The 60,948-nt window shown below is 42.8% G+C and overlaps 2 long non-coding RNA genes across 2 annotated transcripts; both read left to right on the top strand.

Annotated features, from left to right (window-relative positions):
* The first annotated feature begins 6,464 nt into the window (after positions 1-6,464).
* Positions 6,465-31,600, top strand: LOC310709151. Its single transcript, XR_014527361.1, has 3 exons — positions 6,465-6,554; positions 29,478-29,535; positions 31,333-31,600. It is a non-coding gene; the product is annotated as an uncharacterized lncRNA (long non-coding RNA).
* LOC310709171 lies at positions 12,915-15,117 on the top strand. The gene is made up of 2 exons (XR_014527384.1): positions 12,915-12,973; positions 14,861-15,117. It is a non-coding gene; the product is annotated as an uncharacterized lncRNA (long non-coding RNA).
* Positions 31,601-60,948: the final 29,348 nt, after the last annotated feature.

Raw genomic sequence — 60,948 nt, 5'->3', positions numbered from 1 at the left:
AGAAACAAGAGCTCCTTACAATGCAAAGACAGTTAGAAGTACACTTAGTTTTGATTATTGAGGGTTGTACTGGTAGCCTGAATTCAATAATAGCCTCACAAAACAAGGCTAATGGTTGAATCAACGCAGCCATTTAGGCACAATTTCTCCCTCTGTCTGTAATGACCACCACAGAAAGAAAACTGAGGCAATGAGGTCACATGGGAATATCTGTCAATATCAGTTACTTATTTTTCCAGTCATAAGCTCAGTTCTTCACATTTCCACATCAGTTTGCCATTTTTGATAAAAAAATCCTGCTGAAAATTCATAAGCAATTTAGTGCAGATTTCTTCTGATATACATGTCTTTGTAAGCACTTTTCCCTTAATATACAAATTTGGGGGACGCAGAGATGGATCTTTCACTACAGGCTCCTATTCCTTCCTAGCATTCCATCTGGAAATATGTGAGCTATAACAGCACTAGTGATGTTAAGTCCAGCATAATTTGGTTCTAGGGCCTATGACACTAGTGGCTTCGATTTGCATGGCGCACGGTAGCACAGCGAGGAAAAGAAGCGTATTCAGACTCAATTGTATGGCTCCCTAGTATATAACCCCACAATCTAATGACCTGTTATTGTGTCTTCCTAGAAGGCCATTTGTGCCACTGGAGCATTTAAGTAGTGCTAATTGCTTGTTGTTTATAAGGCAATTAAATGATTATCAGTGTGCATTCATTTATCCTCTTGGGCTGCGAAAGGAAATGGTAACAATTTAGTGAGCTTAGTTTAGAAAAATGAGTAGTATTTCAGCAATTTCTGGGACAACCATGAGCTTAAGTTGACTGAATCACGGTGCTTAGGACCTTACAGAATCAAGAGGGTGTCTGCCGCTTTGCTGCTTGTCTTGGGGGACAGAGAGAGATACAACATTTTAACAGAGGACACAGAAGATTCTTCATCCATGGTTTGATCCCAGCTTTGCAACATGCCTTACACAAACACATTTCAGCAAGTTACATTTTGATTTGGATGTCAGACTTCCTCCCTCCCAAGTCTGCATAAATCTTAAAAAAAACTTAAAGTGACCTACATGTTTATATGTATCTACTTTGTCCTTCACTTTATTTATTTTTAATTTCAAATATTTAGAAATAGTTGCCAATAGTTGGGTGAGAGGTATGTTGTAGATGGCATAGACACAAATCAATAGGTTCCTTCCACAGCTCATTTTTTTCTGGCTCATAAATAACTGTTAAAAACTTGTTAAACCAAGTGTCAGATCTTACCCTGGGAAGAGAAAAAGGTACATTTTTTTTGAATGCAAACCTTGCTCTTAAAATACTACACCTGTCTTCACTTATACTTTTATGCTATTTTCATGACAGTTTGCTCAAGAATAAGCTGTTATGGGCATACCTTGAACTTTATAAATCTATAAATATAGCAACATCATCAACAAGTTGTTGGACTCTAACTTCCATCAGCCCTAGCTTGCATGGTCAATGGTCAGGGATGATGGGACTTGTGGTCCAACAACATCTGGGCAGCTTCACCTCTGGGTTCTTCACCACTGCTGAAGAGCCAAGATGCTCTTGAGATTAATCTAAAAAATCTGAAAACAGTTGTGCCACTCCAGTCTGACCAGTTTCCACAAAATTGATACATGCTTGCAGGCTTCCCATAGGCATCCAGTGGGCCACTGTGAAAACAGGAAGCTGGACTTGATGGGTGTCTGGCCTAATCCAGGAGGGCTTTTCTTAAATTATTATGAGACTCAGGGTACAACACCTGTGGCCCTGTTGCTCTAGGGCACTCCCAACACACCTGGTTAGGACTCCAAGAATGAGACAGTGCCTAAGTTCCCTGAACAAACCTTTTCCCTCCCCTAAATCCTAGATGTTGAATGACTTACAAAGCCCAGAAAATATACGCAGCTGACATAGTATACTTGGTGTATAATGTTTCCAACTATTTTGGCGCAGAAATCACACATCACTGCCTATGGCCATAAAACAAGTCACAAACTGCTTTTAATAGATTTCAAAGATATAGTGAGATGTGATCCTGACCTGTCTTGGTGCAGTCCCATGATTGACTCTGACAACAGGATGGCTTGTAATATTATTTCCTTTTCTGCATGGTCATTATTTTTCTGTGGTTTATCCATGAAGGCAAGAGCCTCTCCATGATGAGGAATGGGGCTGCCTCCGACGGAGACAAATGGAAAAGCTCTCTCCCTAGCGACGAAGAGCAGATGAAAGCCATCAGATCATTTCCTTCTACATATTCAATTCCGTTTTTTCATACTACTGTTGTCAACAGGAGAGTTGGATTCCAATTATCTGATTCAAGTGTTTCCAGTGAACTGTCATACACAGAAGCTAACAGCAGAATAACCTAGTTTTGTTCATGAACCAGTGAACAATAAAAAGATGAATGTTTTGCTTAGCTCGCCCTTTCCTGCAAGGTGGCAAGTACAGGGCAGCCATTCCAGGATTTTCTTCAGAGGAGAGAGCAATGTGCTTTAGTTTATCTGAGAATCTGTTTCTTATTGCACATTGATGTGTTCTGAAAGAATTACAGGGAAGCAGCAATCAGCCTGTGTACAACACACTATTCTCTAAGCAGAATCATTGTCAGTTCCCAGAATCCAATGAGCTAAGAGCACACTTCGGTGCTTATAACATACCACCATTTTAAGCTCAGACCACAGTTCTCCCCATTGCAGACCCACATTTGCTTGATCCCCTAGGAACCTTGTTAATCTCATGTTTAGATGAGCCGACTATTTGATGGTAGTCCAATGTGGTCTAGTGCCTGGGGCTGGATCAAGGTTGTCTGACATTCTTTTGCTGCCCTCAACATCTTTTTGTATGCAGGGATCAGGAAGATGGCAGAGACAGCTGTGTTCCTTCCTCAGCATTTCTCCCCATTGTGGTCCCCACCTGCTGAACAAAGACAAGGAGACACATTTTCCCCTCCTTCGTATCTTATTGCCTCAGAGCAGCTGACCAAGCCAGGTATCCTCCAGCTATTTTCTGCACCCCAACTTTCATCAGCCTGCATCATTAGTGGTGTGGGATGATGAGAGTTGCGGTCCAAAACATCTGGAGGATACTAGGTTGGGGGAGGCTGCCTCCAGGCGCTGGATTGGCCATTTAGGTTCCCTCCTGTAGAAATTTCCCAACGTAGTCAAGAACTATTTAAATTATAGATATTTTATTTTGTTCTTTGGGGGCTCCGTGTCTCACAAAGGAGCGAGCCCCATTCAAGATAGCAGGTGGAATTCAACATCACACTATGACAAACGTTCTGTCTGCAAACATTGCAGCTCACCAGATGGAACAATTCTTCTCCTCACCCCTTGTGCTGTTCTGGGGTTTTCCTGACTACCCCACTTCCAATGGGGGGGGGGGTGTTGTACAGGGAGAGGAGAGGCCCTGTTGTGAAGGTGGAAGTCTCTGTGTAGGACTTCTGCTGATGAGGCTCCTTAGGTGAACTCCTTAGATATGCATAGGATTGCCTGCCAAGATACATCTTTTTTTCATTTTGAACCAAAGCATGGCCAACTTCTTTTTTAGTAGGGCTCTCGTGCATTTAAGAGGTGAATGATATGCAGAAACAAAAACCACCAGGGCAATTTTCCTGGTATGGAAATGCGTTGATGAGATGATGTGCCTGCTGGGTTTGTTGCTGTTGTTTTTTTTAAAAAAATCTGCCACTCAGTATTAAAAAAGGCAGAGAATTGGTGCCCCAGTTGAAATGTGTGTTGGAATGGTGCAGCATCACTGAATGCATGAAGGTATCTCAGAGCAGTGGCAACAGGATGAATTTGTGGGGCCAAACAGAGACGGAAAGGGTGTGTATCCTTACAGGAGGTCTGCTTGTAAATTGCACACAAAACAGAGTTTCCTGTACTATAGCCAACAATGACTTTTATCTAACCACTAGAGGTCACAGCATACCCTAAATAAAGAGATCTTAATAAATACACTAATTAATGATGTACACTCAAACATCAATAGTATGTACTTTGTCTCGGGTAGGGTGAATCACTGTCCTTTATTTCACTAATTTGTCCTCTATAATGGCCTTTCCCCTTTATTTAAATCTTTTATATCAGTGATGAATAAATAAGGTAAAGGTAAATTAAACCTTTGCCAAACAGCTGCTAACAGCAAAATCTTATGCATGTTTCTGCAGAAGGAAGTCCTACTATCCTCAGTGGGTCTTTCTCCCCAGTACAGCCTAAGTAAGGTTGATACAACTTTGTTTCCAGGGTAGTATTGGGTGTAAAAACAAGCCTAATCCAAGCGGGGTTGAGAGCTGAGGATGTGGAAAGGGACCACGGGAAGAGCGTCGTTGGAGAAGATGCACCTGCCTCCTCTTTCACTGCTGTGGAATGGACAACCTTAGCTGCAACCTGGCAGCCCAAAGGGAAGGAGTTGGTACATTTTTTCTGTCTCTTCTTCTGTCTCCTTGGCTCATATAGAGCAAATTAGAACATATATTCTACAGACAAAGGCATCCAGAGCAAAATAAAACTCAGTTTCCAGAATGATTCAAAAGCCCTTGAAAGAGGCTGCAAAGTAGCTGCAGGGCACATGTTTTGCAGGTATTGGGTCTGAGCGTCAATCCCTTGCATCTCCAGGTCTTGTTAAAAGGGATTCTGTGTGGCTGGTTAGGTATAAGGCAGCTTCACATGTTTATAGAATAGACTGCTTATAAGATATGTTATTTGAGTGTATAAAAAGCCATGGAATAAATGCAACAACAGTCTACTAAAAATGTCTCATACATTTGGGTCCTGAAGGGGAAGGTTGGCGGGCTTCTCAGAGGGTCCAAACCCTCAGCCAGTGCCCCACCTGACCCCTCCTTGGTGCTGGGCTTGATTGGAGAAATGAGACTGGAGGCACAATGGGTTTAGGCACAGTCTCTGGGGTGACCTGGTGGCCCTCAACAAAAGGCAACGGAAACTGCATTTGTGGTTAAGTCTTTTACTTTGTTATTGTGCCTTGGGCTTCATGTTTTTGATTAAGAGATTCTAACGGGAGAAAATCTCTGCACAAAGATTTAATAGTATTTTAAGTGCCACGGGATTCTAAAAGGATTTTGAAATTTGGTTCCTCAAAATGTAGACATTTATATTAATGATCTTAATTGAAATAATTAATTCAGCTGAAAGAATTTAAATTCAGTACTTGCAATTTTGCCTCCCCCTCAGCTCCCCCTTTGTTACTTTCCACAAGGGAAATACATAACTTGTAAATCTGTAATTTAATAATATTAAAGGTTTTCTTGTGTTTGTGTTTAAAGATATATGGAAGTTTCAGAAGCTGCAAGTATGCAAGGCAGAGAATAATATCAACAATGCCCTCTTCAAGCACGTCCATCTCAGTTCCTCAGTCCTCCATCCCATAATATTAAAAACACTCGGGGGGTGATGGACGCTAAAAAAGAGTAGTGAGTTATTCTAATTGCTAAGCATCTCTAGGATCAGCTGCCAAATGGAATCAAGCTTCCCTGGAGTGCCTCTTCTACTATAAATAATTCTTTCCTTATTGGCCAGATCTAATAAATCCTACATCCATTGCTTCACTGTGGGGAGGGCTTAAAGTCCCCTGTACAGTACTTAACAACAACACACTTGGGCTCCAACACCACCCTGGCAGGTGAACATCATCTGTGAAGACTTCCCAGTAATGGATTTTTTCTCTTTAAGGTATGGGCATTTTGGCATTATTTTAGTGGAATCTTAAGTGTCTTGGATACACATACAGCTCCACCTTTCGTAAGCAACAACTGTTTGAGGAGCAATACATATGAAAGCAATCTTGAAGACTTGGGTTGCAATCCACGCACACTTACCAGGGGCGGAGACAGGTAAGCCCCTTTGAAATGGGTGTTTCAGTGAAATTTGCACTGTGTAAAATGAGAACAGGAATAGCAGATTTGCATCTCTCTCTCACACACAAAATCCTGTGGCTTCTTAGTGTTTTCGGTAGACATGTTCAGCCACTGCGAGGCTTAGACACTTAACTAACTGTACTGGATGTCTCTTTTGAGTATGCTGAGATGTAAGTGGGCACTGAATAGATCAAGAATGGGGAGCCTGTGGCCTTTCAGATGTTCTTGAACTTCAATCAACCCCAGCCAGCACGGTCAGGGATGATGGGAGCTGCGTTCTAACAACATCTGGAGGGCTACAGGTATTCATCAGTGTGACAGACCAAGAGATGAACTTAAATGGAGTCTATATTGTGGCTTAATAGCACACTATTAATAGCACACTCCTTTGTGTCCCACCTTTTCTGTGGACACTGTATTCTCCAGGCAACGATTTGGGGATACAGTGGAATTGTGGTCTAGCTGTCATACAAATGGAACTTCTTACAGTCACGTGATCTGGTTCTGTCATGAAGTTGGAGCTACCTAGCAGTAAAGGCTTCCATAGTAACCGAACACACAATCAGACATGCTTGAGGCATTACATACAACCACCCCCAACCCTGCAAAGAGATACAACATTAAAGCATGGTTTGTCTTCCTTTGTCTTGCGACTGAAACTGTGAGTGAATGTGTTTATTACATATTGATCAATATTTTGTAAAGTGATTGGAAATCTATTGTTGGTTGCGGGGGAAGACTCAGTCTGTGGAATGTTAACTTACCAACCCAGCTAAGATTATAAATGTGGACGTACCTCTTTACTAGGTTAACCTGACGGAGCTTAAGTTTTGATTTATTTTAACTGAGGTATAGTCAAAAGCAAGAAAATCCTGTGTTATCTAGCTTCCAAGTTCCAGTTTCATACTTCTGAGAGTGCCAAATCTAATGGGTTAAACTTCATGTATGGCATCCGTGCCAAGCTGCAGAAATTCAGAAAAAAACCCAGCCTGTGAAATTTGTGCTCTGTACTATGTAAAAAAAGAAAAAGAAAGAAAACCCATGAAATATATTTCATCTCTCATTTCGAAATTGCATTTGACATCTAAGTTAAATAAAATGTTCCTGAGGTCATTAAAACTCAGAAATAGTACAAGACTTAGGTTTACCATACTTTCAGAATGAATCAAGTTTCTGAACTTGTTTTAATCTCCATATAATTGCTTTTCTGTATATGCTAACCTTTAGAAAATGAGTTTAATAATTAGTCATCTCAGGCTAGTTAAAAGCAACATCCTGCCCTTAGTACAGTTTTATTTTCAACAAGAAATTGATGCCAAAGTAAATCCTTCACCGTGGATGGAAACTTAGCTGCAGGCCACACATACATTATGGATACTTCGATACCTCACAAAATCAGCTCCACAGAAATACTTTTCTCCTGCCCAATTTGTGACCTGGGGAAGCTGCTAATTGTGGAGCAATTGCCAGTCATATGTGTGGATGATTTTTCTTAAAAAAATTAAGTATATAAATAAGATGCTCTAAGATAACCCATTGTGATTGCCCACTTATTACTAATCATACAGTTCCTGATATCTTTATTGTGGGGCAACTGTGTCTTGGTGGCCTAGGATACTGCATACCAGATGGCTTTGGGCCTGAATTGGGCATTGGGAATCCTGACTGTGGTTTCCATTGCCTGCCTATAGCAGGGGTAGGGAACTTCAGACTCAAAGGCCTCGCTTGCCCTGCTCTTCCTCCACATTTATCTCCCCCACCTACATCCTCAGTCCTATTAAGATTCCACTGGAGGGCATGGTGGCAATACCAGCTACAGGAAGTGGTGTTACAGCTTGGGAAGAAGAGTAAGGTCCCGTGGCAGCTTCTGGGTGCTGCTGGGCCTGAAACAAATGGATTTGGCCACTTACCTGCTTTTCCTTTCTGAAGTAAATGAATGAACAATTGCACAATGCATAGATCAGAAAATCAATTGCGTATTTGAAGGAGGAAAATGCCCTGCCTAGTGGCTCGTTTATGCTTTCTGCTCAACAGCCACATGGTTTCAAGATACACCCAAAGACATCATGGGGGAAGATTGTTGCTTCTGCAGAAACAAACAAACCGTTGTTCTAGAAACTGCTACTCTCCTTTTCCCCTTCTGTAACAAACAGTGAATTCCTTGATAGAATTGTCTTCTCCTGTGTGACTAGTAATGCTTCCAGGTGGGTGTTTATTATGGGAAAAGTGCTTTGGAGCCATGCATGTTTTTGTGGCATCCACACGACAACCTTGGCATCAAAATGCCAGCCTCAAACCCCCCCCCCCATTTAATCTGGATTTACCCTTCCCACGGAAAACCTGGCATTAAAAAAATTGTTGCCAATGACCTGTTTGCAATATTAAGCTCTTGTCTGGAAGAACCCTGGGTGATCTTCTCTGATCAGGATGCAGGCTCCCCAGGTCTGTCTTTGTCAAGCCTATCTATATTAAAATCTCATCTCATTTATATCTGCCGGTTGCCATTTCACTATCTGTTTGTCCCTTCTTGTTGTTTTTATTAACGCTCCTAGTTCATTATGTTTGGAATTCACTCTGAGCAGGGCTCGTATTGCTGTCTGATCTCAGCAGCGGTGGGGAAAAACAACGCAGAAAACAGATGTTAGGTGCACATTGGATTGGGATGAATCTGAAACTGAAGTGGAGTGCCTGGGAGAGATTCTGAGCATAGAAAGCAGACCCTCTATGAGGCGGCATGAGTTAAAGCAGGGCCACCTGAAGTATCTGATTGATAGATAGATTTAATTTCTGCCCCACCTTTTCATCCAAGGAGCTCAAGGTCACACACATGGGTCTCCCCCATCTCATTTAATCCCCACAACAGCCCTGTGAGGTAGGTTTGGCTAATAGGCAGTGACTGGCCCAAAGCATGCTTCTTCACATGGTAATGGGTACAGTTCATTTACTTCACTTACTTCAAAATGTAGTAAGCCAACTTTGCTGTGGGATCCCTAGAACTCCCTTTCTACTGGCAACCTAAATGTGAGGCACCATAACTGAGAATGCCTTCTTGCCATTCACCACCTGTAATGGCATAAAGTCGATCACACCTGCACCCAGATCATTTAAGGGCATATATTCTGGATGGAATTGAGCATCTGTTTCTTGTCCTGGAATAGATGGCTGAACAGTCTGTACGTTTGAGGAAACAGAAGAACACTGCTAGTTGTTGTTCATTCTTTTTTGTATTTGCCAGATTGTTTAAATAAAAAATAAATATTTGTTATTGGAGAGAGTTGTAGGCGGTCCAGTTTAGTATAAAACACAGCTGCTAGGTTACAAATGGAAATTTCTGAGAAATATTCAAAAGCAACCCCGTGTGCAACACGTTGCAATAGTCCAAGCTAGAGGTCACCAGGGCATGAATAACGTGGCTAAATTTTCTCCGCTCAGGACTGGCTGCAACTGGGGCACCAGCCTCAAGTGTTTGTGGGAAGGTGCTGCATTCTTTGTTAGGTTACTAACAGGGGCTCCTGTGACTGTGCTGCATCTGTCAACACCTGAAGACTTCCAGCCTGATCCTTCAGAGGGAACGTATGCAACCCCATCCATAACAGGTTGAACACCCACCCACAGTCAGATGAACCACCTACCAACACTATCTCCATCTTACTTGGATTGAGCATCAGTTTACGTTGTTCATAATATGATGGTTTCTTTGAAAGCAGCTTAGAAAAGCTCAACTTACTTCTAAGAATGGCCTCAGAATTTAATCTCCACTGAAGGTGAAGAAAGAAACAGCTTGATGGTTTCCAGATTTGCTCAGGTGTGTTGGTGCAGCTTCACAACACTCCTGAAAGGTAGTTTAAGCTGAACGATTTTGTCTGTGGTCACACAGTGACTCTCTATGGCTGACATTTGAACTTGAATCTCTCATGCCCAAGTCCAAGCTTTTTGACACCACATGGCTAGTATTTAGCTTTCCAGAAGCCTTTCACATCACCTGAAACCTGATCCTTTTAACTGAAGATGTCTGTGATTGAACCTACATACCAACTATGTCCTCTAACACTGGTACACTATTTCCCAAGCTTGCCTCTTCTTCCTCCAAATAGTCATTGTAGATTAGGGATGGGAACCTGTGGTCCCACCCAGATGGTGTGGATCATAGCTCCCAGCACCCCTAACCATTGGCCATTGGCCATGCTGACTGGAGCTGATGGGAAGTGGAGCCTGATAGCATCAGGAGGGCCACAGCTTCCTTGACATACCAAGAACTCTTAAAGGCTGTCACCAGTCAGGCCTTTTTGCAAATGGAATATTGAGGTTATATACCTCTGTCTCTGAGCTCCCTGCCCCCCCTCCATAGACTTTATGATCAACTACAGTTTTCTCTTCAGTTCTCTGGCTTCTTTACCTCTGCTTAGAGTAGTCAGAAATAGGAGAAATCATCCCACACCCCTCTCTTGTAAGATAAAATGTGAGTGTCATGCAGCGAGGGTGGTAGTAGGTTCAGGGCAGAGAAAGATAAAACCTATTTGCACAACACAGAATAAATTCCTGTAATTCACAACTACAAGATGTGGCAGGAGTCGTTTGCTTAGGGATTAGTCAAGGTAATAGAGGGCCTTTCAATGGCTGTTAGCCATTCCAAATAAAGGGAGCCCCCATATTCAGGGGTGAAACACCAGTTCCAGGCAGGGCGGGGAAGTCAAAAGGGCCTAATGCCTTCAAGCCCTGTTTGCAGGTTTCCTAGCTGACTTGTGGCTAGGCACCATGGGAAACGGAGTTTCTGTGCGCTCTGGCACTCGTCTCAGTGTCCCATTGTGCCAGAAGCAGTTTAGTCATGCTGGCCACATGACCTGGAAAGCTGTCTGTGGAGAAATGCTGGCTCCCTCGGCCTGAAGCGAGATGAGCGCTGCACCCCAAAGTCGCCTTTGACTGGATTTAACCATCCAAGTGTCCTTTACCTTTACCTTTTACCTCACACACTGTGGGAAAAGGATGCTGGTCTAGATGAACATTTGCTCTGATCTGGCAGTGCTCCCAACAGTCCAGCAGTATATTTATGGCTTATTGCTGTTGGGTTTGTTAAGTATAATTGTTTAATTGACACTGAAATGGGAATGCCTGTGTATTGCTGAAAAGATCTAACATAGGAGATTCCATTGAAGTATACTAAGCTAAATTAAGAGCAAAAAGGGCTCTCTGAGCTGCCTTGATGGGTTGATAATTAACTGTTATTGCTCTCAGGTAGCTCTGATGTGGTGTTTTAACCTTAGATCATATGAGAGGTATTGAATTTGCCATCTTGGAAGGGTGGTGGCTGGAGTTCTGTGTTCTCAGACTCTGTGAGCATAAAGATGCAAATGACTCTTCAGCAGGATGCAGGTTTTAGGGAGAGACACACCTCTGCTTCTAGGTCTGTTGGAATTATTTCATATTTTGTAGGATGCCGATGCTCTACCTTGGACTGGCATATGTCTTATGGAGCTATTTGGATGTATCATTTGATGTTTCTGTTCTGCTTTGAAGAAAGTTCTGCAAGTAAAGTTTTGAACAATCTAATGGGTCTGGACAATGCTTCATTTCTAAAAGAGTTGGTTTTATGCATCCAGTTGCTTCAAACTGCATAATATCTGCAATAGGGTATGCACAGACTTAACAAGTGTTAGATTTAGGAATGTAGGAAGCTACTTTACACCAGCTGGAGATGGCAAGGATTGAACCTTGGATCTTCTGCATGCAACACAGGTGTTCTGCCATTAAGCTACAGTCCACCCGTTTAGTGTATTACTGTGCTTTTTTAGGTTACTGATCAAATATCCTAGTGTTGGACTACATAGTTTGTGTTCCAAGTCCACTTTCGTGGTCTGCCCCTGGGATCTCATATCTTCCATCTGCATGAGCAACTAGGGTGAGGACAGACACTGGTGGAGGAAGAGGAGTGCAGGGGGAGCATACCGCCCCGGCAGCGTGATCCCAGCAGGGTACCATTGTGGCTCCCCCCCCCGCACTGGGCGCCCCGCCCCCACAGGTAGTGCACCCGACCCCCAGGACGCACACCCCACCACTGTGGGCAGTGCAGCCTGCCCATGGGACATGCGCCAGCCCCGACCCGCCTGCTCTCTGCCCCCCGGTGCCGGAGCATGAAGCTCCGCCACTGAGGACAGGTATTCACTAGCATTGGTGTGATGACAGCTAAGCCATTTAAATCCACGTGCCACCCATCCCTGTGCTTCTCTATTCAGAAGTTAGTCCCACTGTGTTCAGTGGTGCTTACTCCCAAGTAGGGATGGGAAAGAAATGGGATTCAATTCACGTGCAAGGTTGAATCTACCTAGTTCGCACTCCCCCAAAACAACACACAAACCAAAACACCACCACCCTTCAAAATTCATACTTCTCCAACCAAGTAATGTGCACAATAATTACTTTACTAGGGTCAAGCATGCATGTAAACACATATAGTGGTGAAAACAACTCAGAAAAAAAATTGCATTAATTTAGGGGGAAATGCTTTGCAAAAATGTGCATATTGGACAAAAATCTTCATGTTTTAATGATTACTTACATGATTATTTTTATGAGGACTTAAAAAAAAATCTAAAGCTGATGTAGAGATGTGGAGAACCAAAGTTAAAACCAGAAAAATAAGAAAGGGAAAGAAGCAGAAATGGTGGGCAGATTTTCTGATCCTTAATGCCAACTAAGTGTGCATACTATTGTAGGCCTGGTATAGGTAATTTAACTTCTTTTTAAAGATGGTAAACCCAAGCTATTAAACTGCACCAATATATATATACTACAATACAATGTTCCAGTTAACATTTCTGTGGCATGCTGTGTTTTCCCATCTATTTCTCCTCCCTCCCACCACCCCCATCAATTTGACCAATACTGAATTGTGTTATCTATTTGTTCCTGGCTCATAGAAAGTGGATTGGTGTGGGGTGGAAGCCCAAATACATGCAAATAACTTGAATAATGTATGACCTCTTTCAGTATAAGTACTGCAGAATCTTTTGCTTGTTTCTCACTGATCTTGAGTTGCAAAGAAAAGGTAAAAAAACAACAACACAAAAAAACAAAGTAACTGGGGTAAGTTCATAAATAAGACATTTTCAAAAATAAGTGTGATGCTCTATAGAGCATACATGATTTTTTTTAAAAACAAAACAACACAACACTATGTGAAGCTACAAAATGAAAAATAGAAAAGTTACTCCGGAAAACTCTTGTGTTACTTCAACTTGCAAAATAGGGATTCACTTCTAAATTAATTAAGAGTCTGAAAGCCTGAGCAAATTTATTTTAGGATAATCCAGTCCAGATCCTGAGATAACTCCAGTGCTTTTTCAGGCTGTGTATAGATAACCAAATATGCAGATGATTCTTCAGCTGGTGATTTGCAACCCAAAATCTGAAAGAGGTCACACCGCCAGGATCACAATCCTTGATGGGTTTTTTCAATTTGCATTTCCCCCCCAGAGGAGAAATGATGGCTGTTGCAGCATGTAGCTCCAGAGATACATCTGCGTACCTCCTGCAGTGCGTTAGAGTGTGCTGAGGTGCATCACTCAAATTGCACATTGTATGCAGCAGCTGATGATGGAAGCAATCCCAGAGTTGTGTTCTACGTAATGTCACACAGAGCCCCTGCTTCAATCTGCACACTGCTGCCAGGACAGACTACAGCAAGCTGTCCCAGAAGGGTGCCTCAGGATCCCCTGTATTGTCACACAGGATGCTGAAGGAGACCTGTCACATTCTGTGTAACTTCCGCGTTGGCTAGAGGGCAAGAGAAGGAAAGCAGTTAAATATATCTTCAAAGCCCTACACTGTTTTGCCTCCCTTATCTGGATACAGTTATATCAAGATACGCCCATGCCCGTGACCCTTACTTCTCTCACTCCACTATCTTCAGCCATCATAAGGCCTGTTGCTCCCTCAAAATATTCCACCCTTTCTGCCTCACTACTCCATGCACATGGAATTGCCTCCCAGAAGACCTGCATGGTGCCACCTATCACACCTCCTTCATCAGTAGTGGAATCTGGCAACATGAAGAGAGTTCAGCTGCCTAAAACATAATGGCTTTGGGGCAAGATGTTGATTCCTCCACTCACAAGTCACTTAACCCAGCCAGAGTTCCCAGGTGCTGACAGCTTCTCGGTCCCTTGAAAGCGGCTTTTTCAGAGCATCATAGTTGAATCCCCTGTTCACTCTTTCCCCCAGAATGAATTTGATAGCCAAGATTTATGGCTGGCTATCATAAATCAACACATAATTATCTCCATCAGCAGCCTGCTGGCAAAAGATGTTCAGTCCACCATGTTCCTCCTCCAGAAGTTCACAAACATTGCCATTCTCAGTGGTGGCATTGACTAAAGAGAAACAATTTTTTTTTGTGGCCTAGTCAATTGCACTTCTAAGATAAACTATTAAAAAAAAAATTCTGGAGAGGCAGAACACACCTTATTCATGGTGTGTGAGGAGGGCACTGGGTTGGGGAAGGTTGTTCTAGAGCAGTGATGGCCAAACTTGGCCCTCTAGCTATTTTGGGACTACAACTTCCATCATCCCTAGCTAGCAGGACCAGTGGTCAGGAATGATGAGAACTGTAGTCCAAAAATAGCTGGAAACCCAAGTTTGGAAATCTACATGGTTCAACATGTGAACACGGGTTTAGTTGGAAATGTACTACATATCCATTCCTATAGTAACACCAAAATTTTCAAAGAAAAGCATTAAAAATTACTCTGGGCATGAACCTAGGAATGCAGGAAGCTGTCTTAGCTCAGTATTGTCTACATTGACTAGAAGAGGCTCTCCTATGTTTCAGGCAGGGAACTCTCTCAGCCTTTCCTGGAGAGGCCAGGGATTAAACCTGGCAAATTCTGCAAGCAAAGCCCGATGCTCAACCCCTGAGTTATAGCCCTTCCCCATGAAATAATTTCGTTGTGTGTGTGTGTTTGCTTATCCCAGGTGCAAAACGCTGAGAAAAATAGAAGAATACATAGAAGGAAAATTCCAGCAAGTGTAGTTTCTTCTGTTGCTAAATGCCATGATAGGAAAACTACACAACTGCTAGGGTTGCCATATTCTGAAGAGCAAAAAAGAGGACACATTTGCCAACTTCTACTTTTAACTACGGATCGCTATGACGACTTTCATTTTACATACCCATGAAAAAGAGGACATATGGCAACCTTCCAACTGCCAGAATATTCTTCTCTACCTAATATGTGTGTTTACTTGTAAGTAAGTTTCACCAAACTGTCTTAAAAGGGAGTTATCCTACCACAAGCAAATGTGCCCATAGGATTGCAGCCTTAAAAGGTAAATGGGTTACCTCAGGGTTTGAATCTTGAAACTCTAACTTATTTGGAAGCTGTGTTCCATCAGAACTGGTGAGATTTCAACATAAATATATTCAGGACTGGAATAAAAGGCTTCTTAAACAGTGAGCAAAAACATGCAAACAAAATCTACTATCTACTGGGATAGATTTAAAATGCATTAACTGTGGCACAGTTAACTCAAATATCTTTTTTAAGAAGAGGAGGGAATGCAATAAGGATTCTTAATATTTTTGGAAACAATAAGATACCGCATGATAGGCAAGCTAAACTTCCCTCCCCCCCCTAACAACCAGCCATGGTTCCAGTGAACAAAAAAATCAAGTTAGAAAATGTATTTACTAAAAAAATATATATCTATTTTCCTGCAAAATAATGTAAGAATAATGAGTGCATATTCCCTTTTGATGTGTATGGCACATGCTCCTTTAAGGAGAAATTCTGTATTTCAGAGATAGTGTGCATATCGTGAAATGAAATGGTTGTTATGGCAACAACTCTCAAAAGCAACTACTTAAATGAGAAATATGTTCTATACAGCCATAGAAAAATGAAAACATGAAAACAGAGACAGGGAGAATGGCCAAACAGAAGCAGTATGAGATGGTGAGAGCATTGCTGATTTACAGGCACATAGAAATGCAGAAGAAAGCTATTTATTTTCCTTCTTTTTGAAGCCAAAGTTTAAAGCTGCATCTGTTTTGGGGTACTTTAATAAGTTTTTTTTAATTAATGTTTTCCCTTCGGTAATTAAAAATACCCCCTAAACCCCATATCATATTAAACTAACTTTATTGCTACAACGACTCAACATTAAAGACAAATAAATGACCCTGTGATAACAACTTTGATCCGTTTGGACACTGCACCATATTCATGGAGCAATGGCAATGGATGTAGCCAGAGTCTCTGCATTCCAAAAACCTCAGCCTTGGCTGGTAGCAGTGGGGCTTTTGAAAGTGTCACAGCTATGGCTGCATCTACAGCCGGACAGGGCAGAAGGGGATGAGGGGCAAGGTGGGAAATGCCTTTCCTGTGCTAGCTCTCAATCACAGCTGGTGAGGGGAGAGTTAACCCTTCCTTCCCCACCTATGGCATCTGCCCCAAATGCACTCCCCCTGTTGCAATTAGTCTTATTTCAAGGGTTAATTGCATTTGGGGAGGGCCAATTTTGAAGGGATCATGGGTAGGCATGAAAGAGGTAACTCTCCCCTCCCTAGCTGTGACCCTCAGTTGAACACCCCTGCCCCAATTTGCTCTTCCTTTGCTGCAAATAGACTTGCGGGGGGGGGGCACGCTTTTTTTTGGCTCTGTTGATTCAATAGATCCTACTGCATACCTGCTTTAGGCTGAGCACATTCTTGTTTGGGAGTTTCAATCTTGGCTTAAGACCACGTTTAACCTGCCTGCTCTTTGTCTATAGGGCACAATGTCCAAACACTTTCTTAAAATCCGGTAAGGGTTTGCAGGGTCTTTCTCCTCTCGTCTCCCACAGTGCATTTATTTCTGAAAGCAAGAACAAAACCTTTGGTGGAAACCTTATATATTTATTCTGCCTTGGTTACGTGAGTAAAAGCACAAACAGTTTTTAATTTTGACTTGTATAAGCCTGCAGTAAGAAAATTTGAGAAGCCCTGTTGTAAGGGGGACGGTTGGTGCAGTGATTATATTTTCCAGGTTAGTGGCTAGAGACTGATGCAATGAAAATGCACTCTACCAAATGCACTCTTCTTCACATTTCCTCATCGCTGCCCTAGTTTTATTCGGAAGCCTAAAAGCAGACACGTTATTCTGAAACTCTCATTTAAATCTCTCCTTAAAATCTGCTAATACTATGCCCTCTCTTGGGCTGTCAGGCCGTCAACTTTTCCATCTTGCTAGCTGCTGAATAACCTGTTTTGCTACTCTTTTTCAAAAACTCCCCACCCCTCTTTTCACGTATGTTTGATACGTATGTTTGTTCTAAATCATAAACACACTTAACTGGTAGACACAGGGACAGCTGCTGCTGCTGAACTCAAGTCCTGCTTTAGGGCTTCCTGTGAGCATTTAGTTAGCCAACATGAGGGGAAAATGCTGGACTTGATGGGCTGTTGGCCTGATCTAGCAGAGCTTTTCTGATGCTCTAATGATAAGTGAATATGCCATTCAGTTTCTCATTTTTCCAATATTCAGTTCACCATATTTCTTCTTCAGTCTGCGGTTTTTTTAAAAGCCCCAATAAAAACCTGTCATTATTTTAGTGTACATTTCCCTGAATATACCCATTTTTGCATGCAATTTCATTTAACACACATTTTTGCAAGCATTTCCCCCAAATAGAATGCATTTTCACCAACATATTAATTTTCATAACAACCCCCCTACAATATACACATTTTTGTACACAATCTAGGCTTGCCATATATTTCGAAAAGTAAAAACCAGGACACCCCAAAAGTTGTTGAACTTTTTGACTTATCTAAGATCCAGGACAAAGTGCTACGTTTCAGAAATTCCCCCTGGACATCAATTCTGCCTTTGAAACCCCAATATTGTCTGGGAAAATCCAAACGTATGGCAGCCCTATATTTACTGGAGAATTGCATTGCAAAATTCAGAGAATGGTGAACTTTAAAGATAACTGATTTGGTTTGCATATCATCTCAGACAAGTGCAAATTGGGCAGGTTTGCATTAAAATGTGAACCAAACTGAATGGCTACCCCATCCCCAACTAGGGATTCTTTTGTATAACTGCATAAATGTATGATCTGCATTTATCTCCGATTTCTGCTCCCCCTTCACATTTAAGCACACACACAACTACATATTTTTAAAACACATTTTCTTTCAAAATGCACATTTTAAATTCTTGATATATTTTTAAAGCTCAGAACTATGCCCCAAATCCAGGAAATTCAAAACCTGGTGACTAACTGAAGTTCCATTCTTCACATTAGTCTAGGAGGTGCAGATTGAGTCAACATGCCCTAGTTTTCCATGACTGTTCCAGTGGAACATTGGGCAATGTTGGGCAGTTGATCAAGACCCAATGGGTGTTTGAAGCCAGCACAATCTCCAACCCAGGAAATGTGGATTAAGATATGTTTGCAGGGCCTCTCTATTGGTTCTGCTAAATGACCACCTGTACAGGCTCCTTCCTCAAGAGACATCTATAGCAGTCATTCTACCAGGCTATGGGAGAGAGAGGAGGTTGCGGGGCATCTCCATCAGCTTTGCTGAAATAATAATAATAATAATAATAATAATAATAATAATAATAATAATAATTTATTATTTGTACCCCGCCCATCTGGCTGGGTTTCCCCAGCCATGCTGGGTGGCTTCCAACAAAGACAAAAAATACACTAAAGACTAGCTACATGAGGCTTCCCCCTCAGGGGGAAAAGAAAAAGACAAAATGAGAATATATAATAAAACAAAAACAAATCAATAACTTAGGGAATTTAGGGAAGTTTTTAATGTCTGATGCTGTATTGTTTTTAATATTCAGTTGGAAGCCGCCCAGAGTGGCTGGGGAAACCCAGCCAGATGGGCGGGGTATAAATAATAAATTATGATGATGATGATTAACTCCTTACTCCCACAAACACATTTAAAAAGCCATAGAATGTTAATCACCTGGTTTAAGTGAAATGTTTTTGCCTGGCGTCTGAAGATATGTAATGGAGGCACCAGGCGAGCCTCACTAGGGAGAGCATTCCACAAACAGGGAGCCACCGCAGAAAAGGCCCATTCTCGTGTTGCCACCCTCTGGAACTCTTGTGGAGGAGGCATGCAAAGAAGGGCATCAGGTGATGATTGCAGGGTCCAGGTTGGTCCATATGCGGAGAGGTGGGAGAGAGATTCAACTGCACGGTCTCTCTATTAGCTATGCTGAAACACCAGGAACTTTAGCCTGCTTTCCAAATTGTTCCATTCTTAGTGTTCACTACAATATCTCTGTAACTAAGCAATACAGCCAGAGCTTGCTTCTTCCCTACTCCCTACCAGTTCCTTTTGTTTAATTGTGACTTTTCTATTGAGAACCTGAGCACAGGGAATGCCTTACTGATATCTGTAAGCTGGTTGGGAAGCCTTTTCAGCTAAAGTGTGGGGTTCATCATCATCACCACTGATTGCAGAAGTGAGCAAACAGCGGATACTTTTTGGAGAAGGGCAGTTCTCATAGCTGGGCAAGGGGGAAGGGAAAGCACAATGCAGGCTTTTTGTCTGGTTGGGGCCAGTCCTACCATTCCACCACGGTGCCTAAATATGTAGCTGTGCAGCAGCTGTAGATGCACGACATCATCTCTGAGAGGCAGAAAAAGCCCTTGCAGAATATTCCTAAGCCTTTCACTGGCAGAGATGAGTGGGATGGGAATAAACTGCACTCCCAGCCAGAATGCTGCTGCAGATGTGAACATTCTCCTTCCTCTTTGTGTACAGCACCTTCCTAGCTTTGAGTTTCTTAGCAGACACAGACAACCGATAACTAGATCAGGATTTTGACTTGTGGGTGTGACAGGTAAAGAGAAGGATTTATCAATCTAACCCAAATAGGAGACAGCACTCTGGAATCCTCCTAAGTCACTTATGTATATGTCCAACAAGGCAAAGAACAGAGTTGTTAAATGAAAACTTGCCCCGATAAATCTTTTGTGGGGCTTTACAAACCTTCTGATCGGATTTGTAACTCTAGACGAAGATCTGTATATTTGCTGCAAGATTTGGAGGATTTAAAAATCCATCTCTTGACTTGTGAAACAATTCAGTGTTTTAGAAACCAGGTAGCTAAACCCAACTAAGACTAAAAGCACACAACACTTGGCTCTTGAAGGTTTACTGACAGCGTCTTATACACTGGAATGAAGAGATAATGTATGTAACTCAGGTGTATTAAATCCTGATTTTTATTAATAAACTCAGGAGTAATAGCTTTAAAAATAACCCCAAAGACATTGAAGAGAGCTTAACCCTTACATGTCAACTGTTTCTTAAACTTTCTCTAAATTGTAAAACTAAGAAGGGTGAGCAGAGCAGCTATTTCAGATTTTAGCTGGGGAAAGGCTAATATCTCAGAGATGAGTAGGATTCTGTTACAATGTTCTAAAAGACCTAGTCTTTCAACATTCAACATAAAATAGCCACCAAGAAATTAGAATATTTTAAGAGCAGACTTAGCGAATGATTGAACGGAAAATTACGTATATTTCCTTTGCAAACAACTTTCTGAAAAAGCTCTGCATGGGACATTTTTTCTGAGAAGGTGCATCACCAAACCCTTTGACCACCAAGTGATGGAGTTAGATTAATTCTTTTTGAATTAATGTTCTGTTTTTACTTCCTGAGCAGCTATTTTGCTATGTGCTCTCTGTTTGTGTACTTCTTAAAGGATTCTATAAGATTCACTTAGTGGGAAGCATAGCCAATGATCAGGGATGATGGAGGTTGTGGTTCAGCAATGTTCGGAGAGCCAAAGGTTCCCTACACTTCATTTAAATCCCCCCTTTCTACATGGCACAGTCCTAATCTGGATCAGTTTTATGAATATGAACCAAGTGCAGAGGAAAACAATGTTCAATTACCGTATTTTCCCGTGTATAAGACCAGGTCCCCCCCCCAAATAATATAAAAAATAAGGGGACGTCTTGTACATGGATATCCGAGGCTGGACTGGCGATTGGTTGTTGCCGCAAAAATAGGCGGTGTCTTATACCTGGGGGTGTCTTATAGATGGAAAAATACGGTACATGGTATCTACAAGTGGGACCAGGAAGTAAATACTGTATTGCATCGTGGAGAACTCCTCATCAGGGTTCCAGCCAACTTGCCATGCCTTCTGCCAGGATACTTCATTCCCCACCCTTATTTTATTGCTAAGGTTTTTTTCTCTACTACTACAAACATCCTTCTTGTTCCTCAGTAGCTCTGTTTTGGTTACATGGTCATTGTAACTCAGCACTTGAGTTTGTTATTAGTATAGCTGATGATTCCGCTCATAGTTCAAGAGCAGCTGCTTTCTGTGAAGCCTAAATATATGGCCCGTCTTTCTGGGTTTTCTGACATGGCTTCCACAATCTTTAATGGCGCAGGGCAATGTTTAGTAACAGAGTAATGTATAACACAAGAAGCCCGTGTAACATTAAATTTTATATGAGCTTTAATTAGACAACATTTATATAAAAGCCTTTCCTGTGTCAATTAGCTGATTGACTGTCATCTGCTTTCTGGGTTAGTGAAACTTGATCTTCTGTGAATGAATTTGTTTATTGGGGGAAAAGGTACCAGGGAATGGAAAAGAAAGATTGAATTAAATGTTGTATGCTGAGTGACAAGCTACATTTGATAGGGCTTTTAGTTTAATTACTTGTGTTTAATTAAGATATTTATTCATCGAGAAAGTTCTTCATATTAGTAAGATATTGGAGAGAACCTTGTTTGCTTATGATTTTTAGATACATTTATGATATTCAAAAAACTGTCAGGCACTCTCTTTAATTTAAAATGGATAATTTATTTGCTGGTGTCCAGAAATCATTACACAATGAACCATAACCCATGACTTTTTCACCCTATGACAGCCTAATACTTAGGGCTATATAGCTGGCCCATTTTGTATGCTCTGTTAAGCACTGGAAAAGCTCTTTTAAAAAGTCTTATCAAAGATCTGCTCGCCTGTATTGTTTAGTATTCTGTAGCCATTTTCAAAACAGCTTGATGAGTGTATAACTTGATTGAGATAACATGCATCCAGTTCAATGTTCTGGGAACAGTTCAGAAGTACTAGTCTTGTGTGTTATTTCAGAAGTTAACACACTGTGTTTTTTAAAGCATGGAACAAGTTAGGAAATTAAATGAGATTTTTCTCTCCACAAAAAGCATCCATGTTTAGATACAGGATTTATCAGTCTGAAATTACAAACCAAAGCTTCTCCTGTCAGTGGCAATGTTTACAACATTAACAAAATTACTGAAAATGTGACGCTAGTAACAACCCATTCTTGGAAATCTACTTTATGGAGTATTCATAGATGGAGTGTTTTAGTAGGTGATGGTATGAACTCCCTTGGCAGGCCAGACCTGGACCTGGAAAACTGAATTCTATTTCCTTCAACATTCAGAAAATAGCTTGGTTTACTTCAAGTCCAATTTGAAGCTCAGTCAGATACCCAGAGATCTCTGACAACAATGCCACCAGGAACAAGATGGGACCTGATTCTCTTCCAAACTCTGAGCCACCAACCCTCCTTCTCTCTTGCCCATTTACCTCTCTGTGCCTGCCTGCCTCCAAACCTGTGCTCTAACTCCAAACTACTTACGTAGATGGCTCCTAGGAGAAAGGAAGGGGGCTACTCTGAGACTCCCGTGGCATCTCTCATGCTGCTGGTGGGGCAGAGTCACAGCCATAGCCCCCTGGCGAGAGCATCATTACGATTTTCTGGGCCAGTGAAGGGAACAGCATTGAGGTTGGGACAACACTGGTGCTCTAGGAGTGTTGGATTGGCTCCACTGGTACACTGTGCAACCCTGACCGCACTACTGCTTTCCCCCTCCCCCTCCCTCTCCTGGTAAGTGATAGCAAGGCCACTGCTGGGAAGCTATTACCATGGCTCCACCCCACCAGGCAAGCTGCTCCTGCTGCTATGGCTGCAAGCCAGGTGTTAGGAGCACTGGGAAACACAATTTCCCCATTGCAACCAGCAGAGGTCAATTGTGCTGGGGAAATTTCATTTCCCAGTGCTTGTGATGCTTGGTTCATAACAGTAGCTGGGAGCCAAGTTAAAGGGAGGAATGGGAGAGCTCCCTCTCTTCCTTTAGTCCAACATTGCTACTGCTGGGAGTGAGAAGTTTTGGAGACAGCCTGCGTATTAGAGGGAAGCATAGAGGGAGGACTTGATTTCTTCTTTGCCTCACTTTAAATGTCATGCTCATCTCATGCTTGAAGCGAGCTTTACAAGTCACCGAGATACATATATTCCAGCCAGTAAGTAGACATTGCTAGTTTCATACGTAAGGTTTACATCACTGTCTTGCACTGCTCTCTCATACTGTTTCTTAATTTTAAATCTGATCATTGACAAAACATAAGAGAAATAAGAGGAGCTGCATTTGCAATGTGAATGAGCAACCTGGTTGATCCATGTTCCATATTTCCATTTAAAATCTGATAGAAATATATCTCCCTGCCATAAAAAAGAGGGGCAAAGACCCCTTTCCCTCTGAGCCAATACTGGACCTAAGAATACCCCAGACTTGTTCATGCAAGGGGATGTATCCAGGAGTAACAGCAAACAGGGTGCTATTTATCCTTGGGCAAGCGCTGCTCTAATGTCAGTTTTCTTGCAGATTTATTGCTAACACTTTATTCAGTGTCCCCCCTCAAACCAATTTGAATGCTCTCGCAGAAATGAAGCATACAATACATACATATTCCTTACAACACACTATCTGAATGCCAAGTACAACCCTACAAACAACCTTATCTTTTTGCCTCCAAAACAACTCATCAGTGTGTACGTGCACAGAAATTGCATTGACAAATGTAATGTTATGAGTTCTGTGGGTGCTAGACATTTCTAAATTCCTGGAACCAGTAACTGTTAGAATTTAATCAAGGCTCAGAATGTTAAACCTGGGACGAGACCCATGTGGAATCAGCAAGTGTCAAAAGCTTGTTAAGCTAGTCTAAGCTTTCTGTGTGAGGTGATAATATGGGGGATGAACCATTAACAAAACAATGGATCAAAGAAACAGAGATGGGACTTCTCCCTCAACAGATAAAGCCAGGGTTTACAGTAGAGAATTGGGAGCAATGTGAGTTAGAAACTTAGGTTAGGAAGAAGCTATGTGACAGAGACTCAAAGCAGCAGGCAGAACGTGGAGTTTGATGTCTGTTTAGATCCAGGGCTATGCCTATGGGAGAAACAAAGCCATCTTGGCGTGCTAATGTTCTGAACCCCTCCATCATAGTCACTGGTGGAGGAACGGGGGGCAAAGGGAGTGCACTGCCCCCTGCACCATTGGGGAGGGGGTACCAGCGCGGCCGCCCCCAAGACACGCGATGTGCCACACCCCCAGGACGCATGCCAGCCATGCCCCCCCCAGCTCTCCGCCGCCGGTGCCAGAGCATGCAGCTTCGCCACTGATCATAGGCTCAGGCTGTATATATGTGTAAATAAACAATATATCATAAAGCAGACCAACATCCCAGTGAGGCAAATCGGGACACAACCTCAACAGAGGCCCCACCCCAGTTCCCTCAGGCCCCACCCTCGACTCTCGGCTCCCTCCCTCCCTTGTGGCTCACCCCTCCCCCTGCACCACACCCCTGACCAGGCCCTTACACACTTTCGCCCACTGCTGCTGCCTTCACCTCTGCAGCGATGGCCATGGCCGTTGCTGCTTCAAGGGCTGCAGAGACTCAGCTTTTCAGCTGACATACTTCCGGAAGCCAGCACCACTTCTGGAAGGAGAAGGGGGAGTGGGTGGCACATGGGCACAAGGTGAGAGGACACTTTTGGTCCTGTCTTTTGGTCCAACTATCTGGTGGGAGGCAACTGTCTTGCACCAGAGTGTGGGACCAAAAAAGTGTGCCTTTTACTCTGGAACAGCCAGAGTTCAGGAGCCAAAACAAGACGTTTGGGAATGGAATCAGAAGCCGGGGTGGCTTCTGTAAATCCAGGATGTTCCACTTAAAATGGGACAGCTGCGCAGTGTGCATAAAGACACCACAGTCTCCACTGTGCCTCATTCCCCAAAGGAAACATGAACCTTGGGTGAGCACCTAGAACCCCTGGAATCGGGGTGGCGTGCAACCATAATGTGCTCTGAAATTAATATTATGATTCAGTGACCAAAACCCATTTTCTAAGAATTCAGAGAAGGCAGCGGGAAGCAGCTTACAAAGCAGTTAGAAACTATATATTCTTTTCTGTGAACGTTTTGTCTGCAATGCATTGCAAGCAGTATGAGTAAGATGTTCCCCTGTGTAGGTTGAGCTTTGACAAAGTGCAGTGCATTTTATCTGAGAGGGGGTGGGTCTATGGTGATGGCCTGGAGAATTCCACCCCAATTCCAGGGTTGAGTGGGTGGTCCCTTCTTTTTCCTGGTGACAGAGACTACCCTGATGCTAAATGAGGGGACCTGAACTGACCTCAACGTGGCTGCCATTTTGAGTGAAATAGCCTAGAGTTCCTTTGACTTTTTGAACCTGGGCTAGCTTCTAAACTTTACCTCTGAACTCTCAACCTACCAGCAGTCATTTCTTGAATGCCCAGTGTTTTAGCATGCAGCTGCATGTATGTAACTCATTGCTATGTCCATTAGAAGAGGGCTAAAACTGGGCATATCAGATTTCCTTTAAAACATGCTGATAAGAGTAGGAGGCTGCCTAGCTACAGTCCAGAAGCTCTGTTTTTGCTCTCTGCAGTTTCCACAGTTAAAGCAGTTTGGGTGGCTCAAATGGTAGCCCTCTGCTTCTGGGAGGAAAGCATGTCAACCCTGCCAAAGCAACATCTTTCTGCCATCATCTTGGAGCAGAGTTAAAATGGTTCTTAATACAGTACCGTGCTCTGTTATCTGCACTGAACAGGAAACGAATGCTAGAGCCATAAGACTGAACCTCTTGTGTATGTGGGTAACCGGTACCTATTAATAGTCATTAGAGCCAGCATATGAGTATAACATGATGGGTCTTTTTATCTATATCCAGTAATTCAAAGGAGTCTCACGGAAGAAGAGCCATCCATCAATTTCATTTTAACAATCGACATGGTGCACTGTTTATGTATTTGTCCCTTACCATCCTATTTATCTTCCAGGAGATGTGCTGATCAAGGAACTATTAGCTAGGAATGGTCTAATGAAAGAACATTAGAACTTTATCATCTGGCATTAGCATTTAATCCTATATTTACACATCCTTGCTCTAAATACACTCTCTGCACTTACACTTTGCTGCTTCAGAGGCCTTCTGTCTCTCATGCTATGCCAGCTCCACTCTGGGTTTTGTCTATACAAAACTGAACTTGTTCTGCTGACAGGTGCAGCTTCTGCTAAGTCTTTTGATCATTGCACAAAACACTCATCCTGATGTCTTTTGATCTAAGCAGTGCACAGAAAATCTAAGGCTGTAGATTCATACTTCCCTATCCCCCTCCCCCTCACTTCCGGGGTTTAAATTGGAGGCTTTGTGGCTATAGATAAATGGCTCTAAATTGTTTGTCTTTAACTAATGCAAGTTTAATAGAAGCCGCTCAACTCAGCCAGCCTTTTGGAAAGCTTGTCTGAAAGCTTAAAAACTAGGAAGGTTTTCCTGCTAACTGATGGAGGGGAATGTCAGTTATGTAGGTGTGATATTACTTGTAGATTAAAGCTCTTCTTCCATCCCTCCCATAACAACTCATGTTTCTATGGAGAGAGTTAGCCTCTACATTGTATTTTGACTTTCTGCTATGCAGATCTCATGAAGCAACAGCATCCTTCTCCTGCTGGTTTGCAAACACATCTGCATTCCCTCTCTGATACCAAACCCCAAAGGGAATTTATATTGTGAATTTGTAAGGAGTAGGCTATACAGTGGTGCCCCACAAGACGAATGCCTCGCAAGACGAAAAACTCGCTAGACGAAAGGGTTTTGCGTTTCTTGAGCTGCTTCGCAAGACGAATTTCCCTATGGGCTTGCTTTGCAAGACGAAAACGTCTTGCAAGTTTGTTTCCTTTTTCTTAATACCGTTAATACAGTTGCGACTTGACTTCGAGGAGCAACTCATAGAACGTGGTGTGGTAGCCTTTTTTGAGGTTTTTGAAGACTTTGGTGATTTTTGAAGCTTTTCCAAAACTTTCCTGACACCGTGCTTCGCAAGACGAAAAATTCGCTAGACGAAAAAACTCGAGGAACGAATTAATTTCGTCTTGCGAGGCACCACTGTATGCCTGTGTCCTTTCTAATTCCTGCATCCAACAAGGATCCAACTGCTGGAGTAGCCAGACAAATTTCTTGGTAATGGCACTGTAAGTATGGGTTGTTAAGGTAACAAAGGAAGTGGCTGTCTGGCAGAAGACAAATGGTGTTGTCCCCTCCCTCAACTGTCTGGTAGTTAAAAGAACAAAAAGCATAAGTGGAGATGTGTCAATTTGAAGCTAGAAGCAATGAAGCAGGCTGGACAGCTGAGACACAAAGCCATGCCTGATTTCTGCTGGGATCCCAAACCGTGGCTATGGGAAAAGCAAGACTTTCTTGGGGTGCTAATGCTCAGAAGCCCTCCATGGCAATGAAAACAACTTTCTATTGGTACTTTGTGGAGGATCCAAAGTGTGTCTTGGGGAATTGGAAAAAAAAAGACCAATGATGACCAACATGAAGAAAATGAAAGGAGGTTGGATAAAATGGGGGAACAAAAAGGAATTTTGTGAAAGTGAGGGAATGAAAGGGGACTGCAAATTCTAATACGTTGTATATTTGAGCAGGTAGTCAATAAATAATGACTCATCTGGAATGCTGGCTGCGGTGTGTGTGTGATCTTCCTGAATGGATTTCCCTTTTGAGAACAATGTTTACGGCTTGAGATTGTCTGACTCATCCTGGAAGTGCCATTGTTCTGTCTAGTTTGTATTTGCAATTCTATGGGATTCCCACTTGGTCGAAGAAGCCTGCATCCTGAGTCTAAAGCAGAGGTTTCAGGATGTCAAAACCCACAACTGGTGCTTTTTATTCAGTACTCAATTATGCTACCATTATTGCAACCTCATTTCCTGAGGAGAAATGAACTTTCTGGATCCTCATGATGAGCTCACTGACAAGATGGTCAAGCATACAGAAAGCAACCACAGGACTGTATATAAGGTCAAAGAAGGAAGGTCATCCTTTCATATGGTCATCCACCACAGCCAATCCTGTCTTCAGCCAAATCTATCCTGAACACAAAATGGAAGCAAGCAGTGAAAGCTACATAACGCCACCCAGCCAGTACTGGCATACATCCCCCAAAAGATTGACCACAAGACAACGCATCCCTCTGGCAGAAAGAGGTTTCCTACCCCTGAAGGCCCTTGTGCAGAAAGAACATTGAACTGAATGAATGGAGATTGAGGGCAAGGCTAGCAGCCCACTTCCAATCCTCTCCCCCATTCTGTTGTGTGCAGAGCACACGTCTGCACAATGCTATATAAGCCTTTCTTCACTTATACTGGTCCCAAGCCATTTTGTTCCTCCTTGGGAATAGGGGGCCATTAGACTACAATCTTTGCAGCCTGCATATCATAATGAAAATCTTATTTCTTCCTGGACTGGTACATCAATAGGCATTTTAGTAACTGAGGAAGTACGGCTGCATGCAAAGCATGGAATGGGCCCTTCACTCTCAATTTTTCTCCTGCAAGATAAGTGATAACTTCTTAATGTATGTTTTCAGTCTGGTAAATAAGAAGTGGCTACAATATACTTCAGTGCTCTAAATAGAATTTTATCCCCCAAACCCATTAAGTATATGTGAATGGGAATGGAGTCAGATGTGCTGGTTATACAAACCAGTGGTACACTCTCTCCTTGCTAAATCCATTCAGAAAAGTATCGAAGTCCATTTAGGGTCTTGAATACACTGCAGAAAGGTTTGGGCTCTTAAAATCAAACTTGGATTAAGCCACAGTGGTATAACTAGTTTCGCCTTTTTTATAACATGGTTGAACAGATCTGTAGAATGTGGGAGCAACTAAGGTTTGAAAGGTTTATTAAACTCTGCTGGAAGCCCTTAATTCATTCACATATTCTTATTTCAGGCCGCAGTCCTATACATACATCCCATCAGATGTTGCTGGACTCTAACTCCCATCAGCTCCAGCCAGGTCAGGGATGATGGCAGTTGGAGTCCAACATCATCTGAAGGGCACCAGGTTCCCCATCCCTGCTATACATGCTTAGAAGAGGGAAGGGCTGCCCAAGACATTTTGGCACATGAGGTGGACCCCATCCCCATCAGGGAAGAAGGGGTAAAGGAATATCTACATCAGGAACAAGGTGGGAAAGAAAGATTGACATTGGGTTCTGCTGTCCCAGTGGATACTGCCATCTTGCTTCAGGGGGCTTAACTCATCAGGGCTTCCTTCTGAGTAGGATTACACAGGATTGCACCATCAGTCTTTTGTAGGACACGAAAGACCTGGAAAATAATAATAATGTTACACCCTTTGTCTTGATTGTCTGGTTTTTACAAGTCTGCTCTTGCCTTTATTATATCATTTGATGCCTTCTCTCTTTTTTAGCATTTTGCTTCAATGTTTTCTTTCTTGTCATTTGGAGTCCCATTAAGACAGCTACCAGGTGAGCCTCTTCAGTAGCCAGTTTACTGCAGTATGGTTTTCTCTGTCTCATGTGAACCTTGCAAAATCCTTCATGAATTTTTTGTTCTAGTTAGCAAGCATCATCCGGTTATGCATCTATATAGATTAAATAGTAGCTGGACTGAAAGCACAGCTCAGGGAACAAAAGTGCTCCATATGGGAACAATCTGTAGTCTAAAACATATTATTTCAGTTCTCAGTTTAATTAAAGTTTATTTTAAGCTAGTCCTCATCAACTAATGAAACAACTGTCAGTGAAGAATTACAGCTAGGCAGCCTTTAGCAGAGTTTAATCTCCAGCAGACACAAAGCTTGGAATGCAAGAGGAACCTGCCTAAAGTCTATTGAAGATAGACAGCAATTTAACATAATTCAGCTTATGAATATCGATGCAGCAGTGATACAATGGCAGAATACAAACTTTATCATTAAGTAGGGATGTCGAAGAATTTCGACAAAAACAGAGATGGGAGTAGAAATTGCTGGTGTTCATTTATTTGTCCCATGTCCAGAATGGAAATCAATCCAGCATATATGATCAGTATTCACTGTTGTTGTTGCTGCTTTCAGTCCACTAGCAATATGTAAAATTTCCCCCCATTTGCATTGCATTTCCTTCGCATTGAAATGAGTGGGGTGGAAGAACATAATGGCAATGTAATTTACATAAACTATGCAAGTTGTATAATTTGCTGCAACAGACAGTGGGATGAATAATATTGGCAGATGAACTGCAGCGGAACAGAAACAGAACGTCATGCAATGAAAATGATACCTTCTTACATACTTATCATTAAGTGACTGATCCATGTTGGTCCCACCTTCTAAAATATGGGTCTGGCTACTCCAGTTTTTTTGCTGTAATAGTTTTATGTCAGGGTTGGGAATCTTTTCAGCTCAAGGCCCTCAGCCTTTAAGTGTGTTTTAATACTGGCACTTTGAGGTCAAGATATCATTTTAGCTTCTTCTGCTCTTTTCCATGCAAAAGACATTCCTTAACTCTTATAGGTCTAATTGGGCAGATGGTGTTATCTGCTTGTGGCTCTTGGAACTCTCAGTGGTGGTGCTGTTGGAGGTGCAGATGGGAACAGCAATGCAAAAGTTCTCTTCTTGCTGCTGCCACCACCTCATTATACTCACAGTAAGCATAGGATATGTGTGACTAAGCACCAAGCCCAGGTAACTAGAAATGGGCAAATATGTGCATTTCAGTTTCTCTCATTTTCTCATGTTTCCAACTTTTGGTTCAGTTCTCTACATTAGTTTGCAATTATTACCGTATTTAAAATAAGCTTTCATGAAAATTCAACAGTTTAGTGCAAATTTCTCCTAAAATGCACATTTATATGCAATTTTGCCTAATATACATGTTTTTGCAAAGCAGCTCACTCTAATATAACATTGTTGTATGTTATTTTCATGAATATATGCATTTTTATGCATACACATTTTTGCACATATTACTTGGCTTGAGAAAATAAAAAAATTCCTTCCAGTAGCACCTTAAAGACCAACTAAGTTAGTTCTTGGTATGAGCTTTCGTGTGCATGCACTGTGTATCTGAAGAAGTGTGCATGCACACGAAAGCTCATACCAAGAACTAACTTAGTCGGTCTTTAAGGTGCTACTGGAAGGAATTTTTTTATTTTGACTATGGCAGACCAACACAGCTACCTATCTGTAACTTGGCTTGAGAAGATATTGTTTCATAGACTGTGAATTAGCTAGGTTCACTTTTAAACTTGAACTGAATCAAATTCTTCATCCATCCATGCAGATAACACAAGATTTTGATGTACAAAGGGAGCAGGCACATCTCCTCACCCAAGAAGATGACATCAATGACTTCTAGCAACTTAGTGCTTCAGCTGATTAGTAGCCAATAAATGGACTGTATAAGGAAATATTCTTGTTTTAGCAGTGAAGGAGGTCAGGACAACTCCTAGTACCATAGCAAAAGGGCAAAGTACTGCCTTCTCCCACTACCAAAAGCCTGGTTTCCAGTCTTATGTATTGTAGCTGTTGCCTTTCTAAAATATATTTTGTTCCAGTAAATATTATGGTTTCATTGGAAGAACTATTGACATCATTCATGTGGCTTAACTGTTTGCTTCTTAATATAGCTCTGTTTTTCATCTCTCTCCTAATAATAGTATCCACAAAAAAATTCTGGAAATTTAAAACATTTGCAATGATTATTGAACCCCTAGTTAGGTATCCACATTTTCTTTATTTAGACCAGGAAACTTGACTGCCATGGAAAGGCCACTTTGCTTCTTCAGTTTCCTGGGGCCTTGGATAATTCATGGAGAGGCAATGAAACAAGTAAGATCAGGTACTCAAAGCTGGTGATAGCTGTGTGCCTCAATGGCAAGTTGTCATTTATGCTTCGCTGCCCTGATGTTCAGCATCTTCTAATTGCTTCTTGCTAGGCTATATAGTTGCCAAGTGAGAATTCAGTATCATTAACCAGCTTCATTTCTAAGCAAGTGACTACAGGGTTTTCTTTGCATGTAATCACAATTCTAAGTGTGGTAGTGCCGTGATACTTAGGTTTGCAGTAGCAATACAATGAGAAATCAATCATTCATGTCTCCAAATATATGTGCCCGATTTGAATGAAACTTTATAATGGAATTGCTCTTCCTCTCAGTTTTCTAAAACATTATCATTACCATCATTATTACTATTCAATCAGTGTGCCCAGCAATTTATTTAAAGGCTGCTCTGCTACCTTTTTGATTTTACTTATTTATTTATGGAATTTATATTCCAACTCTTTCTCCAAGGAGCTCAAGAGTTGCATACAAGGTTCTCCCTCTCCCCATTTTATCCTCACAACAACCCTGTGAGGTAGGTTAAGCTGAGAGACAGGAACTGGCCCAAGGTGATCCAGGAAGCTTCATGGCTGAGTGGGAATTTGAACTCTGGTCTCCCAGGTCTTAGTTCAGTGCTCTAACCACTACACCATAGTGGTGCCATGTGAGCACAGCTCCAGATTTTTCAACAGCCTGTCTCAAGGTGACTAAGTTGGGCGTGTAATGTGCTATCTGCCATATGTGTGTAAGACTGAAATCCTAAACACAGTTATGAGGTAGCAAGCACCACTGAACTCTGAGATGTACTTCTGAGTAAACATGTCAAATTCAAAAGAAGCCAAGATGAAGAACTGGAATGTCTATAATGAACATCATGGAGGGGCTCATTCTATGGGGCTTGTCCAAGACAAATTGTTGCCTGAGGCAAAGGACAAAATGCATCTCCATCCCTATTCATGTACTGGAGTGGCAGTTGACCCTTTCTACAACACTGGCATGGGATAGTGGTCTCCACTGCACCTGACACAGCAGGTTATTTTATGAGGCTCAGGGCATGTAGCACACACAGCTCTGTCCTCCAACTGATGGGGTGACTGGGCAGTGGTGTGTGGCTTAGGATAAAGAGCATCTGCCAACTGCGGCTGTTGCCTCACTTTGCCTAACGGTGGAGCTGGCCCTGTGCTTATGCAAAATTCACAAAACACAATGCAGAGTAGCCAAGATTGCAATTTAATAAGAAAGCATGGAGAGCTGGGAAGCAGACGGAGGGGGCAAGTCAGGGATGCAGAGAGGAAAGACAATCATATGCAGTGATTTTTTTTTTAGTTTTTGTAGGAGAAATGAGTGGTTGTTTGATATAGTGAATATTCAAAACAAAGAGTATTTGTAGGACAGTGCAGGCAGACGGTTGCTCACGATAAGAAGCATCTTATTGTTATGAAGAATTCCTTAGAGATTCCATCTTAATTGTTCTGCCATTGAAATGGAAGAATAAAGTCATAAAATTAGATGTCTTTAAAGGACTTAAGAAAGTAATTATTCTGCTGTCTTGTCAGTCAACTTCAGCCTTCACCAACTTGGTGCCCTACACTGTTGGACTACCACTCCCATCAGCCCCAGCCAGCACCAGGTTGGAGAAGGCTGTTCCACTTTTTATGTCAGAATCTCCATGCTTCTAGCACATTCTCAGCTCCTGTGGATCACATGGGAAAGAAAGAAGGGCACAGCTTATTTTCTTCTTGACATGTTCTTCTTTCTACTGAGCTACTGCTTTCCTAGCCTTGATCATGCGGAGAAATTTAGTCATGCACATTGGTCCTTAAGAGTAGAGACCAAGCACTTAAATAGTGTGACTAGCAGAGGCTCTGAAGCAGGGAAAAGAAAGACTACATGCAACATAGGAAGCTTCCTTATGAGACCATTGGCGCATCTAGCTCAGTATTGTCTACACTGACTGTTTCAGACAGGGCCCTATCTGGAGAAGCTGGGGACTGAACATGGGATCTTCATGGATGCTCTACCATGGAGCTAAGGCTTCTCCCTGTAGCAAAGGTGGAAGGGGCAAAGTGAAAGTAGATAATGTATGGACATTCTCTGTACTATACATAGTTCTTTGAAATAATGAGCAAGTAAGATCCATCTGTCCATCCAACCATCCATCCATCCATCTGCCTTTCTGCCTTTGTTTGGATTCATTGATGATGTGAACTGAAATACTTCCTGGTAAGGTTTCTTTCTGCATGAAGACCTTGGGCACAATCTTCTGTAAGCTTATTTGTGAGTAAGTGCTGTTGAACTAAGTGGGACCTTGAAGTAACTTTGCACAGGATTGCATAAGTGTATAACCATATCTGCTAATTGATTTTTGTTTTGTTTGTTTTTCTGAAATATGCAGATAAACTTTGCAGCCCGCTAGTCCTTTCATCATCACTTTTAAGTTGTTTCTGTCTCCCTCTTTCCAGATGCAATTGTAAAAATATGTTCATTCTGCATTTCTAATGGGAGACACAGATGGTGACAGCTAAGTGTAACTGCAGCTATTAAAATTTGCTGTGATTGTTCCTCACAATGGGGCTCTGGGTCCTTTAACATATTCTGGAGAAGATTCTCATAGAAATGTGATGAGGTGGAGGGGGAGATTTGCTTCTTTGACTTAAGGAGGCTGATTAAGAAAACAAAGTTTCATAGCTCCTTTCCTAGTGGGTGGCTCACAATTTCTCACAATAATTGAGATGAGTTCACATTCTCCAAAATTAGGTGGAGTCAGAGACTACAGGCATGATGAGACTAGGAACAAGACCTTCCCAGTAGTGGCCCCTACCTTTTGAAACCTGCCTTCTGCTGGACTTTAAAAGCCCACCTATTTGCAATGGCTTTTAATTTATATATTTTTGGAAATGCAGCTGTATTATTGTTTTTGGTACTGTAGTTTAAGAAATGGCTTTATATCAAATGAATGACATTTTAATGTACTTTTGGTTCTTACTCTTATTGTGATGTGATGTTATATTTTACAATGTTATAATTGTGTCCTTATGGTTATACTGCTTTTTATTGTCTTGGATGGACATGGCCCAGAAAAGCTGCTTTAATATTAAAATTTTAAATATTTAAAATTAATAAAATAAAATAAACAGCCCAATCAAAATTAAGCCCATTAAGAGTGTAATCCTATGCACATTTATGAGTCAGCCCATTGAACTGAGTAGGGCTTATATCTGAGTGCCCAAGATTGGGCGGCAAATTAGTGGGACTTTAAAGTACTCCACTTAGGCTGAATTGTTCCCAACGTGCATTGATTGGGAAATGTCTGAAATTTCTCTGTTTAGGCTGTTTTTGATCTATGCACAATTTGCATGTGTTCTTGTCAGTGTAGACCATCACTAGATTCTCCTCTCAGCACACATATTGTTGTAATTTACCCACCCTTAACCCTAAGGTCTTAGAGCAGGTTACTACAATTAGAACAATGTTAAAAAACAACTCAGAGCAACTTACCATTGAAAAAAATAAGGTGGGCTCATAAAAATATACATAGGTAAAGGTAAAGGGACCCCTGACTATTAGGTCCAGTCATGGCCGACTCTGGGGTTGCAGTGCTCATCTCGCTTTATTGGCCGAGGGAGCCGGCGTACAGCTTCCGGGTCATGTGGCCAGCATGACTAAGCCGCTTCTGGCGAACCAGCGCAGCACACGGAAACACCGTTTACCTTCCCGCTGGAGCGGTACCTATTTATCTACTTGCACTTTGACGTGCTTTTGAACTGCTAGGTTGGCAGGAGCAGGGACCGAGCAACGGGAGCTCACCCTGTCACAGGGTTTCGAACTGCCAGCCTTCTGATCGGCAAGTCCTAGGCTCTGTGGTTTAACCCACAGCGCCACCTGCGTCCCTCAAAATATACATATCAAGGATCAAAAGCCAGGATAAAGAGGTGTGTCTTCAACATTTGCCAAAAGCTGTATAATAAAGATGCCAGATGCACATCTGTGGGGAGAGAATTCCATAACTTAGGGGCTGCCACAGATAATACTCTTTCCTGGATCAGCACCCTGCCCAAGCTTTTGAAGGCAGTGGAGCACCCAGTAGGGCCCCCTGCTGATCTTAGCACCTGAGAGGACCTGTGGGGAAGGTGGTGGTCTTTAAGGTATTTGGGACTTGAGTTTTTTTGTTTTTTAAAATTTACTTATTTATTCAATTTATATACTGCCATTTATCTAAAGATCTCAGAGTGGTGTACAACATTAAGAACATAATTTATGCAGCATAATGATAAAATACACAGTGTGAGCACCATTGCCATTTTAAGAGTACTCATGGTGAGTTTTCAGCATTTCTTTTTCTAGAAAAATAGCACTGCTCTCTGGGGAGAGCATTCCACAAATGGGGAGCCACCACAGAAAAGGCGTGTTCTTGTGTTCTCACCCTCCAAACATCTCAGGGAGAGGGGACATAGAGAAGGGCCTTGGGTGACAAGCTTTGGGTCCATTTACAGCTTCAGAAACTAATGTGAGCACCCTGAACGGAGCCTAGAAACAAACTGGCAACCAGACTGCCTTTCTGACACGGTTTTATGGAAGGTGCGCCTCCAGAACTCTGACACAGCCGTTGTAAGCAATTGCTTCACTAGGCAAGAATTCTGAGCTGGCAACCTCTCTGCCTGAGTAAAAAAAAGAAAAGGAAAGAAGACCTCTCTTGCTCACTGAGGTAATGACCTTATAATTAAACAGAGTGGAGGACACTGCTCAGAACCAGCTTGCTTAAATGCTTAGATTTCAGCTTGGGCTACTTCCAGCTCTAGTAAATCCATTAATTACACTTCATACAGCGACGTTTACTGACAAATGAAAGATTTCATTAACTCTGCCTGCCTCCTGAAGCACAGTCAGACCACAGACAAAACTCCCCTGAGCCTTTGTGCCGTTAAAGTAGCACTGCTGCGTCTCTTTCTGTTAGGCGCCCTGTTCACCTGAGGGGAGGATTTAACCAATGATCTCTCCTCTTATCTCAGTAGCTCAGTCCTGGTGTCTTCGCTGCCATTTGGGGTGGGAAGGGGGAGGGGCCGCTGCAGAAGGCAAAATTGGACATGTACTTAGGAGCTGTTACAGCACGGTCTTTATCCACCACAGGGACAAGTGAACAAACTTACTTCAAGGGAGAGGAGAAGAAAACATTAAAGTTTAATGAAAACAAGCCAGTGATAAAGGAAGCACATCATCTAAAGGCTCAGTGGCAGCTAACAGGGACTTTCTCCAGCTGTTAACCTCCTAACTCATTCATTTATAAGGGCTCCACAGTTTGGAAGCTGACTCTTAAAGAAACATGTCATTATTTTATCTTCTTACAGAACCCTATTCCAGTTCCCTGGTTCACGGATAGTGGATTTCTCTTTTACTGTGCAGTAGGAACCCTTTTCAGCCCCAGGGCCACATTCCCTTCAGGGTAATTTTTCGGGGACCACATGCCAGTGGAGGGCAGGGCCAAAGGCAAAAGATAGGAAGAGAAATGAAAGTGACTCTTTCCTTTGTAGAGTCAACCTATACAAAAGTCAGTTTGTACACCTCACCTCACTCTGCAAATACATGTCTCTGCCGTCTGCACAAAAAGCCTCTCAAAATTCCACACCATAATTTGGAGAGACTATTTCAGGGGTGGACTTTGGTAATTTTTCGTAATATGATGCCCCGTGCGAGGCTAAAATTTGGCGTCCCCAAATGGATATTCTCAATTGCGGACCTCCTCAATTTTGTGCTCCGTTGGCTCAGTGCCCTGTGTGGGCGCACACTTCCCTAAATTTGGTGTTGACTATTTCACCCCATTTCTTGAGGGGGAGGAGAAATTCTCTCAACAGTTTCCTGGGGGTGAGGCTCACTATTAGCAGTGGTAGTAATACAGTTTATTTCTCCTACTCCAAGTTTTTGTTCTGCACTGCTGCTGCAAGTGGCAGAGGCAGCAACTGTGTTTACATCCTCCACAATGCCCCAGTTCTAGCACTGTAATTGGGCAGTGTGTGGGGTTTGTGTGTGTGGAAAGGCTGTCACAAGTTTTAAAAAGTGGTGGAGAGGTCATCTTCTTTTGATAGAGCAGAGAAAAATGGGGGGGGGACCCTCAAATTTTCTCAGAAAACTATCTTCTGAGAAAATTCGGCTAAGCTTTAATGTACACTGCTTTGACTGTGTTATACATGTAAGATAAATCCAGTGCAAACTGGAAATATAGAACGAAGGTTATCACAATCCTGCATTACTGTCTGGTCAGATCCAGTCTGAGGAATTAGTAAACCTGGTCTGAAATTGCTCCAGAAGTTGGAACATTAAGGCTGCAATTCTATGCACACTTATTTAGGAGCAAACTCTGTTGTGCTGAGTGGGGTTTACTGCTGACTAAGCAAGCATTGGATCAGGCAGCACGATTGCCACAAAACATGGAAGCAGGACTCAGGGAGCACACTTATACACATTAGAAATCCCCAGGGCAAATTGCAGGGATTGTTTTGGATATTTTCTCATGTTACGAGCCGGCAGAACACGCATGCAGCGATAAGTGTCAATTTACCACTTACATCGGCCTCAGGGTTAACTTAATTGAGATAAATACTGACTGCATCAGCCTTGACTCACCAGAGGCAACACTGACTTGGGTGCCTGTTTCAGAACATATGAGGCTCTTTGTGTTAGCAAATGGCATGGGATGAGAGATTTTCTTTCAACGGTGCAGTTCTGGAGTGCTAATATAATATGTGCAAGCAATGTTTAAAGCAAGGACGGCCAGTTTCTCTATTCTCAGAGGCTATTTCAACCTCCAGTTGTGGGGATCTGGGATCAGAAGTGTATTTTACTATGCAGCTTGTCTCCATCCCATGTTGTCAGGCTGTATCATAAAGTTGGTATAGTCAGGCAGTAAAATCTTTACAATTGTGGAGCACATGTACTCATGCGGAGCTGGTGGATTACATAGAGAATCCAAAGAAATAAGGTAACATGAAAGTGAATGATGTGTCCTATCTGTTGCAACTTTAGAAAACAATTGTAGGGAGCAATCCTGGCTCTAGCTGCCCCCCTCCCACTCTGCTGCCTCATGGCAGAATCGTAGGGCCACTGCCACATCTACAGCCCAGCCACACATGGTGGCCAGGGTAGTGTGTGTGTGCGTGTTTGTGTGTGGTGAGGAAGGTGATTCAGTGGCAGACTTTGGGCTTTGAAATTTCAGCGGTGTGTGGTGACAAAATTCAGTGCCCCCCGCTCTCGCCTCTCATTGTTCGTCATTGTCGTGGCGCCTTCTTGGCTCAGGACCCAGTGAAGTTGAACCAGTTGCGCTCCCCCCAAATCCGCCTCTGGCAAATTGTTGCACCTGGTTGGAGCTGGTGCAGCAACCAGGTCCTGATTTAGCCCATTGCCACCACATGTCAGCAGTAGGACCTGCAGATGATGCAATGGAACCCAAGCTGGCTCAGCCCATCCCTCTTCTGTCATTAGTTTCAGAGTTTTCTACTGGCTGCTGCAGGTGGAGATCCTGCTGGTGGCGCTCGTGCTTCCTTGCACATTTGGCAGGTAGAAGAGTGTTCAGCTCAATGGGCAACTTAATTTGTGATTTGGAGGTCATGGACACACTTGGGGGGCTTCTCACTCTTTTCACGTACTGCAAGGATCAGCATGCAACACACATAGCTAGCCTGCTTCTTAGCATCATGCACAGGGCTAGCTGCCATAAAGCATGTTAAAGCATAATTTGCACAATAAATTTACACATAATTTACACATAAAGTCTAAGTAGCTTAGCCTGGTTACCATTTGCAGATAGGCATACATATTAGTACAGCAAGAAACAAGGAGAATAATAGGGTAGAGATAAGCACTCTAGGGGGACTGCTCCAGTGTGCCCAATCCCAACTCATGGGATGCCTGGAAAAGCTAGCCTGTAGCAAGTCCAGTTCCTAGACCTAGCTTCTTTAAAGCATATGTCATGAAACAGCACACTGTGCCTAACTTAGCTTAATAACCAAGCATAAGGCTATAAGGGAAGACACTACCCCTTCAATTGTTCAAACTCTTGGACAGCAATGGACATAGTCACTTGCACCCATGGTGCATGTATCTCTACCAGCTCTAGGTCTTGCTTCTCAGTTCTTTGTTTTGGTGTGTGAGCTGGGTGGAGGTATGCTGCTTCTCTAGCTCCCTGATTCCCTTTTACATAGTGTTGCACTATGTGGACAAGGTTGGTGTATTACCTACATTCACCAGGGCTATAATACATCACATTCCATGCCAGAGTGGTGTAGTAGTTTAGCACAGTGGACTCGTAATCTGGTGAACCGGGTTCGCTTCCCTGCTCCTCCATATGCAGCTGCTGGTTGACCTTGGGCTAGTCAGACTTCTCTGAAGTCTCTCAGCCTCACTCACCTCACAGAGTGTTTGTTGTGGGGGAGGAAAGGAAAGGAGATTGTTAGCTGCTTTGAGACTCCTTAAGGGGAGTGAAAGGCGGGATATCAAGTCCAAACTCCTCCTCCTCCTCCTCTTCTTCCTTATGAATTCCCAATGAAAGGGGTGGTCTAAGTGTAGACAGTCTCATAGCTTTGACTAAAAACCAAAGTGTGTGTCAGATCCTTGGCTTATCTAGGAAAGATAACTAGTTTCAGCCTTTGATTCTCCTGGTTAGTGTATTGTTTCTCATGCTTAACCATCCATGTGACATCCTACTATTTTATACTGAATAATTGCTGAATATACAAATTCATATTAACTCTACAAGCATGGGTTACAAATAGCAAGCAATGCTAAGTCCAGGTTTGTTCAGCCCTCATGCTGAGGCACGACCAGAAAATACTGATGGCATCACACTATCTCCTCATGATACAAGTCTCTTCCACAATGTTAGGCTACAGAGATGGAGCTCTGGGCCTGTGGAATGATGCTGGCATCACTTGGCAGGTGCTGGCCATCTGGATGCTGATGGAGACCATCAGGGCCCAATCCACACACACACACACACACACTGCGAGCCCAGCACAAAGGGAGTTTGGATTGCTCTGCCTGTTTCCTGGGGACAAAATTTAATGAAACTGGGGATACAATTTTCTTGGATCGCATCTTGATTAGTAATTGGGGTCAGACAAAATTGCTTCATGGGAGTCCACCTGCTACCAGGCGGCTGTTCTCTGGTTTAAGGTAATGCAAGAAAGTGCACTTGCATTAATTTCCTCTCCCTTCTTTGTGATGTTTTCTGCCCCAGGCTCACATCAGTCAGTGCTGTCGGAGCCAATTCACACCATCGTTCTGGTATGACGTAATGCGAGTTCATGCACTCAGTGTGATTGCTGTGTTTATTAATTTATTTAATTAAAAGCTTTTAGAAACCGCTTAATTTTTTAAAATCTCTAAGCAATATAAAACAATATAAAACAGTATCATAAAAATGGAGAGGCGAACATAAAAACACTTATTATAAAAGCAGATGAAAAACAAATTCAGCCATAAAACAGTCCAGTCTTATGCATCAGGGAAAGATGTGTCTTTACAAGACGTCTGAAGGAACGGATGTAAATTGCTTCACACATGACAGAGGGAAGGGAATTCCAGAGCAGAGGGGCAATGGAAGGAAAAGCCCATTTTTTGGTCATTGCTTCTGATCTTTTGTACGGTGCAGTGCTGTGAGTAAAGTTTTCCCAGATGCTCTAAGTGATCCTTCTTCTCTATACAGAGGCAGGCATCAAAGTATATGTGCATCACAGTGGTTATCAGTGTGCTGCACTGTGAATTCAGGTCATGGGTCACCCATGTTCAAGTTGAAGCTAACAGATGATGAGCACTGTAGCACAGAGTCTGCAACTGCCACAAGTACAGTAACCCACATCAAAACATGCCAGGGTGGCCATGCTAATTGGCCCTTTCATAGAAAGGCAGAGGAATGGGGGGGGGGTGTCACATGATGGTAAGATAAGTGGTATACTGGAACTCTACAGAAGCATAAGTCTGAAAATGCAAGAGTGCAGGCTTAAGAACCCATACTGCAGATATGCTGGGGCTATTCCCACCTAGTAGAAGTAACTGGGACCTAGTCCTTACAGAGGGTTGGTGTCAGGTGCTATTTTTGCTAGTTTGTAAAACTGAATGGGGTAACTGTGCCCCTGTGCAGCCTGGGAGTCATTTTGGACTCAAAGCTGTCCATGGAGGCACAGGTCAGTTCTATGTCCAGGGCAGCTGTCTATCAGCTCCATCTGGTATGCCGGCTGAGACCCTACCTGCCCGCGGACTGTCTCACCAGAGTGATGCATGCTCTAGTTATCTCCCACTTGGACTACTGCAACACACTCTATGTGGGGCTACCTTTGAAGGTGACCTGGAACCTACAACTAATCCAGAATGCGGCAACTAGACTAGTAAGGAATTATGGCAGTTGGGAGTCTGGCAACCTCTGGAGGGATGTAGATAACCACTGTGGAGCCACTTAACATTCAGCCTTTTACCTATTGCAAGAGTCCAGTGCAGGCTTTAATGGCACACTGGTCTTATATCCTTCATGCCGTATTGCTTTATATCACTGCCCACTACTGTAAACATCCTCAGAACTGATTTAGCTAATTGATCATTTGTAATAATAAGAATTCGTAATAATTCATAATAATAATAAGGGACGTGGGTGGCGCTGTGGGTTAAACCACAGAGCCTAGGACTTGCTGATCAGAAGGTCGGCAGTTAGAATCCCCGCGATGGGGTGAGCTCCCATTGCTCGGTCCCAGCTCCTGCCCACCTAGCAGTTGGAAAGCACGTCAAGTGCAAGTAGATAAATAGGTACCTCTGCAGTGGGAAGTTAAACGGCATTTCCGTGCGTTGCTCTGGTTTGCCAGAAGCAGCTTAGTCATGCTAACCACATGACCCGGAAGCTGTACACCGGCTCCCTCGGCCAATAAAGCGAGATGAGCGCCGCAACCCCAGAGTCGGTCACGGCTGGACCTAATGGTCAGGGGTCCCTTTACCTTTAATAATAATAATAATAATAATAATAATAATAATAATAATTTATACCTGCCCCATCTGGATGGGTTTCCCTGTAGTTTCACTTCTCGCAGTGAGGGAACCGCCAGAAGGCCCTTGGAGCTGGACCTCAGTGTCCAGGCTGAAAGATGGGGGTGGAGGCGCTCCTTCAGGTATACTGGGCCAAGGCCGTTTAGGGCTTTTAAGGTCAGCACCAACACTATTAATTGTGCTCAGAAACGTACTGGGAGCCAATGTAGGTCTTTCAGGACCTGTGTAATATGGTCTTGGTGGCCACTCCCAGCAGTGTCACGCCACTGGTGCTGCCCTGCCTGCCACTGGTTTGTGGGGTGTTGTGTGTTTTTTTGGTCTCCTTAAGTTTGTTCTTTAAACGTTTGGGCATCTGCAGACTTAAAGGATCCCCCAAGCATGCTCTCTAATTTTTCAAGCTCTAATCCTGCCAACAAGAATGCCCTGAGTAGAGTATTAGAAGGATAGGTAAGTCTCATGGAACATGGAAAGACTCAAATAAAATAACTATGAGCTATTCTGGTTGCTGGGGAATCCCATGATGGGTTTTTCACTCATTGGTGAAAACAAATCCACAGGGCATCTCTTCATTTCTTTTCTCACTGTACTACGTTGCTGCTGCTATAGGACTGCCATTGTTTGTCTCTTGCAAAGAAGGAGAATTCCATTTTCTTGAAATGCCACTGTCCCCTGCCTGGTTCTAAAGAGCAAACCCAAGCTTTAAAAGTTTTCTGCTGGCCCTGGAGCTTTGCACACAGTGATCCTCTATTTTATCCATTGCCACAGGGTGACTCTGCTGCTCCTCTGGAACCAGGCTGGAAATGCATGTGTCAGTCTGGGAGGAAGATGCCAATATTCCCATAAACTCAAGACATTTTCAAAAGACTCCCACCAAGAAGGAATCTGCAGATAATTGATCACGCCCCAGTATCTCTGGACATCCTAGAACTTGTGTGTAGTAAAAGGGCCATCGTATAGTGGTTCAGCACATGTTTTAAGTGCAGAAGGTCAATCCCCAGCATCTCTAGGTCCAGCATCCTGTTCTCACAGTGGCCACCCGGATGCCAGTGGGAAGCCTGCAAGCAGAAATCCAAGCACAAAAGCACACTCCCCTCCTGTGGTTTGCAGCAACTGGTATACAGAAGCATTTCTGCTTCCAACTGTAGAGGCAGAACATAACCATCACAGCTAGTAGCCATTGATGGCCTTATCCCCCATGAATTTGTCCAATCCTCTTTCAAAGCCATCCAAGCCAGCAGTCGCCACTGCTTCCTATGGGAACAAGTTCCATAGTTTAACTGTCCGTTCTTGTAGGACTCAGGACGGGGCAGTTTCCTAAATGGTGTGAAGCGGCATTGGGCTGCTGCGTTTGGTGGTGGGAGTGTGTCCGTCGCCTGCCGCTTTTTGATAGCAAAGAGCATAGAATAGGGATGGGGTAATTATAATGATAGATTATAGGTCGTCAGTTATGTCCCATGCTAGTCCTACTCAAAGTAGGCCCGTTGATATTAATTTCCACGGTTCTATTCTGAATAAAACTTAGTTGGTTACTACAGCCTTTTTGTGTCAAGCTTCTGGCTCCAGGTCTGGCCTGAGAAATATTGTTGCTTGAGTCAAAGGATAAGATGGCTCCTCCTCCTCCTATTCTATGTGCAGAAGCCCCTTGGGCTGGCAGTGGAATGTTACTTCAAAACAGATGACATCACAGCATCCTCCTGAGGACAGCAAGTTATCTTAGTGGGCACACACAAACTCAGTTTGCCAATGCCCCACTGCTTCTTCCTACTGTCCCCATCATCTGTTGCCTGAGGTGACCATCTTTAAGAGTAACGGGAAATGGTAGCACTAAACATTATCTCTATTTATTATGGATTGGAGCTAAGAATTTACTCTTTAGCTTGTTCTTGTGGTTACTTTCGTTTTTCTATGCAGTAGTGTGCTAACCTGTTCATCAACAAACAGCCTCTTGTTGTGGGCTACAGAAGTAGCTAACCTTGCCTTATATTAAATAAGAACTTAGGAGTCTCACTCTGCCTAATGGTAGGGCCAGCTGTGCTTGGTTCCACTTCTACTCCCAACTTGCTCTTGAATTCTGGTCCTGTTTCTGACTGTGCTTCTGCCTACTGCATCTCTCTAATTTATGGCCTCAATTCGTATGACTGCAGCATTGATGGAACTCTTAGATCCTGTGTCTTGACAACACTGCCTGTGTCCATTGAATTGCTGCTTTCTGGCTATTGTATCAGAACTGCACTGCTTCCATTGGATGCTCTTGTTACATCACAAAATGGTAAGTGTGCAGGTGTTAATCAGCAGGCAAGAAGAGCAAAGCCAGACAGTCTCCAGAAAAGCAGCTCTGTTAGTCAGCAGCAGCTAAAAGGACAAAGACCTGTGGCACTTAAACGATTAATTTATTGTGACATGAACTTTTGTATGCAGGAGTCTTCTCCAATAGAAGAGTGATACAGACAGAGAAAGATACATCCATGTGTGGGTAGGCATATGGGTGGAGGGAAAACAGTGCATCACAACTACAATAATAGCAGAGTTGCTCATTTTTAGAATCATCTGTTTGGCTAAAACATGGCATTAAAAATAAATCCGACCTTTTACTGCCCCTGTTCTTGTGCATTAAGAGCAGACTAATATCAGGAATGGACAAGACATTTTGCTGGTGGTACCCAACACGATGGTATCCCATTTCATGTATGGAAGCTGATTGGACCTTCAGTGGAATCTTTTCTTCAATACAGGTGACAGAACAGCATCTCCCAGTGTGTCTGAGGGCAGCAGTCTAGCTAGGGAGATACAAGCAAGGCCACTTGGCATATATACACAACTATGTCCTCCAAGACATCATTACTCCTTACTCACTGCTGCACCTGGTGCTTGATCACACAAATACTGCAATGAGGCAGTGGCAGTCACCAGAATGTGAGCAGAACTGGGCATGCACAGACGCAGCACAGGGTTTTCTCCAGTGGGGCTGCCTATGAGATACTCACAGAAGGCAACTAGGCAAGACAGAGTGGCAGTCCAAGCCAGTAACAAGCAAGCATTGCTTCTGCCATGGTATGGTTCAGGAGAAATGGGTGGCTTGCCTTCCAGCATCAGCTGCCTGAAATGAGGGCCTCACTCTGTGCAATGATGGAGCCCTAAAAACTCAGTGCTTGTGATTCTTTGCCCATTGATTTACTTCCAGGAGAGGGAATATTTGTACACAGCCTTGGACTGGACAGCCTCCAGATACAGGACACCTCCAAATAGAGGACTGTTCTCTGAAGAGAACACCCTAGTCTTAGCAGTTTCAATAATGCATTGCTGAAGAAAACTGTGCTCACTACTGGTGTGAAACTGAGCTGTGAGAAGAGACTCACAGAGCCACAGTACTGCAGTGTTTGTATCGGCAGCCACTTACTTAGGCAGCTGTCTCATTCCAGGTAATTAACCCAGTACTGTCTACTCTGACTGGTAACAACTCTATAGGATCTTAGGCAGCAATTTCCCCCAGTCCTGGTAGCTGATCCTTTTAATAATGGATATGTCAGGGATTGACCTGGAGATTTTCTGCATGCAACGCATGGATTCTACCTCTGAACTACAGTTCTTATCCAAGCGTTCGGATAAGCCATTTCTTGGATAAGCGATGGACACCCATATAGGCTTCCTCCTCTTCTTTGCTGCATGTAGTGATTCAGTCTTGGGAACTATTCTTACACATTCTCACTTGTACACATCATTCCACTGAGAGATGTGTGTGCAGAAGCCCAAGTCTATACCTTGCTAGGTCAGCAATTGCCCAGCCCCTGACCCCTGCCTTCTTCTTCTTCTTCCTCTTTTGTGTGAGCCAAAGGACGCTTGTTATTGTTTCTATTTATTTTTCGTCCTTCTCTTCCTCCCCTTTTCCTGATTCCTTAAACACCGCTGGGCATTCCAGCCCTTTCTCGATGTCCTTCTGCATCTCTAATCACCACAACAGTTGCCGTGATGATGAAATGCCCTCCCATCCACGAGGCAACAGCAGGACCAAAATGGCCCCTACCACAACATGCACTGTGTGGAAGTTCATAATGTTCCAGTGTTTATGGGAGCTGAGAGCAAAAGAATAAAATCAATAAAATATTCAAAGCTTTCACATTATAAGCTGTAGCAAAACTTTTCACCAAATGTTTACTGTATAATAAATTCTATTAAAAACCCAAGCTTGCATGGTGGGGGGGAGGCGAGGGGGGCTGGAACGCTGTCACTTTAATTGCAATGGCATAAATATTTGATATTCAGTAAATTAGATCTGTAGCTATGAAAACATTCTTGCAAATGGATTTTTACCTGTAGCACAGTGCCATTAGCGGGGAAAAAGTCAGCACAGCCTCGGGGCCTGTAATTAACTCAACCCAAGCAGAACTAAACATTTTTGACAGTTTTCCTGGTCTGGAATTAACTGTCATAGCAGAGAATGAAAGAAACTGCATTGTCACATTATGTTTACGTAAAGTCTGTAAAATGCTGTGTTTTGTATTTTTGTTTTGTTAAGTCTGGGTTTCATGCCCCATTATTATTATTATTATTTTACATCATTAGAGGTGAGCTTTAAATAACTAACGATGTATGTTCTGCCCTCAGACTAGAATGGAAGCATTCTATAAAATGAAGAAGCATTAGTTCCAGTAATTTGTGTGCGCGCGCGCTCTATAATAAAGCCCAATATGTTGCACACAGATATAAATCATAATGCAGTGACATTTGAAGACATTAAACAAAAAATCTGTGTATTTTCCTGTCTGGATCAAGATTCTATAGTAATAAGCAGTTTGGCTAGCCAGTGTCTGCCTATATTTTTTTGGATTGTGGGTTCCTTCCCCCCCTCCTGTTTATGAAAATAACTGTCACTCTACTAGAATGCAAACCCTGGAGGGCAAATCTGCTTAATGCTTCTCTGAAAGCTACTTATTATCCAGTAGCTAAGAGGAAACCAGAACAATAGTAATTGAAGAGATGTACAGGGCCTCACTTCCTGGCATTTTGTCCTAGAAATGAGTTTACATGGAAGGAGCGTGTGTGTGTGTGTGTGTGTGTCTGTGTGTGTCTGTGTATATATGTAAGTGGGGTTTTTCATGCAGCTCAGGGAGGCAAGGATGCTAGTTAAGTCATCATTCCCATAACAGAGATTGCTTGGAAATATAATATGGTGACTGTTGTAGATAGTCATTACCCAGCACAAAGCCATCCTCTGGGAATGTCCCCCAACAAAGGCCCATTGAAATATTCTTATTCAAGGGGTGTTGTAGGAATTCAGGTAGTTTTTTTGTTTGTTGTTGTTTTTTTGGCAAATTCTAGTAGCACCTGACCTGATCTCTTGGACAAATGTGTGGATGAACGCACTTTTGTGAATTTTGTGATGCAATTCTGGTAGGGGGTGGGGAATCAAAATGCATTTAAACATGTATTTTGAAATAAGATATGTTTAGAAATATGTGCGCTGTGAGAAAATACATTCAAAATTTGACTTCAAATACATATTTTGAACGTGAATTTTTGTGTGAGTTTTTTTTTTAAAAAAACCACGAAAGCCCTGACAGTTTGATGTGGAAACAGAACAGGCTTATGAATGAACAGGTTCCCTGCCTGCACCAGTGTGAGGGGTTTTCTGCTAGTGCAAATTTACCCCTGGATACAACTATAGATGGACAAAAGAGTCTGTTTCCAACCCTTGTCACATGTACACATGGTGGCAGTTTAGCTCTTGCCTCCTACTGCCCTTGCCCTGTGCCACCCTCAAATTGACTTTGAAGGATTGGAGAAAACATCCTCTAAATATGGAGAGGGGGGCAGGGGGAGGAGATTCCCTCATACATGGGAAACTCTTGTGCTGAAGGAACCTTTACCTCAGCGCCAGTGCTTTTTCCTCTGGCGGTACATGCGGTACGCAGAACCAGAACTGTTTTTCAACAAAGAAGGAGAGCAATGACTGACAGCTGCAAAATCACCTGTGTCCTGGAAGTTTTTCCAGGATCCCCCTTTCCCGCTTCCCACATCCTCACAGCTGCTGTCACCGTTGCCATCAGGGCGCCTTCTCAGTTTATTCTGTCAACTGCGCAGGGGCATTTTCTCTCCTCTCTTCCCGCCTCACCACTGATCTCCTCGCGTGGCCGTGTTGCCAATGGAGACACTGCGGCTGCTGTCAGGGCATGCGAGGAACTTCACCTCGGCTGGCTACTGGGAAAGCATGTTTCGGGAGCAAAGTACGCATGCCTTCACGTGTTAAGGTGAATACCGCCACCTTTTTTCTGGAAAAAAAACACTGCTCAGCGCCATAATGTACATGTAGGCTTGAAGCTTCTTTCAGCATCAAGCGGACCTCCACAATCTTCTTCCTGGGGAATAATGCATGAAACTTTTGAATTTGAGACTAAGCAGAATCCAGCCTCCCCCCCCCTCAAGGAGTAGCACAGCAAATGACACCACTTCCATTAAATGTAGGCCTCCCTTTGCCATCCATTTCAGCTGAGAAGTCTCTCTATTTGGCCTTCACAATAATAACCTTTTATTTCTTTTCCTTTTAAATCAGATTTACACTTGCCTGGCAAACATTAACCTCCTGCTTTGTCAGGTTCAGCATTTATAGAAACCTCTGCACAACGCTTCTTTTTAATGAAGAGGACATTTTTTTTTATTAAAGGTTAACAGAGGGGAGAAAGCCTAAAAGAAGGAGCCTGTAAAATGGGGAGTTGGTGGTGGTGGAAATCAGAGAAACACCTCGCCACATGTAAACAAGGAGAAGACAGGCTTTGTTCCATCACATCAGAAAAGGACCCTAACATTCAGAAGGGAAATAAGTGACAGCAGATGAGTGTTTAACTGCTCTTGAAAATCAGTTTCAAGTGACTTCATTTAGGTTAGAAATTGCGGCCTATGCAATAAAGAACCTTAAAAAAAATATAAAAATTCTGACTCTACTTAATGGATTGATACCGTTGGACGCTGAGTGCCCAAAGTGCTGATTGAAACCAGTGAAAATTCACAGGGCTTAATGCTTCCGCGAAGAAATGCTACACCATGCTGGATAAATAAGACTGTCACTGCTACCTGGAGTGGGGCAGATGCATATCCTGGGACTGAATTAACCAACTTACAGTGCCCATGGAAGAAATGCTTTCCCCACAGTACACATATTTGGCTGGCATGGAAAAGGACTGTATGCACATACTAATGAATTTGCAATAAGCTATTCATGAGAGACCGACATGAGAGGACCTTTCCCCAATACATAGAGGAGTTCTATGTCTGTACATTAGTATGTGCACAGAGCCCTGCCCAATGCAAACCATGCTCCTGGGTTTGGACATCACAAGCCAAACTTTGGCTTATTTCTTGCAGTGCAGCAGCAGCAATAGGAATAGGAGAGGAAGAAAGCAGCTGCCATTTCAGCAGTAGGCACTAGCACACTGCACATTCACATTAAGCCATAGTTTATTTAACAGGCTCCTGCATGAGACCATGGAGAGCTGCTGCTAGGTTAAGTGAAGCAACACCTATTGTCTATGTAACAGGTATTTTTTTTTTAAAAAAAGTGGTTGCATTTGACTGATTTTGCCACCAGGAGCCATGTGACTAGTAGTTTTTCTGTGTGTAGTGGCTTCCTAAATTAGTGAAATGGTTCCCAAATTTGCTGAAATTCTGATTTTGGGAATGTTCATCCCACCCCAAGTGGTTAAAATTGGCATCCAGGCCCCTTAAACTAGTTTAATTGCACTAATTTCAATGGAATCAACACAGCTAAAAAGGAAACACGCCATATGTGACTTGAGGATTACTCTGTACAGGTTGATGGGTACAATTGACTGTGGGACTCTGGCTGTTAATGTTACAAACACTTTCTTATATGGAAGTAAATTCCACCGCATTCAAATGAAATGTATGAGGGCTGCAAGCGTTGTTCAGTAGCTGAATCAGATCTCCACTTGGTTAAGTGGTGAGGGCCAGATTTAATCACTCAGGGGAAATGTTAATCAGTGTTAATTCTGGTGCATTTCTGTAATAGTGAAAGAAATAAAAAAAAAGAAAGAGAAAGAAAGATGGTATCTCCTAATAGAGACTAGCAGTTTTTGTTTATTAAATTGTAAGTTGACTTATACTTTCTTCAATATCTAAAAAAACAATTTGATCTGTTACTTGACTGATTAATTGGCTAAAAGGAAGACGATTAATCAACTTAAAATTCCTTTAGTCACTTTGATAGCCTTAGAATTAATTCACTTAATGTATTTAGGATTGGTGTATCCATCTTGTTCTGTGGATAATTTTATCCTAAGGAGCGGAGTCCTCAATTACCACTGAGACAGCAAACACTTAATTGATTTAGGATTATATGTAGGATTTGGGCAATGAAAATGTTCTCCAGGAAAATTTATGAACAAGCTTCCAGTTCTCAGGATGAAATACAGATATGCAGCCCAATCCTATGCTTGCTTACTTGGAAATGCCCCAGTGGTTAAAAGTGTTGTACAGTGGACGCTCGGGTTGCAAACGTGATCTGTGTGGGAGGCACATTCGCAACCCGCAGCGACATGTCTGTGCAAGCGCAGGCTGTGATTTGGTCTTCTGCGCATGTGCGAGCGCCGAAACCTGGAAGTAACCTATTCCGGTACTTCCGGGTTCAGCATGGTGCACAACCCGAAAACGCACAACCTGAAGCGTCTGTAACCCGAGGTATGACTGTATTCCATAAATGCGCATCAAGTTACAGGCTCCAGCTGTACTCCCTTTCCCACCTCCTCAATGTAGGCCCACATCCTAGTATCAAAAAAGCCTTTTTAAGGTATGTGTATGTGGGGTGGGGGGAGAGATGTGCTCAAGGCAGTCCAATACTAAATTAAAAATCATGCTATTCTGAAAGGACACAGCATATATTAATAAGAACCAATCAGAACAATACAAACACAACATGTAAGCTAATAGTTAGTAGAGAATATATAATAGAATAATGATATCATTCGAATTATAGGAATAAGCCAATAAAGTTCATATGTACAATGTAACAGAGTGGTAGAGAGGGCCGTCAAGCCGTGTGTTCAAAACAGATGTCTAAGGACAGTCTCACAATAGTCTCTCAAAGGTTTCAACAAAAGACGTCTCATGAAAAACAAATATACAGAAGAATAGTATCTGTATATTTGTTTTTCATGGGTCTACTTTGTTTTTGTATGCTGTATATGCCATACTGTCCCTTTAAGTATACCGTTATTGGAAACACCTGTGGCTTACTTCATATGTCCTATGCCAGGCTTCTTCAACCTCAGCCCTCCAGACATTTTTTGGCCTACAACTCCCATGATCCCTAGCTAGCAGGACCAGTGGTCAGGGATGATGGGAATTGTAGTCTCAAAACATCTGGAGGGCCAAGGTTGAGGAAGCCTGTCCTATGCCATTGTGTTACAAGTATCAGCAGCTACACTATCTAGTGAGCACTGATCCTTAGCATGAATCTTACTTACATATAGTGGTACCTCTGGTTACGAACTTAATTCATTCCGGAGGTCCGTTCTTAACCTGAAACTGTTCTTAACCTGAGATACCACTTTAGCTAATGGGGCCTCCCGCTGCCACCCTGCCCCTGCCGCACAATTTCTGTTCTCATCCTGAGGTAAAGCTCTTAACCCAAGGTACTACTTCCGGGTTAGCAGAGTCTGTAACCCGAAGTGTTTGTAACCCAAGGTGTTTGTAACCCAAGGTACCACTGTATCCTGTTGAAAAATATCGGGTATGTACCTTTTTTATGTATTCTGTTTTGTATATTCTGCTTTATTTTACAATGTGTATGCAGGTAGCTCAGTTTTGTTATCATTCATCGGTTGTATGTCTTGTATCTTATTTCCAGCTGATGAAGACCATTACGAAACAGTAGTATCATTCCAGAGACACTGTCCTTTTGAGGCTTTTGAGACGTCTTCCACTGAAATTTTTGAAAGACTATGGAGAGATTTTACTTTTGAAACTTCTCTACTAACTATTAGCCTACGTGTTGTGTTTGTATTGTTGTGATATATTATAGAATGGCCAAGCACTGACTAGCACATGGAGAGGTGGAGAGCAGACGTATGCTCCCTGCTCTGCCCCCTCCATCACACCACCATTGTTACTCTCACAATTCCTCCATATGTGGGGATTGAACTTCTGTGCCTGTGCGACTAGTTTAGGCTTCCTGTGTGATTTGAATTGTGATCTTCCAGGGTCCTAAACTGTGCAGGGAGCCCCTAGATGAGTAGTGCAGGCTGCCAACTGCAGGTATTCAGCCTTTAACATCTGGAGGGCTGAGGAAGCTGTGACCAGAATATAAGGGAAGGGGTGGGCCGAGGGATAATATTTCTGTTCTTCCTCACATGGTGATGATGATGATCACACAGTTGGGAGTGGATAGGGGAGATTAGCCAAATCAGGCATTTGAAGCAAAATATGTGCATTAGTCAAAATTGCATACAAAAATGTGTTTATGTGTGTTTTTAGGGAGAAACTCACACAAAATGCTAAGGAATTTCTTTAGGGTTTTGTTTTTTTTAAGAAAATTTGCAAATTGCTACAGCCATATGGAAAACCCAATTTAAGATTGGAGAAATGAGAAACTGTAAGAACTGAAATTGGCAAATCCTTCCCTTCTTACTCATATTCAGCTTCAGTCTTGAGATGACTTCTCATGTAACCATTATTTCTCACACTCTTAGCTTGTTCCTCAGATATAGGTGTCTGGAACAACTGGGGTGGGGTGGGGAATGCACAACATGCAAGTCATAAGGAAATAGAATCTTTAGTGATAACAACCACATGAAACTCTCATCATTTCATCTCACAGAAACTTTTATCTGATTAAGGTAGTGATAACAAAGATTTTACATATTAAGCCTGAACACTCACTGGGAATTGCGTGGACAGGCGGAGTCCCCAGATCCTGCACGGTCCCCCCGTCATGTGAATAACGACTCAAGACAACGTGCTATGGGATTAAATTGGCCACAACTTTATTAAATTTCAAATGTGGGTAGACCTTGGCTCAGGCATTGGGCGTTCTCCCTCCCCGGTCCCCAGCCGGGGACCTAGGGAGCATCAGGGTTATCCAGTGTGTGGGGGGGGGGATGGGCCGGCTCTGGAGAACATATGTTCAAGCAGAGATGGCCGCCCCCGTAACGCCGCCGCCGCAGGAGGGAGCAATGACGACCTTTCGGTGTACGGCCAAAGCCTCCCTTCAGAAAACCCCTTTAACGGGGAACCCTGGTATCGCCGCCGCAAGAGGAAGATGGACAAAAGGATTCCGCCCAAGGCCTGATACCGCCAAAGTTGTGACGTTTTGCTACGGGAAAGGCGAAACCTGCCAATGAGGGAAATTCCTTTCTGGCCCTTTAACAGCGACCTTAACGTAGCAGCGCCCGCATACCTGTGAAGAAAAGTTAACCTGCAAAACCTGTGAAGAAAAGTTAACCTGCAAAATAAGACCTTAACTGAGGGTGGGTAGGGTGGGAGAAGCTCTGGAGCCAAGTGAGGATTCCTAGGTAAGATCCTCCCTCTATTGTGTGGGCAGGTAATCCCTCCCCTACCTGGCCTGGTCTCCTTGGCAACGCTTCCCCCAGGTGGGATTGGACAACTGACTGAGGTAGGTGGAGACCTCCAGGTATCCCACCTGAGGGAAGGCAAAGCCAAGCCTATGCTGTTGGAGCCACTCCAGATCTAGGGGCTGCACGCGTCCACGCAAAGGGCGCCCCCCATTTTAAGCGGGGAGCGGTCATTCTGCATACACCTCACTAAGGGACATTTATTAGAAAACAGGCATAGGATTGTGATGCATATCCTATCATTTAAAATATTCTTCTAGGAACTCTTTCCCCACTTGTACCATATTTGGTTGTGCACCACTGAATCCTAACCTTTATAATCCTGCAATTTACTAGGTAGCCAAAGAATTATGTGAGAGCCAACTAATGCACTGACCACTACCATGGCTTTATCAACGAAGCAACATTTTCTTTGCAAAGCATCATGAGAATCAGTGTTTCATATCTAGTGTGGTCCTATGTCCTGTGGTCCTGTCCTAGCCCTCTGTTTGAAAGCATCCTCTACAGTGGTACCTCAGGTTAAGTACTTAATTCGTTCCGGAGGTCCGTACTTAACCTGAAACTGTTCTTAACCTGAAGCACCACTTTAGCTAATGGGGCCTCCTGCTGCTGCTCCGCCGCCAGAGCCCAATTTCTGTTCTCATCCTGAAGCAAAGTTCTTAACCTGAAGCACTATTTCTGGGTTAGCGGAGTCTTTAACCTGAAGCGTATGTAACCTGAAGCGTATGTAACCTGAGGTACCACTGTATTTGAAAGGCAGTCTGGTCTAAGACTGGTTTAAATATAAACAGGTAGCACCAACAGGCACTCAGGTGTCACATACTTCTTCATTATAGGGAGTGAGACATACCGTATTTCTATTTAAATTATAGCAATTATTATTAAACTTGCATCTATACAGGTAAATCAACCTATGCTAGTATTATGCAAATCTGTATCCTCTTTTGTCCTATTTTTGGGTGCTGCATTTCCTCTTTTGGGATGACATGTAAACACACACAGCTTGTTTTCAATGTCCTTTCCTCCAGAATCGTCCCCCCCAACAATTCTGAGAGAGCAACAACCACTTGCACTATGTTCCATGTAAGCCTCATATTTTATTTTATTGTTTTTAGGTTATTTATGCTAAACCCTTCAACAGGCTCCCAAGGCAACTTACAAAAAGTTGAAATTAGAAGAAAACTCAGAGGGACAGGAGGATTAATTTACTGGTACGTGTTTTTATGTGTCTGTGTGGGGGTGCAACCAAAAAAGAATATGATTTCCTGTCAAAAGTTTTCTTAAAAAGAAAGGGGGGAAAGGCAGCAGAAAAGTGGCAGAAAAAGAGAGGGAGAGCTAATACAAATTAAAGTTGGCAAAGAATTTCACAGGTTGGTAAAAGAAGATGGCAAGCAGAGCTACTCCTTTTGTTCCCCATTCCCATAGCAGTTGCTGCGGCAAAGCTAATAAAAACCCGGTCCTTGTATAACTTGCTACTGCTACAGTCATGCACACTGCAAAGTAGAACATGGAAGGAAAAGGTCAACAATACTTTGATTTTTTTTTTAAGGGTAGTTGAGTAACAGAAATGTAAGAATCTTACTGAGTCAGACCGATCAAGCACAATACAGTCTATGTTGACTAGCAGTGGCTGCCCAGGGGTTCAGGCAGGGGTCTCTCACAGGGGTCTCTACTTGGAGAAGCTGGGAATCATATCTGGGATCTTCTGAAGCTTGGGAGAAAGGCCCAACAGCCTCTTTCAGAGATGGAAGAGATGCAGTTAATTAATGGCGCACCTAGGTTAGGTGGCCACCTACATGCTACCAAAACAGAGGACAAAAAAGAATACAGATTTGCATAAGTTAATTTGTATGCATAGGTGCATGCTTAGGGGGGAAATGACTATAATTTAAATAGAAATACAGTACTTCTCATCATGTGACCAGGTGGCCTGTGTGTCAGCTTAATCCAGGCATAGGCAAACTCAGCCCTCCAGATGTTTTGAGACTACAACTCCCATCATCCCTAGCTAACAGGACCAGTGGTCAGGGATGATGGGAATTGTAGTCTCAAAACATCTGGAGGGCCGAGTATCCCTATGCCTGGCTTAATCTGTAGTCCAGATGCCAAATGTTGATGGGCAACTTCAGGGTCCCCATTGCTCTCTCTTCTTATGGTTTCAATCTTTAAACTGGACTTGGACTGGTCAGCTCTTTAAACAGATGTCACCTTCAGGGACAGAGCCCAGTCTAAAAGTTCACCTTGGGTGTACAGCTTTAAAAAAACGATGCTCTTAGCGATGCTTTTCTAGCAGCAGACCTGAAAACCTACTAGCCAGGCTCTTTGTTTTCCAACTCAGTTAGAAGAGATGAAGCAAGAGTTTTAAAACAGGATAATGCATTGAGAGCCCAACACTATGTATGATTAATAGGGAGTAAGTAACAGTGAATTCAGTGGCGCTTAATGCTAGGTTTAGGATTGCAGCCATGCAAGCGTATGCACATCTGCTCAGAATTTAGTCCCGGTCCATGCAGTGGGGCTTATTCTTAGGTGAGTGTACGTATGATTGCAGCCCCAGGAATTGAGACTACTTGCATTAATGACGCATCCTTGTGAGATGTCATGTATAGAGTTGCACTATCACAGCACAATCTCATATGTGACTACTCGGATGTAAGTCCTGTTGAGCTTAAGGGGGCCTACTCCCAGGAAAAGAGGATTTAGAACTTCAGCTTTTGTTTAGTATTTTCTAGTTAAGAAAAAAGGAGTTGAATTCTTCCAGGAGCAAGTTCAGTCGATGGTGTTGTTTTTCAGTTGTAGATTATTTATACTAGACATAGCCTCCTGTAAAAAAGTATACATGCCTAGTATTGCATCATTATCAGTAACTTGTTTTAAAGTCAGAACATTAGCTGTATGGTTGTAGGAAACCTGTTGTGTGTCGTGGGGCTAATTTGTTTTAAACAAATTCCCTGAAAACAGAGAAACCTGGGTTCAAATGTTGCACTCAGCCATGAAGCTTTCTAGTTGACCTTAAGCCAGTCACACATGCTCAGCCTAAATCTATGTCCCAGGGTTGTTGTGAGGGTGTAAAGAGGTAAACCCCATGTGCCACTAAGAGGTTCTTGGAGGAAGGAAAAAATAGAAACGCAAAAGAAGCTTTTCTATCTCTCTCTTGCCAATACCTTCTCCTGATCTTTCTGGAAAGGCAATGCCTGAATTTTTCTTTGGAGGGTATATGTTCCAAGTCATGGTCTGGAGTTAGAGCTGGAGTCTGAAAAGTAATGGACGAAAATTTCTGCCCCTTTCAATTGATTTATTAAGGACATTTTTGATCATACCATTGCATCAAGGAGCTCAGAGAAAAGTGCATAGATTCCCCTCTTTTGCCTTCACAACAACCCTGTGAAGTAGGTTAGTCTGTGAAATGGCAACAAGCCTAAAGTAATCCAGTGATCATTATGGCTGAGTGGGAATTTGAGTTCAAGTCTCCCTGTTTTAATCCAACACTCTAACCACTAAAAACACTGCCTCTCTTGTTGATCCAGCAAGGCACCTGATGCTGTTGAGGCTAGAACCTTTGCATATGGTTGAGCTGTCATGGGAATGGGGAGACTGTGACCCTCCAGATGTTGCTAGCTTACATCATCCTTGACCATTGGCTATGCTCGCTGAGGCTGACGGAAGCTGAACAACATTTAGAGGTCAACAGCTTCGCCATGCCTCAGCTATCACAACTGAAGCTTGGAACACTATCCTAGCAATGCAGTCACTCACATCCTGGACTGGACCCACCTACTCAGCCTAGCCATTGGACTACTCTAGGCCTGAAGGGCTATGAAACCCTTCTTGGGACCTTACCTGAGCAACAAGGCCTTCTAGGCTGTGGATATGTTCCTGGCTTTGTTCTTTGTCCTACCTCCTACCTCAGCTCTGATACAAGGGCAGAAGGCTTGGCACTAAGTGGGCTCTGAGGCATGAGAAGGCATTGCCTATGTTAGCTGCAACTGGCTGTGTTGCAACCTCAGATTACAAGCTCCAGAGTCCCTTGTGCTCAACGCCCAACATTAGTGTGGATTTACCATCAATCATTCTGAAAAAGAGGGCTTTGGGAGACAAAAGGGTCCTCTTCTTTGTTAAAAGCTAGACTCATAATTATTGAAAAGTGGAACTGTTCTAATAGGCAAATGCTAAGAGAATGCAAACTCACCATGAATTTATATATTTAACTCACCCAAGCAAAATAATTATTCTTTTTAATCAAGTCTATTCAAACCTCATATTACTTTATTCTTCCATTTCAATAGTGGAATGATTAAGATTGAATCTTAAAGGAATTCTTCACAACAATAACTCCTCTTATCACAGGAGGCAGTCTCTGCTGCGTCCTGCAAATTCTCCGTCTTTAAATATTCAATGTAAAAAAACCCACAAATCTTCATTTCTCTCTAGGAAAAAGGGAGGGGGGAGAGAGAGAGAGAGAGAGAGAGAGAGAGAGAAGGAGAAGGAAGATTGTAGGGAGGAGGAAAGGGAAAAAAGACTCATCTGCAAACAAATTCATGCAGGGGGCAGACCCCTGGCATATATAACTAGGAGTAAATTTAGCTACTGCTACAGAATGTCAGTCTTCAGGCAGCTACTGTCCAGAGGGAAATAAAAATTATCATTTTCAAGACTCATTTATTTTCTATGTAGACTCTGCTTTTTATATAAAAAACCCACACACAATTTGTTGGTATTTTGTTCTCCAGTGCAACATATATTGGAAAGAACAAAATAGCATATATTTGTATACACAGTCCAAGATAATATTTGTCAAATTTCTCAGCCGATATAACAGAATAATAATGAGGCAGAAAGTTGTGAATAAAGCCCAAATCTTCTTCACTGCTCTTGATAACAGAATCCATGAATCCACAGGCATTTGATTCTATAGACATAATGGAAGAAGAATGAGCACATATTGATGGGAAGTTTTGAGGCCTTTTCTGTGGTGGCCTTCTTTGTGCTTCAACTCCCAAGACCAACCCACCAGGCTCACTCTGTTCTGAGCCTCTGGAAACAAGTCAGCACATTCGTATTGCACCAGGCATTGTTTCCCATGTCTAGGAAGCCCTCTTCAGGCATTCTGATACAGTGTACCGTGAACAAACAATGGTGTGCCAAGAAGTCTACAACCAGGCGGATTCCTGCTTCACATGGTCACTCTCCATCTCACTGAGAGCACCAAGAATGACAGAGGGTGGGGTGGTGCAAGTGTGCTTCTCCTTGCAGTCCCACCCACATAATTCCACTACTGTACATAAGATCACCTGAAGAGGGCTATATATCCTAGGGTGCTCTCCTGTACCTCCTGCCTCCTGTCCAGCTTCTCATACTCCTGGTTGGGCATCTATCGTCCAACCTCAGTGCTTTGGCAAGTATTCCCTTCGGTATTGTCCATTGTTCCAGGAACATACCCAGGTGTGAAGGTAGTCTAGGAACACAGAACGCTTCTGCCTAAGTAGTTATGTAGAAAGGGCATCAGAAAGGGAGGTCTGCCAGAAAAGTGGCATCTTTCTCCTTCCTTGACTGGAAACTTCAACACAGCAGCCAGGGTTATAACTCCCTGCCAGTCATGTAGATCAGCTGACACCTTGTTGAGTCAATTCACACACCATTTACACTCCTGTTACTGCATCAGATCAAGGGTTCTTCTCTTCTTTCTGGATCATCACAAAGCCATGAGCTAACCCCTTGCAAGCTGTGCTGGCTCTATATGTATGTGGGCAGCTCAAGAGTCAGAGCGGAGCAACTATGTATGTTTTTTTCTGCATCCAAGTGCAATGCACACATGGGCATACACCCATCCACCACCACATCATGTCATAAATGCATCTAGTAATCTGGGCTTTTTGTGTGTGCACAGATGGCATTCTGCTTCCACACACATTTCACATGGAAGTATTTTCTCTGTAGGTAATTCATAGCACCTAAGGCGGTCCAAATCCACAGGACCCACTGAACTGAGCAGTTTTAGGAGCATAGATGAGATCAGCATCTCATGCACTTCATCCAAGGCAAAACCTTTTTCGACGCTCACTTAGCCTTCTGTATTATATTACTTCCTGATTACTGTGCTTGCTAACGTTGAGCGCTACTGAATAAACAATGAGTAATATAGGAGATAGCAGGCATTTCCAAATCTCAGAATTTAATTTATTAAGTAAACAGCTTCTGGAAGGAAGCTCTGTCCATTATTTGATGATCTAGCAAAGTGGTTTCCAAACTTGAATAAAGTTCAATAGACTTATTTAGGGTGTTTTACTTTCTCTGGCATAATAATGACTGTAATGAATGTATAACATGCAAAGAGGCCAGAGAAGGATAAAGTTTCCTTGCCTGGCATGGATTATGATTATGAAAGATTACTGGACACTGATGCAAAGTATACAGCCACTGAGATTCTTATGCAATAACTTCTCTTTATAGAAATACTGCTAAGGCTGCATTCCTGCA

The sequence above is a fragment of the Podarcis liolepis genome, assembly GCF_965112155.1.
Source record: "Podarcis liolepis genome assembly, chromosome: 6".
NCBI lineage: Eukaryota > Metazoa > Chordata > Lepidosauria > Squamata > Lacertidae > Podarcis > Podarcis liolepis.
This window is presented reverse-complemented; position numbering and strand designations above follow the sequence as displayed.